General features: G+C 28.3%; 5 protein-coding genes across 12 annotated transcripts; 3 read left to right on the top strand and 2 right to left on the bottom strand.

The window, feature by feature from the left end:
* Nucleotides 1-15,445: 15,445 nt before the first annotated feature.
* LOC132942543 (insulin-degrading enzyme) lies at nt 15,446-24,086 on the top strand. Of its 2 annotated transcripts, XM_061011069.1 has the most exons (22): nt 15,446-15,607; nt 16,013-16,188; nt 16,422-16,629; nt 16,696-16,865; nt 16,993-17,115; nt 17,176-17,378; nt 17,445-17,645; nt 17,727-17,864; nt 17,932-18,035; nt 19,473-19,575; nt 19,651-19,746; nt 19,809-19,918; nt 20,678-20,822; nt 20,887-20,997; nt 21,061-21,181; nt 21,241-21,332; nt 21,401-21,512; nt 22,721-22,878; nt 22,940-23,074; nt 23,134-23,343; nt 23,398-23,508; nt 23,587-24,086. In XM_061011069.1, the coding sequence occupies exons 2-22, from the start codon at nt 16,032-16,034 to the stop codon at nt 23,686-23,688; spliced, it is 2,910 nt and encodes a 969-aa protein (XP_060867052.1). In that variant the 5' UTR covers nt 15,446-15,607; nt 16,013-16,031; the 3' UTR covers nt 23,689-24,086. The 2 variants fall into 2 exon arrangements, with proteins under 2 accessions (XP_060867052.1, XP_060867051.1); XM_061011068.1 differs by lacking the exon at nt 15,446-15,607 and having other exon boundaries at nt 15,796-16,188.
* Nucleotides 24,087-26,865: 2,779 nt separating this feature from the next.
* On the bottom strand, nt 26,866-33,972 carry LOC132942544 (choline-phosphate cytidylyltransferase A-like). 2 transcript variants are annotated; one of them, XM_061011071.1, is made up of 9 exons: nt 33,555-33,972; nt 32,467-32,596; nt 30,139-30,247; nt 28,343-28,459; nt 28,087-28,238; nt 27,804-28,025; nt 27,572-27,739; nt 27,386-27,504; nt 26,866-27,328 (listed from the first exon to the last, which is right to left on the bottom strand). In XM_061011071.1, exons 2-9 carry the CDS (start codon nt 32,581-32,583, stop codon nt 27,184-27,186), a joined length of 1,149 nt encoding a protein of 382 aa, XP_060867054.1. In that variant the 5' UTR covers nt 32,584-32,596; nt 33,555-33,972; the 3' UTR covers nt 26,866-27,183. The 2 variants fall into 2 exon arrangements, with proteins under 2 accessions (XP_060867054.1, XP_060867055.1); XM_061011072.1 differs by lacking the exon at nt 33,555-33,972 and adding an exon at nt 33,422-33,517.
* Nucleotides 33,973-43,763: 9,791 nt separating this feature from the next.
* Nucleotides 43,764-44,985, top strand: LOC132942986 (protein seele). The gene has a single exon (XM_061011730.1). It carries the CDS (start codon nt 44,078-44,080, stop codon nt 44,618-44,620), a length of 543 nt encoding a protein of 180 aa, XP_060867713.1. The 5' UTR covers nt 43,764-44,077; the 3' UTR covers nt 44,621-44,985.
* Nucleotides 44,986-47,365: 2,380 nt separating this feature from the next.
* Nucleotides 47,366-53,595, bottom strand: LOC132942985 (transcription initiation factor TFIID subunit 6). 4 transcript variants are annotated; one of them, XM_061011727.1, is made up of 14 exons: nt 53,378-53,594; nt 53,123-53,308; nt 52,955-53,041; nt 52,643-52,793; nt 51,974-52,060; nt 50,064-50,217; nt 49,853-50,003; nt 49,647-49,782; nt 48,566-48,745; nt 48,257-48,491; nt 48,057-48,199; nt 47,820-47,985; nt 47,634-47,740; nt 47,366-47,566 (listed from the first exon to the last, which is right to left on the bottom strand). In XM_061011727.1, the coding sequence occupies exons 4-14, from the start codon at nt 52,790-52,792 to the stop codon at nt 47,495-47,497; spliced, it is 1,581 nt and encodes a 526-aa protein (XP_060867710.1). In that variant the 5' UTR covers nt 52,793; nt 52,955-53,041; nt 53,123-53,308; nt 53,378-53,594; the 3' UTR covers nt 47,366-47,494. The 4 variants fall into 4 exon arrangements, with proteins under 4 accessions (XP_060867710.1, XP_060867711.1, XP_060867712.1 ...); XM_061011728.1 differs by having other exon boundaries at nt 52,951-53,041; nt 53,123-53,595; XM_061011729.1 differs by having other exon boundaries at nt 52,643-52,820; nt 53,123-53,595.
* Nucleotides 53,596-54,108: 513 nt separating this feature from the next.
* Nucleotides 54,109-66,594, top strand: LOC132942992 (PHD finger protein 14). Of its 3 annotated transcripts, none has more exons than XM_061011738.1 (19): nt 54,109-54,469; nt 56,306-56,476; nt 56,599-56,717; nt 56,780-56,897; nt 56,957-57,085; nt 57,159-57,396; nt 57,994-58,098; nt 58,310-58,479; nt 58,540-58,711; nt 58,784-58,916; nt 58,989-59,145; nt 59,265-59,351; nt 59,433-59,595; nt 59,655-59,793; nt 59,860-59,911; nt 60,536-60,708; nt 60,769-60,980; nt 62,492-62,600; nt 64,992-66,594. In XM_061011738.1, coding segments are annotated over exons 1-19 (2,451 nt in total). In that variant the 5' UTR covers nt 54,109-54,468; the 3' UTR covers nt 64,995-66,594. The 3 variants fall into 3 exon arrangements, with proteins under 3 accessions (XP_060867721.1, XP_060867719.1, XP_060867720.1); XM_061011737.1 differs by having other exon boundaries at nt 54,110-54,469; nt 64,987-66,592; XM_061011736.1 differs by lacking the exon at nt 64,992-66,594 and having other exon boundaries at nt 62,492-63,275.
* Nucleotides 66,595-72,089: the final 5,495 nt, after the last annotated feature.

Below are 72,089 nucleotides of genomic sequence, written 5' to 3'. Positions count from 1 at the left end.
GCGCCGATCACCTAATTTATCTATGACACATAGATACCTATAGATACCCATAAGGTACCTACTACAGGGGACCCCGCTGTGGATCCACAATTTACGTTAAAACGTAAAAATAAATTATCAAACATTGCATTATAATATGTAAGTACTTTGTTTGAAATCTAATTTCTTTATTAAATTAGGGGGGGGATGATAGAAGGCCTCTTGATGACAATGTCATAATATATTTTAAATTCTTCGACGCCCCTCCTCTTGGGTGCCTATATTTTTAGATTAAAGTCTACAGAAGTTTAAAAACCTTAACAACTTTCTGTACAATACTGTAATGAAGGTATTAGATGAGTGGTGTCAGAGCCGCTCCAAAGTTTTTCGGTATCTGTGGACATTAATATTGTAGCTTTAATTATAACACGGTATGAAAAAAAAAAAATAGTCACAGAGATTTGCAAAATGTTACAATCAAATTTTATCAACCAAAATCATTTAAACTCGTGATATCGGTGTTAATGTAACTTATAATCGTCAGTATTAAAATAGTATAACTAATAAATATAAAAACTATAGTTACTGCTCGACTATGGTACAATGCAACGTCGATACTTAAAAAAACGAATTTCTACAAAGAAATTTGGACATTTTAGATTGTGAGTGAAGCGAGGAAGCTAGTGGTTTTACAATGGTGTTTATTATTTATATTTTTTTTTATCCTGTAAACAAAATATTTACCAGAAAAAGTGCTTCGATTTCAACAATAGTATCTTATCTTTTAGCAAATTGAATCAAGATGGAACTTTAGAAAGGTCATTTTTCGATTTTCTCAATGGTTATTTAATGTCATAGGAAAAACCACCGGCAAATAATTACGAAAAACCGCTAAAAATGGTATCTTAATTTCTGACGATTTGTTTATCACCATATAGAAATAAGAATAAAAAATAATAATATTATAATATAAATTCAACTTACAGCCTACAGGATATAATAAATAATAACAATATCCAGACTGATAAACCGTCCCGCTCAGAATCGTTTTTTTTATACAATGATATTTTATCAATGAATTCAATTTTATTACAATCCATTATAAAATTAACCCAATTGTAATCTATACTGTTACAGCAGAGCGACATCCACACGAAGCCGCGTAGAGATAATGAGTGTGCGTCACTGTATTACTAATAATTGTGGCTATCTAAATGACTAAATTTTAATACTGTAGGAAATGGTGCATCATAAGTTATTGGAAAGAATAAACACGGCGTGACACTGCCACTAAGACCAATTTTTTTTTTGGGGGGGGAGGGCTCTCATCTTATCTCCTTATTAATCTGTGTGGATATTCCCCCCTATACCCTTCTACTAAGTTGGTATATTTTCAAATGACTTGTTTTAAATGTAAATTTACATAAATGTTAATCCAAACATTCCAAACATCCAGTAAATGGTTCATGATTCGCCAAGCAAACACAATCCAATTTTAGATTCTGAGCAAAGCGATGCAATGATGTGTGTTTTTGAATGTTTTGTGTCTGTATATCTAAAAAGTAGTTCTAAACTAGTTGGTACTTTTGAGAGGTCATAATTGAAAATTCCCAGTACTTTTAAAGAGTATTACGTAAAACGAAAAAAAAATTAGAATAATAACCAGAATTTTTTCGAGAAAATCGATTTTATTTTTCGTAGTAACAACTAACAAGTTTATATGTATAGTATACATAGGTACTTCAATAGCAATATAATATCATAAAATATAATGAGTAATGAAGGATGACAGACCGTATATTATTTTGATCAGTATCATTTTACGTATACCTACGATGATTTGAATATCATTGAATTCAAATTTAACAAATCCATTACAGTAACCCACTCTATACGCCTACTTTACAGCAAAGCGATACCCTCCCTATACCCACTTGCCCACCTTTTTTTCTTTAATATGTAATTATTCAAATTCTGATTATAGGAATTTTTAAATAAGATGTTGAAGGTCAAAGGAACATATTCATAATTATTTAGATTTTTAAGTATAAAATCAGTTAATTTACAGTAAAAAAGCGTGCTTCTCATTTAAAATAAAAAATTTATCACCACGGAACACTCCTTGGTACAACAAATCTAAATGGTCTTTCAGCATAGCTACTCGTCAGCCAACTCAATGCCTCATTGAAGAAAATTGTTCGTGACTTATTATTCAATACTGAATATATATAATATATTTGGGAAGCTAAGCCCTCCTTCCCCCAAGATTTCACCTAGTCGTGCTTACTGCTTATGGAATTCTTCTATACACATTTAATCCAAATCTTCCAAATCTTCTAAATACGTTAAGATAATGTTAGCGCAATATTTGTTTGACCCACGCTCAATAAATATTATAGATAAAATGCTTTCACCTTAAAACGTTTTTTTATGATTTTTGAATAATTTTAGAGTAAAATCACCAATTACAAAAATTATAGAGGAAAATATTCTTGAGGATTTGACATATCGGTTTTATATTTTATTATTATTCAACTTTGTATTCAACTTAAAAAATAAAAAAATTGTAAATTTAAATTATGTTTAAATTGCTTTGAAACAATAATTAAACAAATCGATTTGTCATACCCTAAACAATTATTCGCTATCGTTTTTGTAATAGGTAATTTTACTCTAAGATTATTCAAAAACTTTTAAAAAATGATTCTACGTAAATGCGTTATTTTTGTGTTGCACTTAGGCCATAGAGAGAAAACAAACAGTGCGCTGGCACCCTCTTAAAGACTATATTGTCTATTGGTAACCTTATTAACTATTATAGTATAACACTATAACAATATATGATGTACCTACATAGTACATAATATATTAATTTTGATACATCGCCTATACAGCAGTACCTACAGCAATATTGTAAATCATACCGCATACAGATTCCGTTATATGTCCAAATGACCTATTTAAATACAATTCCCATGAACCCAAAACTACTAAAACGAGTTGTCTGAGTTAGAATGCCTACCTATAATTATTATTATAAATAAGCCTTAGAGAAATAATTTGTATCATTATTATTACCTAAGATAAATGTCTATTTTTTTTTAAATATATCATATACAATACATGCAAACTGCAAATAATAACTTATTATAATAAGTTACCTATATTATTTTAGTTATAGTATTATGCTGAACAGTGCAAAATGACATTATAAATGACATTAGTGTTGGTTTTGAATATGATATAGGTATATAAGGAAGTATATTATGATATTGATATCGGTATACCTGGTATATGTTATTTAGTTATTAAATTAAATGATCCTTACTAATTTCTTTAATAATTGATTGTATACCTATAGGTATACTTGTATATACTTATACTTATTGGTCGTATCGCCTCGCCCTAGTGACTAATAGAGGTACTCTGGAATATTTTGTTTTCTGACAGTTGCTATATACATAGGCTCGTACCTATGCTTATAAAAACGATATTTATTATTTTAAAATACTTAGATTTGTTGTGCCATTTAATAATTGCTCTGCTTGATCCAGATTTGTTTTTTTCCAATGAAAACTACCTACCTTTTTTATTGAAAATTGTTAAGCACTAGATTTTTTGTAAATGTATGTATCCTAACCGAAATTTAAACAAAAGTTTCCGAGTTGTCTGAAAAAATAAGGTTGTATCGACCCAGGGCACTGTTTAAATGGCATTCAAATCTAAGTAAGTATAAGAAAATGTAGTTTTTAAGTAAACGCAAAAACTTAAAAATTATTATACAAATATCAGTATTTGAATAAATTAATTTCATTGTTAAAAGAAAAAATAGAAGTGAATATTATGCTCAGCGAATCAGTTATTTAGTACAGCCAATTAATCGATAATAATTGTTCATACTTTTCTATACATTATATAGCACTATTAGGCACTCTGCCTGAGTGCGTAGTTATTAAAATACATTTGTTACCTATTAAATGAATACATTTTATGCAAAATATGGGGATTATGTATTAGTTTCTACAGTAAATGTATAGTCATTTTTCTAATAATTACTATTTGTATGCAATTTATTATTCTACGAACTTAATCTATTTAACGGTTAACCTTCATAAAGAAAATATAAAATGATTAGGAAATTTTGCGATTTTGTCGTATTTATTTATGTGCCTATAGTATAGGTAATATATAGCTAGTTTATAATTACAATTACAACTTTTGGTCATGAAATGAGATTTTGATGTTCTTACAGGGTGATTCACCAAACATGCTCACCTCCAATTTTCCTTTAACTATGAATTCATCAAAATTCTGATTTTTAGAATTTTTAAATATACTTATATATTTTTCAAATTTTTGAATTTTGTTGTATCTACTAAAGGACTAAAGGGCTACTGTTTGTCCTCCTATCGCCATACAAACTTCTGTTTTTCAATTGAAAACCCCCATTTTTATTAGAATGAGTTTTTTCTTAGTTATTATAGGTATTAAAATGTTTTTACAAAGGATAATAGTCCTTAAAAATGGAACTACCTAGTATTTATTATACCTGGGCCATTTATACATATTTTTAATGTTGATAGATAATGACTAAGAAACGGATTTGAATGCAAATTGTATTTTTTTCTGAATGATCTAAAACATTGCTTTCCAAGCACAAAGTTCATTTCATACATCAAGGAATTAAATAATGTAACTTTTATTTTGCATTTTTTGACATTTTTAGTGCATTTTTATGTTTTTAAGTCATTTTTATACAGGAATGGATAAAATTCAATAAAAATGTATGAACATTCATTCTAAAAAAATAAAAATAAATATTTATCATCTCGAAATAATACAATATCTGAAGAACTAACTGCTGATGACATGGCTCATATAAAATTTGCACCTATGACGTCAGTTGACGTGGAACAAAGTTTCTCGAGATACAAAAAAACACTGGCCGATAATCGTCGAAGATTTATATTTGAGAATATTTAGCAGCACCTGATTATATAGTGCTATGAAACACAAGGTAAAAGTATAACGAATATACCTATCTAAATTGTATACCTATTAATTTTTTGGAAATTTTTAGGGTAAAAAGATGGCAGATGATAATTGAGAAGACAAGAGAAGGTTTTATTGTATTTAAATATTTTTTATAAGATAAATTTTTCATAATACCTAATGAGTTTTTTTATAAGTTTTAAATTCAAAATTGATTTTTTATTGGTTTTAAAGTTTTTTAGGGCATTTTTTTAAGGCATTAAGTAGTGTTTTTTTAGGAAATTTTTCTTATTTTTTATGGCATTAAAGTCCGTTCTCTAATAATGACTAAAATTTTTAAATAACCATACCCGATAGCCCTCACGTCTTATAAACAGTTTAAAATTTTAGACAGTTCGCAACAGTTGGAATGGAGGATTATCATTTGAAAAACAGAAATTTGTATCGTCATATGAAACTCTTTAAGTAGTACAAAATATCTCAAGAATTTAAAAATATGGTATTTAAGTATATTTGAAAATTCCAAAAATCAGATTTTAAATAACTGCATTGTTGGAGAAAAAAAAAGTGGGTGAGTATGCTTCGTGAATCACCCTGTATATAAAATGTAAAATCAAAATATTTATGCTAATTTTAATAAATAAAGTTTTACAATGGAATATGGATACAGTTATTATTTAATTGATCTAGGTATAGCCGTATAAATATGTAGATATAGTGTGTATCTCTAAATATACAAATTTTATTTTTTAACTAGATGTTTGAGTCGACCACGCTCAAGTAAAACGTGATTAACTAGGTATTTAAATAAACATCATAGTAACAATAGGAAGTATTTATTTGGTTGTAGAATAATTGTAGGTTATTTGATATAGGTAGGTATAAGAAATACTTTTAATGAGCACAATGAACTATAATAAAACACAACCAAACCAGTTATAGAGGTACCGTTTTCCATATATTATGTTCACGTAGTAGGTGCGTTATATATTTAGTTCTAGCAATATTAACAATATTACTTAAACCAAATCAAAAATGTTTGAATGTAAGGTAGATACTTAAAACTTTAATATGGTTTGTAAATATTCTTAGGCCATTCTAGCCGCCATAGGTGAATAAATATAAAAGTATAAAATGGAATATATTATGTTTAACAAAAGTCATTCACTTCAGTATTAAGATTCATTGCATAATATATTACTATTTAACACAATAATTTTTATTTAGGTGCCGTGTATACTAAGTGTAGAATTTATCCCTATAGGAGTTGAGCCTAGGGTAATGAAGCTATAAATAATATGTTATGAAATAACGAAAAATCAATAAAAAAAAACCATATTTTAAGTTTGCTAGTTGCTAGGCTAAGCATTGCTGGGTTTACTTAAAAATGATTAAAATTATAATAATAAAACAACGATGGGTAAAATAGATATCTTTGACGTTTTATACTATTTTTCAAAATGTTTTCAACAAATTGGCAGTTTTTGGATAGGTACGTACTTAGAAACGTAAGATAGGTTAGGCACCTATAGGTAGTTAATTTTTTAAGTAAAACTTTGTGATAACTTTGTTGGTATTTTTTTCGCACCGAAAAGATAACTACGTTAATTATTTAGGAGTAACCTTGTAAAATAACGAGCTACATTTCAATTTTACTGTGATTATATTATATAACAATTTTATTTTGACAAATTTATTAGCATGATGACACCACGTCACGGCTTATGAAAATACAAGGTTACATACAGTTATAACTTATAATACAGTTAGCGAATAATTTATACAATCCCGAATTAAGATAATTTTAGGGGCGAGGGGCCAAACAATTTTACGGGCCCATAAACATAATCCAAATATTGGTTACCCACAAATAAATATATTTCAGAGATAAAAAAAAATTTTTACTCTATAGGTATTATATTTGATTATTTAAATACTTTTTTTATAAAATGTAAGTGTTTGAACAATGAACATAATAATATAATATACGTAATGAATTATAAACAGCGGCGTACGCAGGGGGTGAGGGGCTAACGGGCTGAAGCCACCCCATTGCCCATATTATTATTACTTTTTTAATAATATTTGTCAAGTTTCAACTGAAGACCTTAGGGCAACAACTAGACATGCCCTTTTTTTTTAAATTGTTCAACAGGCAAAAATAAACATTGTAAATTCCAAAATAAGTTAGGTAAGTATTAAATGTAAATACAAAATAATAATAATCAAAAACGTATTATAATAATAAAACCATATAGTATTATACTTAATAAAGTATAAACATAATGTATTATACTGAGTCAGTCTTTTGACTAAGTATATTATGTAAATACAAAATAACAATCAACCTTATTATTATTACTTTTTTAAAAATATTTATCAAGTTTCCGCTGTCGTCAACTAGTAAGCATGACGTAAATTCATATACGTCTTACCAGAATGAATTCATATTTGTGTATCAATTTTCCTAAAAATTAAAATAATCAGTAATTTTTTGGTAAAAGTATGAACTACTTGTATGAAAGACCTTGTATTAAATTTCCTAGCCTTAGCTATGTACAAATTTAATATTAAATACATTTTGAACTACAAATTAACTGTGGTTTTGTCAAAATTTGAACTATAAATGCTTATAAAAAGATAATCTTGCCTATATACTTATGTATCGTTAATATTTTTAAATAGCTATAATAAAAACTTATGATGAACCTTGCATTAAATTTTAAAGCCTTGACCAAACAAATATTGACATTTATTGACATTTTTAGAAAAAAAACTAAAATTAATCAAATACAATCCAAGTGAAAACTGTCTTATCAGGGTTACCAAATAATTTTAACAAATGTTCATTTATTTTTGTTTTTTCTGTTCATTTTAAAAAATACTGAGAATTTTCCATTTCGACCTACTAAAAGTACGAACTAGATCCAATTTGCTACCAAAAACCACTATTGAAGTTTATGATCAGAGAATTTTTTCTACTGGAAAAGTGTTGAGTAGTTGAAATTGTACGAACATTTTTAAATACCTCGCCTAAACGTCTGAAATTATTAGAGTGGACAAAATAAAAATAAAATAAAATTGTAATATATTTTCAAGTCCCCCCCCCCATTGAAAATTCCAGCGTACATCACTGATTATAAATATTATTGTATTAATGTGTTCATTATTCTAGTAGGAAATATCATAGACATATAATATATAAGTTATAGTTATTATATATCATGTCTATGGGTATAATATTAAAAAGTTAACATCAAAATAGTATATTGTGTGGCAAGGGCGGGAAGTGAGCTATTTCAGTCGCGGGCGGCACGAGCAGCAGGCGAGGGCCGCATTTCGCCCAAGACTGAAATAATTGCCTTCCCGCACGAGCCACACATACTATTTTTTGTCACGCCTCTGCATTCGTCGATCACGGCAAGGGTAATGCAGACAGATCTATGCAACAACTAGACTATAATTTATTATTCTACGACAACAATATATTTTGATATTTCACGAAAGAAAATATTTGGTTTTATTTATTTTAAGCGTCACGCATGGAGGTTGTAATATGATTATGAGATGTAACCAAATGTTTATAATTTGTAAGGAACCGACGACCGTGGTATAGATTTCAGTGACCGTTTGTGCAGCCGGGTATACAATACGGGCGTCGCGCGTGAAATGTGCGCGCAGCACTTTTGGGGATTTCCACTTTGCCGCCCGGCACTTTTTGGGATTTCCACTTTACCGCCCGGCACTATTCCCACTTTACCGTCCGCTGGACGGAAAAATGACGCTTTCCAACGCTTCAACCGCTATCGAAAACCCAAACTTTCGGCGCAGGCGTGACAAAAACAGTTTTATAACTATATTTATAATACCTAGTAATAATGTTTCAACCGCCGTAAATTCGTAATCGACAGTGTTCGCCGTACTCAGGTATTACCATTAAAAATATCGTCCTTTTAAAAATAAACGACATTATCAATATTACGATAGCGTAATAATAATAATAACATAATATTATCGATGTATTATAGCATATTATAAAATTGTCTATATGCCTATAGGAAACGTTAATAAATGTTAATTTATGTTTAATAAAAAAAAAAAACGTACTATCCCCCGGGCACCAGGGGCGAGGGGCCCACTATTGTTTGATATCCGTTGTGGGCCCGGGGCCTTGGCCTCCTCTGTCACCCCCCCCCCCCCCTTCATCCTGGTATGAAATTATAATTTATCAGTTATTAAAATTGAACAATTATGTACACATCACGAATGAAATATTTTTAATAGGATTTTGTAGAAACTATAGAAGTATAGACTATTCTATATACTTAAGCAATTACAGAATAATCCCAGTACCTACAATAGGTATCTTGTGTTTAGCGTTAATATTATTAATTAAAATTTGTATTCTTGAAAAAAAAAAAACAATAAATATGAGAATAATCATTAACCTAGACTTGAGTATAGCACATCAGATACTGTTGTCGATTTTATTTTAGATATTAGCCGGTAGATCGTAGATGGTATACAAAGTACCACCAACAATGAAAACATTTTTTTAATTTTTTTTTTTTTTTTTACACTGTTCATAAATTAATTAGTAAGCCAATGTGATGACGAATATGTGTCTATTAAAAAAGGTCATGATTCATAGAATGATGGAATTTCCCATTGGAAAAACTTTGAACTTAGTTGTTGATAACAAATTAATTTATTACTTTACATTTTAACAGGGGCATGGCGCATTAGGTGGTGGCAGGGTGTGCCTTCCACACCCTGAAATTTTTTATCTACAATCGGCCTAGGCTTCAGTGATACTATGGCCTTGCCACTTTGGCCTTTAGTTTGCCAATCTTTAGTTGTGCATGCACCGCTATTCAGTATTCACTGCTATTCATAAATAATATATAATAATATTGAGTTCTCTGATTTGATAATTGATAAATTGATATCAGTATCATTTTAACCACCAGCGTGTGATTAATTTGTATTTTCCCTTTTTAATGTAAAATAATTGTAATAGTTCTGAAGTGTTAAATTTTTAATGTATGATATAAATTGTCATGTTTGTGTACGATAGCGCAATAAATGAATATTGTATTTTACTGATGATTAAAGCAATTCGTGCAAAATGATTCCCTAACCATTCCAAAATATCAAAAATGCACGACGTTAATATTTAAGTTTTCACTTGAACGGGTTGCACTCCGGGAAGTCCGTTCGTTCTTATTTTACTGAATATTTTTAAGCATATGATTTTTTTTTTGAAAATGTTGATGTATCTGAATTCTAAATCATCCCCCCCCCATATCTTCGAAACCTATTATTAATCCTTAGTACACAACAGTTACACAATTCAAGTACTTATATTTAAATTTTGATTTATATACCTACACTAAAATCTTCTATAACAATCATTGGCTTAACAATTTACAATAAAAAGAGTGGTCCTCGTTAACATAGTCATTTGAAAAAAATAAGTTTGTTTTAACAAAGAATATTCCTTAACGGAAATAGAAAACCTTATAAAAATATATAATATACATACGTAGACTAATAAGCAGTAAGCACCAATTCTTAAAAATTCCAAAAATCAGAATTTGAATAAATAGATGTATTCTTGCTTGGTGTATCCTCCTATATATAGTGTAAGTGTATATATGTATAGTAAATAACTTAAAGAAAAATTATGCAACTAAATGTAGTTATATGTATATTGCAATATACATATTGGCTATTATACCTATTCTCCCTAATACTTTTTGTATTAACTTAAACATTTTTATAAGAATATTGTTCATATTATTACAATTATAGCTGTCATAATATATTTTATAACATACGAGCAGATTAATTCGAATTACGAAAATTATTGGGTGTGTCAAGCGTGTACCATGGCTTTTTTTTATTATTTGGCAGTCGATGGTTATAATATTAAGACCCGTTTTAGAATATTAATTTAAAGAACACAATGGTACTGTTTTTGAATTATTTAATCTTTCAGTGTCCTTTTAATGTTTATATATTATTTTTTATTTATTTTAAACATTTGTAAAAAAGGATTGTTTTGTTTGATAATTAATTTCGTAACTAAAAAAGGAGTGTCGTTAGTGCATTTTATACTCTTACTTAAAATCTAAGAACAAAGTAGTAAAAATAATAAAAAAATTGCAGTATTTATCTCGGTTTACAAAATTCTTGGAACATATGTTATAACATAGGTTAGGTGCACAGCAATATATGTTTATATGTTTGCTTTAAAATTTAATTCAAATGAAAGATTAAATAAATGACGCAGGAATGGTAAAAATATTTTTAACTGGGCAATAAATAAAAAAACACTTAGTAGTGGGTAGAATTTTAATGAACAATTGTTTTAGAAATGATTGTAATAATTTCAATATAAAATATGAATAAAACACAAAACATAATATACAGGTCGGTCACCATGTAGCCATATATCCAACAATCCTGGTACGAGATAAGGACGTATAATGCGAGACCCTTGTCTGGTCAGTCGAACGAAAATTGCTAATTATTAATTAGTATTCATTTGACGTGCAACATTTGTCGAGCAATTCGTGTGGCTAAGTTGCATAGAATATTCATATGTTTATGTAGAATATTAAACTGATGCTAATTTTTTTTTACATAAAAATTATTTTATTTATCTCAAAAGTCAAAGCTCTAGAATCCAACAATATATTATAGGTATATTATAATATATTTGACAAATTAAATATTAATAAGACTAAACGAAATAAAAATAAATGTTTATGCTATTTATCTATGTTAATATACTTAATACCTCAAATCGAGAAATTAAAAAAGCCCAACAATTTAGTCTAAACGGATATAGAGACACAGAGTGGTACCTATAGTAATTACTATAACCTGGTACTATTGGTAGGGAGCTCCTCTCGGTTCGTTCAGAAGTCGAAACCACCCAGTACCTATGTTTAATACTTTTACGTGAAATAAAATGTTTAATATTTTTTAACGGAGTGTGCTAATAGTTTTCTCGAAAAATATGAAATAATTGCATAGATTTATATACAAAAGTGTCAACTGATTATACTGTTTATAGGGAAATATATGTTGAGAAATATTATTGGAACAAATTTATTTTATGAGTACATAATATATAATATTGTTTATGCGTTTAGCCTTGAATATAATATTTGTAAAATAATTGCTCAAAAATCATAATTTGGATAGGTAGGTAACTGTATTTTTAGAATAATATTTATCAGCAAAAACACGTAGGTAGTTACATACTTTATGACTACTCGATGGGAACGATATAATTGCAGAAATATAACAATGCAGAACGAAATATTAAATACAAACGTATATAATCAAGTGTTGCAAAATCATCAAATAGTAGTACGCAGTATCAAAATAAAATACGCGCCAACAATTTTTTTCGTTGAATATTCAAAATTCATTAATTTATAATGTAGGAGTAACATTATTTTTTATTTTTCGTTTTAGTCATTGTTTCATTATGAATCAAGTTCCTATTGAAATAGATAGAATACCTATTATTCTTTTAACGGATTAATATAAGTGTACCTACCTACAAATTATTACCCAGGAAAACATATTTTAGCACTGCCCCTCCCGACGGCAAATATTAATTATACCTTAGTGTTCTACCCATATAATTACCTACCCAAAACAATAAAAAATTGTTTAAAACAAATCGAAAATAATTTTTTTTTAATAGCTATAATAATAATAATATTAAATACGTGAATATTATGTTTAATATAATATGCTTCAACCAACCATGGTATTATAATCGGTTCAGTACCACTCCTCTCGCTTTAATACACCTATATTTTGTCTAGACTAGTACATAAACCAAGGATTATCCTGTCAAAAAATGTTCACAAATATGTAAAATACCTTCCCATGAGTGATGGTTTTATATTATACCAACCAATAATACTTATCGTATTACATATACCTACATATTACATTGTATCCCGCTGTCAAAACCACTGTAAGTTAAATACAGTAGGTATGTAGATATAATAAAATATGTATAATGTATTAATGTATTATTGTACAGGACACGCAACGAACGTGATGTGTTTGTTTAAATTATCAGATGGTCATTCTCCTACGCCATGTCATGCCTAGTAATTACCTACAGACTATAGTAGGTACATACTTATTACCTATACATATTTGGGGAAGCTATATTATACCCGTGCACCAGATTTTTAAAATTAAAATCAAATAAATAAATATAATTTTAACTAGTAACTATAGTCTATACTTAATAAATGATTATTGGACGACCCATAACTCGTTTTCCATCCGTCAAGAGTCCAGACGAATAGGTACATTGCTCTGTACATTGTACCACTTGTACCTAACACGTGAATTCTTGAGATTGAAATACCAATTTTTTTAATAATTTATGTTTAGTAAAACTATAAAAAATATTCTACGAATTATTCATTCCAATGTTTACGTATCTATGTATAAGCGTATCAATTTAATACTCAACAGTTAATGTATCTAAAGGCTAAAGCTTTATGACTTTATGTACTATAGTCTAAAGACTAAAGAGGTACCTAGGTGATTAGTTATTAGGGTAGGTATAAGTTAAAATCTATATAAGGCATTTAAGTATTTAAGTGTTACTAATTATTATACTTCACTTCAAGACTTAAGTAAAATAATTACCTAATAAACAAAATAACTCTAGCTAGTATTTTTTTAAAATCCAAAACAATGAAAATCAATGTACTTAGGTATACTATATAATTATACAGGGAAAAAAATATTTTATTTTCACTAAAATTACTATAATGATTTTTTAACTATACATACTTATTGGGTATTTACTACCTAAAATAATTAAATAGACAATGGCTATTTAATGTAAACCTATTAATATAACAATAAGTATTTAACTCTCGTCATTAATCATTAACTTGTTACGTAGGTCTCGGAAATGATTATAAGTTATAGCTATATTATTTATTGGTAATCGTTAATTGTAGATATGTGGTATATCTGTATACATAATCCACCCTTAACGAAACATTTCTAAGTTGGAATCTTTTGTTTTAGTTCCTAGAAAGTAGAAATTGTATTTAATAGTTAATATTTGCGTAAATTATTTATAGATCTATTATTTTTAAAAAACAATTTGTTAAAATAACAGTAAAATGAGAAATTTACCTTATAAAGAAAAGAAATTATTTATTGATGTAGGTATACACAAAACACAATACACTTACTATTGTGTACCTACTTGTGTTCAATTTTTTTTATGAATACATACAACTTGGAAACATTCATTATATATTATTGTCGGCAGTATCTATAGGTAACCTACTTTATAACATTCATACCTAATCGTTTTACATGAAATGATTTATCGTTGCTTTTAAACAATAATTAATAATATAATATAAAACTCGTATATACTGGACTGTATAAACATTCTTGCGACTATCATAGCTTTAAATTTGTATAACGTTATTCTAATAAATATATGGACAATGGTGTATAAATGGGTAAACAGGAAAAAAGTCTCAGAAAAAAGTTATTGATAAAATTACTAAAAAAACTTTTAAAATATAATATCAATCATAATCAACTAGGTACTCAATATAGGTAGGTAATAATGAAATATATATTTATATATTATACCTAATAATTTTACAAATATTATGAACCAGTTTGAAAATTAAAAAAAATTGAAAAATTTATTTATTCAAATGTAAAAGATCTCTTTATTATATTTTGACCTATTTATTTTAAGAAATAAGAAGTATCTGATTTGTTTCCAGTAAAATGTTGACATACAATGTTAAATCAAACATTTTTTTGCCAGCTTTTATTTTTTTTTCCGATTAGCCTCTCCTACTTCGGCCAATCCCATTCTCGCTCTGTCCGTTACTTTTTACAAATTTTCGTTAGTAATTTCCAAATACTGGGATGTTTATTGCCGACAAGATGGGAAACTTATATTGTTCCAGCCTTCACAGATCACAAGCATTGTTATATAGTTCTTTGTGGATTTGTTGATATAGTTGTCATACAAATATGATTCTGATATAGGTACAAACAATAGTTGCAAGTTTAATTTCTTGAAACTAAGCTGTTTGTATTTTGTTTCCTAAATTTCCTAAATGTACCTCCAACATAATTTACGTATCTACAAATGACTGTAGGTAGACCTTTTTCCTAATATCGTATAAATGTACTTGTTGTAATATAATCGACTGACCGAAATGTTTAAAATGCTTTTTATGTGTATTACTTTGATGTCTAACCTATTTAAGAAAACAATTAAAATATGATGTTGTTTCGGCGACATATTTTAGATAATATTTAAATCTATTAAAGGTTTAAACAATTTTTCCCGCGTCTGTGGATTTAGAAAATTGGAGTGATAACAGTAATATAGTTTATTGATTAAATTTCGTTGAAAACACTGAACTACCGAAGACGAAAAACGTCATCCGATTTGATAATATCGTCTTTTTGTATAATATTATTATTGTACATCGTTGTGTACCACACTTGTACATCGAGCAGCTATAGTACCTACCCTTCTGGTTGCTTTCGTAAACGTAAGTCTCGTAGACGTACTCAAAAGTCAAAACTAAAGGTAAGTGTATCGTGTTTTTGGGAATGCGTTGCAATTTTTTTTTCTCGTTAGAAAAAATCCGTAATACCTATATTATGCACCACAGTTGTTACGAACAGTTTACGATGATTAAAATACTCTTTGGTTACCCACACAAAGAAATCGATTATTAATCTTATTATTATCTATCAATACATCTTAGTAATATTTCGCCAGTCATTATAAGCAGCACAATGTGCCTCTCTCCGCGTTACTACTCGACCAGCAATGCTGGTTGTTTACATTGCTAACCATGCACTGTCTGAGGTCGATTGTGTTTTCATTGCTGTCTGTGCTGGCGATAGCTGTTTTTAATGTACACTGCAGCGATGTACCTCTACCCATCCAACGCCACGGCATGGTATACAAATATTCTCGTTTTTTCAGTCCATTAAAATCGTTAGCCATGTCTGAAAAAGTCGAGAGACGTATTGATGATATTGAAAAGTCTATTGGAGACTCGCGAATCTATCGGGGATTGGTGATGAAAAATGGTCTTACAGCTCTATTGATAAGTGATCCTGACACTGACAAATCTGCGGCGTCTCTATCAGTTGCAGTTGGTAAGTTTTGAAATAATTCTTTAAAAATTAATTGCTGATGATAATATCTCTTAACCATTAGGTGATTTCTCTCTAATATTTTAAATTACATTAGTACCTATTGTTTTTTTTTTTTTTTTAGGTTCACTGAGCTTTTATTAATAAATTATAAAAAATACAGTCTTTTATGTAGGCAGTAGTTTGAATTTTATTTTTAATTCCTCGTTATAATTATTATTATTCCCATATTATAGGTAGTTTGAGTGAACCTAAAGATTTGCCAGGTTTAGCTCATTTTTGTGAGCACATGCTGTTTTTGGGTACAAAAAAATATCCAACAGAAAATGAATTTACACAGTTTTTAACACAAAATGGTGGATCATACAATGCATATACCGCAAATGATCATACAAATTATTATTTTTCCACCAAGACAGAATCACTAAAACCATCATTGGACAGGTTAAGAATAATTTTTTTTTTTCAATAATGATTTATATTTTACAAATTTTACAAATTTTATTTTAGATTTGCTCAATTTTTCCTTGAACCTTTGTTTACAACAAGTGCAACTGAAAGAGAAATTGGTGCTGTCAATTCTGAACATGAAAAAAATGTTGCTGATGATTTTTGGCGTCTAGCTCAGTTAGAAAAAAATGCAGCCGATCCAAATCATTCATATAACCAATTTGGAACAGGTAAACTATAATTAAATTATTTTTAATTATATTTTAAAACGTTGAGGTAAATTCAATACCTAACTAAAATCTTTTATAAAGAATCGGCTGTATATCATATTTTTTTATTTTAATGTTTGTTATTTAGGTACAAAAGAGACATTATGGGATCTTCCTAAATCAAAAAATGTTAGCGTCCGTGATCAACTATTGGAGTTCCATTCTAAATGGTACTCTTCTCATTTAATGTATTTAACTATACTCGGAAAAGGTATTAACTCAAAGGCTTTTTGTTAAACATTTAAAATTAATTTTTGTTATCAATTCTTAGAGGATTTAAATACTTTGGAAGAATTGGCTGTATCTTTATTTGGAGACATTAAAAGAAAAGATGTAGAAAGACCATATTGGAATGATCCAATTTATAAAGAAGAACAACTGGCAACTAAGACTGTTGTAGTTCCAGTAAAAGATATTAGAGTGCTGTCTGTCAATTTTCTTATTCCAGATCAAAGCAAATATTATAGAAGCATGGTAAAAATATTTGTTAACAATGTACATAATTTAAACATAAATGTTAATATACATTTTATTAATTAGCCTAGCAGGTATTTGAGCGCTTTATTTGGTCATGAAGGTCCTACAAGTATTTTAACAGTTTTAAAAAAAAGAGGATGGTCTAGTAAACTGTCAGCTGGCAATAAATTTGAAGCTAGGGGAATTGAGCTTTTTGATATTGATGTGGATTTAACAGAAAAAGGAGTTGATCATGTTGATGACATTGTTAAATTAATTTTTCAAGTAATATTATATTTATTTAAGTAAACATTTTTAATGAGTAATATATATTATTTATAATCTTATATTTTCATGATGGTTTAGTATGTGAATATGTTAAGACGTGAAGGACCCCAAGAATGGTTCCATGATGAAAACAGTAATATTAGTGCAATGCAATTTCAATTTAAAGATAAAGGTTCACCTTTAGATTATGTTTATCGGTTGTCTTCTCATATGATTGTAAGTCATACATTTAATTATTTAGGCATAATACTATCTGTTATTTGATCTTTATGTATTTGTTTAGACTTTTGAATTAGAACATGTCCTAACAGCTGAATATTTAATACGAGAATGGAAACCTGATTTAATAGTAGAACTTTTATCTTACTTCAGACCAGATAATATGAGGTACCTATGAACAGAATAATATTAGAATTATTGGATTTTTCATGAGATAGCATCAGTAGCGTACGCAGAATTTTGGTTCGGTTAGGGTTTTACCTGAGCAATTAATTTACATTATTTTTTTCTAAACAGTTTTTATATAACAAATCATAGTTAGTCTCAAATTTAGTCTTCATTTACAGTGTTTAATCTGGTCATCTATAGAGCCTCTTCGGCCGTAACAAATATGGTAATATTCGATGGACAATGATACACCATCGATTATGGTAGACGTTTAGCAATGTTCTAAATCAGCTAAATTAAAACTGAAACTATGATTATAGATGTCTGTGTCATATTCAACAATTTATTTTATATTTATTTAAAATGACCAACAATTGGTGGTAAATAAGATTTTTTTACAGTAAAAAAAAATTCAAGGGGTTCAGAACCAACCCTAGAACCTTAGGTACTGCATACGCCACTGGATAACATTATATGACTAACTATAGCAGTGGCGAATTCTCCGTCCATCATTAAAAATATATTATTACGTAAAAAAAATCATAATGTATGACAACAATTTTATATATTTCTGTGGTACATATCTGTGATTATTATAATTTTATTGTAACTAACGGAGCATGCAATAGCTATATGCGCCACTATACAACACTTGTTATTGCTCTGCCTGTGGAATATTGGCTATTCCGAGACCTGCTCCACAAGCAGCCAAAGTACTAACCCACCCATGAGCCAGGACCTAGGGCATGGTCATTCAGTTGCGCTTTGTCAATGATTTGTATAATTTATGTTCAATTGTCTCGTATGCGAAAGAGTATGACAATTTTTTTGAAAATCTTAATAAATAAAAACTAACGTGTATATTAATAATTAATTATAAATAAAATAGAGTTCATCAACAAATTGAAAGTAAAATCTTTTTTTAATGTTTTATCTTAGAATAAATGTGTATTCCTATAATACATTATGACAAATGATCATGCCCATACTTTGGAGTCAGCATTCGCCACTGAACTATAGATTCATTAATTATGAATCATGATACACTTAACTACAGAGTATAATGTACAATATGTTACATTTTCTAATTTTATGTATTAATAATTAATTTATTATAAACTAAGTATACATAGAATAAGAGATACAAAGAGTTTTGCAAAGAGTTTGTGATATTAAAGTCATTGTATGTTATGTTAATTGTATGAAGATATATAAGTGAATTTAGATGGAGGTCCTCTCAATCAGTTGTACCCATAGAATAAATAATTGCTCCCTGACGTTGTCTTTTTTAGACCAATAAATAGAAACCAAAATAGTTACTTAGTTTTAAACTAAGTAGTAAGTACCTATCTATTTTTATTTAAAATGTTTTAAAGAGTGACAATATAATTAATGTATTCTGATGTGTGTAAAAATTTGAATTTATTATTATTCTAGAGTTACAGTAGTTTCCAAAATATTTCAAAACAAAACAGATACTGTAGACAAATATTATGGAACACCATACTCAATAATGAAAATACCAACAGAGACTTTGAATGTAATATATATATATATATTTAGAAACCATTTATTATAAATAATATAAATGTATTTTAATTTTTTTAATGTTTAGGAATGGAAAAAAGATGATTTATGTGAAGATTTAAAAATGCCATCAAAGAATGAATTTGTTGCTACAGATTTTAATTTAGTGCCAATTGATAAAAATGTAATAAGATAATTTATCATTTAGTATTCCCATTTTGTTAATAATATATTTTTCTTTTATAGGAACCAGGTCATCCACATATTATTCATGATTCATTTCTTTTGAGATGTTGGTTTAAAACAGACACAGAATTTAGATTCCCTAAAGCATTTGTTTCAATTGATTTTTTCAGGTAATTAATCACATATAACTATTATAACTATTAATTCAGTAAATCGCTAATTTTTTTTTCTTTTTAACTACATAAATTATTCAAACAATAATAACTTACATTTTTTAATTTTGAATATTGATTTTTCAAATATTACTTTATCTAATAAATTAAAAAAAAATCCATAAAATGTTATATTTTTTTAGGGGCTTGGACTTTCTTTAATGTATTACAATATGTTTTTAAAAATAGAAAATAAACATGGTTTTTTTTCTTAGAAAATATTCATGGCACAGGCATGGGAACATTTATGAAGTATTTTAGAATATTACATTTTTCTTTATTAAAATGATTAAACAATTTAATATGAGGTTCCCCTCATAAGCTGTTCTTAGAGCATTTTTTGTTTGAAAAGTTGTTGAAGTACAATTTCTCTGTCTCTTTTAATCAGTATTTTCAAATTAAACACGTGTATTGTACTATTACAGTATCCTACACAAGAAAAAAATAGGCGCAACAAATCTACTATGCAACAAAAGCCAATTCCCCAGATTAATATACTAAATATTTCTTCTAAACGGTTAATATTTTAGCTTATAAAATTTAAATACAGAGATAACTTATAGTATCATTGTTAGTACTAATTTTATCATAATCAATGTTTTATCTTATTTGTAATATTTTTAACTGTGAATTAGCTTCAGCTTATTGCAATTAATTTTAATTGTTTTATTAAATGAAAATTGTCTGTAACTTATTTTAAAATGTATTTTTATACAGCCACATTGTAATGACTGATCCATTCCATTGCAATATTATGAGTCTTTTTGTGAGATTATTTAATGAAGATTTTTCTGAATATACATGGGATGCAACCAGGGCTAGTCTAAATTTAATCATACAACCAAGTAGTTATGGCTTCAAGGTAAAATACAATTTAAAACTCCAAATAAAATATTTATGTTATAAATTAAAATAATTATTTTTAGATGCAATTGAGTGGATTTAATCACAAGTTACATATTTTACTGAAGAAAACTATTGATAAGCTTTTGACTTTCAAGATTAATCCACAACGCTTTGAAATTCTTAAAGAAGAAGTAAGTCATAGTAAAATTAAAAATAATTTCTTTACAATTTAAATTTTTTAAATTCATTTATAGAAAATTAGGGATTTGAAAAATATTGATATGGAACAACCTTATCATAGTGCAATGAGGTATAATTCTGTCGTTTTATCAGAGGATGCATGGACACCTAATGAATTACTAGCTGCTATCGATGGTAAGTAATGATATTATTCTTAATTTGACTTGTTTGATTTAATGTTTTAATATTTTTAGACGTTAAGATTGAACACATTGAGGAATTTATTGAAAAGTTCCTCTCCCAAATGTTTATGGAATCATTAGTATATGGTAACATAGATAAACCTGTAAGTATATTAAAATAATAACTATTAGTTTGACATATTACCTACTGAATTATGTGATTTCATTTTAGAAAGCATTAGAACTTATACAAATACTAGAAAAACCATTTTTGGGTCGAGATGGATTCCGTAGATTACTACCTCGTCAAATGGTTAGGTCAAGAGAAGTACGACTTGAAGATCGTGAGTTAAATATTTTTTTCTATGTAAATTTTTTGATGATCAGTCAAATGATCTTGACGAATCAACACGATTATTATTTTTTGTTGATAGAGTAAAACTGCGTTAAGGCGCTCCTGTTTAATAAGCCATCTATAGGTGGAAATCCATTAAAATTTCAGAGAGGACTAAAATTATTAACATCAATGTGAGCGGGGAGGCTTCGATCCTACTAAACTAAAAAAGGAGGGGGCTTGACGGACTTTGGAGGGAGTGCTAGGCTCTCAAGCCCTCTCCCCCGATTACCGCCAATTAAGTCATCCCGCTTAATACGTGGATTTTTCCGGTCCCTAAAACCTGTGGGTCTTTAAACATTGAATAAAACATGCTTAATACGTACTCCCGCTCTCTTTTCTGGCTACTCATACCTTTTAACACAGAAAAATTAACTTAATACATCGATAAACATTTTGTTGAAACTTTTATCTTATCTTAATTTTACCCAAACATTTATGTACAATATGCATATAATATAGTACTGGGCGCAATAATACGTGTTCTGGCACAGCGCACTCGTAAACCAATTTAATGTTATTGATTGATAAAGATAATTAACGGTATTTTGATATTTTATTACATTAGTACAACATACGTGACATAGTTTATGTGATGTTGGTACTTGTACAACTAGTCGTGTCCGAGCGTTGAATCGGTCATGTTTTTTTATTAATAAGTCTGTACTTGTATGTGCTATGTGTTTGTTTTATTATGTAATAAATAACACATAACACCATGAACTATTTACTAATTTATTTAAACTAATGCTTTAAATGTGTATCAACGAGATTCCGCCAAACACGCTTCAATGGTATTACACCATCCCTCATAATACATAGTTTTACAATTTCCTCTCCGAGAGCGTCTTAACAAGGTTTTACTGTAATTTTACTTTTTGTTTCTTATTTTAAATTAAACATTAAATCTATTACAAAGATATTACAGATTTATTTATATAATTATATACTTATTGAATTGGGATTATCTTAATTTCTATAGAATTTATAATCAATAGGAGTAGGTTAAATACCAAAAGTGTACAATCACCTTACTTTTAATTATATATATGTACTATATATTATGGTACTATACCAAATAATATAATATTTTTATACTTTAATTTATACTCCATTCAGTTTGACTTAAAGACATTCAATTTAAGCATTATATTTAAGGTGAAAGTGCATTATTCGAAACAACAAGTGATCATCACAGCAGTTCATGTGTTTATATACATTTACAATGTGGTGTTCAGTCTACATTAAAAAATATGATAGTTGGCCTATTCAACGAAATTATCAAAGAGTCATGTTTTAACACCCTACGAACACAGGTATAATAAATTGTCTGTGTTTAAATAGAATGAAACTATTAAAATCAACTTTTTGTACTAGGAACAACTTGGTTACATAGTGTTTAGTTCGTCAAGCAGAAGTCATGGAATACTGAATTTGCGTATTATTGTACAATCTGACCGTACTCCAATGTATGTTGACTCTAGAATAGAAAACTATATAAACACTATTGAGGTTAGTTAATTTGAGTAGCTTCATTTTAATATTCTAATTAATCGATTGTTTTTTTCTAGCAATTATTAATGAATATGTCTGAAGAAGAATTTAACAAGTACAAAGATGCTTTAGCTGTTAAACTGTTAGAAAAGCCAAAGGGCTTGATGAAACAAGCAGCTGTCTATCAGATAGAAATTGACACACAAGACTACAATTTCAACCGAGCTCAAATCGAAGTAGAAGCATTAAAATTAATCGCCAAAGATGATATTATTAAATTTTATAATGTAAGTTATTTTGCAATTTTTTTTAGTCTGATAACTAAGTGATAATTTGTATAGGATCAAATCAGCCAATCTGGGCCAGAAAGACATAAGTTAGCGGTACATGTCAGATCTACATTAAAGAATACAACTGCGGAAGAAGTGGATAATAGTTTGATGGCCAACAATGTATGTGTTATTATTATGATATAATGTGTAATGACCAATGTAAATATTGTTAAGTTAATATTATTTTTCATTTTGCAGACCATTATGATTAAGGATATAACCGACTTTAAGAAGAAGCATCAACTGTATCAATTGCCAAACTCATTTATGCCTGCTGGACACACAAAATCCAAGTTGTAATTTGTTTTTTAAATTACTTCTTACAAAAATATTTCTTATATTTTTATACATTTAAATTATAATAATTCATGTAAAATCAAAATATATAACAATTTTTAGCTACAATTGTATTTAAAGTTACAGTTGAGCATACAGTTTAGACCAGCAATTCTCAACCTGGGGCCAGCATATTATTTAGGGTCGCCAACACATAAAATAGCTTATAGTCTAAATAAATACTTAGTTTAGGGATCATCACTTTAAAAAGGCTGAGAATCTCTAGTTTAGACATTTATTTAACTGGTTTCTGAAAAAAACATAATAATATTAAATTATTGAAACGTTTTTTTCTATCAAAATGTATTTATCAATTTTGTAAAATACTCAATTATTTAATAAAAGGAAAATAAATTATTGTATTGATTGTACACATATATTATTTTAATAAACATAAAATTGTATGTTTAGAATTCACAGGAAACATTAATAATGTTACAGTTTGATTTTTGAACCAAACACCTGATTGTAATGTTGTATAAATGTTTAATTTAACTAAGAAAAACGGTCAATGTCAAACCCTAATTTATTACAAGGTGATAATAATTTAGCGGTTTCATCAGAGCCATTCATGGTACACGTATACTGCAAACAATATATGTATAATAGTTTCATGTAACTATTGTGTACTGTGGTATCGTTTCTATTGCGTCTGTGAGTTTCTAACTATGGATAATTGCGATGGTAGACGGTGATGTGAAAGGAAAAGGATAGTGAGTAGTGACATCGACATGTTTATAGATTCTATTCTACATGCATAATATAGTAATATACTAATTAACTAACCTAAAAATGGATAAATAAAACATTTTTTATATATTATATAGTATTTAATATGTATTGAATCTTGATGAAAATCATAAATATAAATATGTTATTATTTCAAACTGCATTATGGATATGTAATATGTATGATGCAAAATATATACAATTATAGATTTTGAATCTTATTGGCATGAGGACAATATTACGTGATGCCATTATATTTTCTATATTTATACAAATTAATGTATACTTGTAGTCTTGGAAACTATTGAACCAATTGGCACCAAATTTCGCCCACATTCCTTGAGACTGGCATAACCTAAACTAACCTTTTTTTTTATGCTTAGTTTTCTTTATTTAGTTTTTAATCCCTCTAGCTTATTATAGGTATTGCTACTTGCTATAGAGGGGCTCACCCATGAATTTCGTTTAGGTTTTTACTTTTGACCCCCCCCCCCCCCCCAAAAAAAAAGTACCAACTAGATTCACTTTCCTATCAGAAAAGTTACTGTTGAAGAAAATCCAAGCACTTACTGTGCTAAAAGGTGATGACAGACAAAAAAAAAAAAAAAACATCATTGTAAAATCAATACATTCATCGCTTCGCTCAGAATCTAAAATTTTTTTTACAAATTGATTAGTACAATTATTTGAAATAAAATACAAAATCAGAGATTGATGCAGGCTGTAGGAAGTCTTCTTCTTTCAGATAAAAAAATGGTCATCGAAATCCGAGAATTTGAGAAGTCTGAGAGTTATTCCAGTGGTCATTTTTTTCGATATAATGCATCCTATTAACGCCCCCCCCCCCCCCCTAAATAGGTATCGGGTAGTAGATTAGTGGAAAAGTATTATAATTGAAGTGGCAATATTGCCCAATATAGTAGGTACGAAGGGCATTGTAGAAGACGACCAAATTATATACTTTTCCCGTAACATAGGACGGTTTACGTTTGGACGAGTTATTTTCAAGTGGTTAGATAATAACATCATTTTCGATCAAATAGCGTCGTTTACTTTGTTCTGTAGTAAAAATTTAGCACCTAAACCTATACGTAATAAATAATAACACCAATACCATAACTATAGCTCACGTTTCCAATGTTCGCACAAAATTGATATTCGCGTCATAGGCAATTGTTAAGTTTAGGTTGATCACTTAGGCAAGTTGGCATTCCATGAGGTCGCAAGGCGCATAGGTACTTTTACGTCAAAAACGCTAATTTATGTCTCACAGAAAATCCCCTTAAATGAGACGAGGCTTTATGGTCTCCGATAAAGGTCTCGCTCCCGTTTACAGCCGGGAGTTCTTCGGTCGGACCAATCTCCACATCAGTATCAGAATTATTCAAGGGGCTTCAACCAAGACCGATGGCGCGACTAGGGGAGGACTTTGACTATGATTTAGCCCCCCCCCCCCCCAAAAAAAAAAATAATAATATCCCTTATTGATTTTAGACATAGGGCTCCCTCCCTATGGGTTGTTTTAAGTGCTTTAGCCCATTTGCGTCCCAACGTTTATGTACATATATTTTGTGCCCAAAATAAAAACTTAATTACACACTAAATTTTTTTGTCCAAATGCGCCCATTTGCACAACTTTTGAAACCTGACCTAACAAAATAAATGTCTACGAGTAAATGCGGCTTCTCTTTGAGCACTACTTGAAAATAGAATAATCCTTTCTTTGTTCATCAACATCATCGTCAAATAATAAAAATTGATATTTTTATTTGAATAAGATGTTTATACGCAGATATTTAAATATGTTATAGACCGTAAAATGGTGTGAATAGGAACAATTTTTAAGTTATTTGATTATAAAAACGTCAATTTTTAAGATAGTTTTTCTGAAAAGTGTTTGAGATAGACTACACACAGACTTGTTATTCTAATGTGAAATTTTTAATTTAGGTTTGTTGGGTTTTTTAATATTTTTTTTTCAAAAATGTGTTCCTATCCACGTTGATGAGGTATACCGGAACATAGGTAAAATGTTCTCAATTTTTCTTATTCAGATCAACTGGAGGTTGATAGGAACACATTTTATTTTTTAAAAAAGATTATAGGACTACCTTATTAATTTCAAAAAAAATTATATAAAAATACATAGGTTATTACATAATTAATTAAAAATTTCATTTTCCTAAAATACTTCCTAATTGCAGTAATCAAAAATATATACAATTCAATAACTTATATTCATCATTGAAAATAAAACAAACATATATTTGTTTAATTCAACTTATGAACTAATAACTATACAAATTTCAGATCAAAATGAACATAATAAATAAACAGTACAAAGTTAACTCAATAACTGCAATATTAAAGTCGTATAAAACATAAAACCCATAGTAAAAATATACTGCTATGTCGAGTAGATTCATATGTTTTTAATAATATATATATAAAAAAAACAATTTTGAATAATATAAAATATTTATAGGTATAATGCCTATTTTTTAACTTAAAAAAAAACATTTATAATATTATTATTTTTTTTACACAGTCTAAATATGCATAAAATGTTTACATTGTTTTATAAAACAATCATGTAAGAATATTTATTACCAAACATTTTTTCACTGTTAATTTTATTCTAACAATAATCATTATTAATTTGTGCATCATAATTATATATATTAAACTAATAGGTTTTTTTTTAATGTGATTTATTAACATTCTTTTCAACTAGGAGTTGGAGCTTTTTTCACCATTTATGTAATTGTATCTATTTAACAAGTCATCTTCTTCTTCATCTTCGTCATCATCATCATCATCATCATCATCGTCTTCCAAATATCGTTTAGTTCTACTAGATTTTCTAGGAGGAGACCTAAATCATTTTTTATTATGTTTTATTAATTTCATTCAATTTTAGTATTTAAATTACCTTAAGTTTTCTTCCGATGAACTAGATGAATCTGGAGTGTTACGTCCACTTGGAGTTGGACTTCCAGGTGGCGAAAATGCTTGTAACAATTTACCTTTACTGTCTTTCCAAAAATGTGACTAAAAGAAAAACCTGGATTATATAACCTTAATACCCAGGCAAGTTAACAATAAACTTTTAACTTACAATTGGTCCATCCCGGCCAAACAACAATAAGAATGAAACAATAAAGTCTCTTGATCTTTCTTCCCATCGTTGCAACATGTCTACTTTTTTTTCACCAATAGTTCCCATAACTCGTTTACTGCGGTCTTTAAGTTCTTCCATTTTGTTTTGAAGTTTTAATTTTTTTTCCTAAAATCATTTTTATTATTTTTGAGTGCTTATATTTTTAAGACAATTTATGTAAAAATCTAACCTTTAAATAAGATACATTTAAATCTTTGGCACTGTACCCACGTTGAAGATTACGTCTAACATACATATCATAATCCCGTACTATTCGAGAAATAACGTCTGACGTTGATACACCCTCAGTCCTTTGGGTGCCTACAAACATACCTTTTTCTTTAAGCCCTCCATAAACATCTTGACCATCTTCATTAATGTAAGGTATATCATCATGAGCAACAAAATCAATCTATACAGAATTTAAAACTCACATTTATCATTAAAAATAAAACCGTATTATTTTTAATTACTTTATTATCTATTAAAAATTGATCATCAGTTTCCCATGGTGCATCTTTAAGAACTTCATCTATATAACGGCAATGTCTAACAGCTTCATACCTTTCTTCATCCGTCATTACAGTCTTACCTTTAAAAGTATGTGTGACACTGTCACTGCATACTAAAATTTATACCCAACAAATACATTTATGACTATAAATTATCTTTAATTTATTTACAACACTAAATTATTTTAACTAATTAAGACAAGTTATATCAACTAACCTCCAACAATCAAGTAAACATTTTGGAATACAGTTTTTGCTTGCATTAACTGCCTAGCATGTCCTTGATGGAACATATCATAAACACCATCTGCATATACTCTAATTCTTCGAGGAGCTGCAAATAACAAGCATTGTCTAAAATAAAAATTAAATTTCAGCTGTAGATAATTTCAGAGATAGATAATCATAACTCTATTCATTTTTATTTGTTTAGTAAGTATACAATTGTAAATTTGGATAATATTTTTATTTACTAATATGAAATGGTAATTTGCCTTGTAGGGTTCCACATGGTCACACTCAATGGCGTAATTGTGGGGGGAAGCACTTTCCCCCTGAAATATTTGGAAGCAACAAGGGTATTACTCCCCCCCCCCAGATATGCCATAGTAGACATCTTTAATTTTCTAAAATAAAGAAAGAATGCAATACATTTAATATATGTACGTAAAATAAAAATATTTTTTTCCTTCATCCATCACCATTTGCTTGGGTTAAATATTCACCCCAAACTTGAAATATACATATAAAACTAACTTTAATAGTATTGTGTCTATACCTTTTAATACTTTATAAAAACATATAGGTGTATATTTTATGTATTAATTTTTTTCCCGTATATTTTGATATAAAAAAAACAATGCAGACAACTTTTAACCCCACACAAGTGAATGTAGCATCAAAAATTAGCATTGAGTAGTAAGGGATTCAATTATTGCATATAAGTTCATTTATTTCATGTTCCTCTTTTTGTATAATATGTTGATGTTTTGCCAACGTTATCTTATTATCTTGGTTACAAAAATAATCCAATAGTATTATTTCATGAACTATTGATTATCATCATATTATTTTCACATATGTCATACTAACTTTTTTTTTTTAACTGTTGTATCTTTTCTACTTATTATATCTAATGTTTTTTAATAATATGAGTATCTAGTACCTACAATTTGTTTTTAAGCCATAAAATGAGCTTTAAGACTAGTGTAAAAACAAACAATTGTGTTATGGTTTTGATTTTGGTAAATACATTATCTTGACCTTCCATAGTTTTTTACCCGGTCACACTTCAAATAATTTGGTTACATCTTTATAGACACAGAAGCTTTTTTTTAAGTCAATAGGAATAATGATTATGGTTAAACATATTTCTAACTTTAACTTTATATAGCTAATAGACACAAATAATAATTCAATAACCATATACAGTTTAACAAACCAAGACAAAGCACAACATTTAGAATATATACCTGTACGAACAAACACATACAAATCCCTAGTATAATATGGTTTTTATCAAAGATAGTGGTGATATTAATTGCTATATAAAAGTACATACAATATTATACAATATTATCTTAGAAAACCTAAATATTAATTTCATAATATGGTTTATAGGTCATTATATGTTTATTTATTTCATTTGAACAAACAATTAGCACTAATTATGAAGAATAGAGAATATTATATTGTACGCTATAAGCATAAAAGTTACCATTAACAGAGGTAGTAAAAAGGGATATAGTTAAGAATATAGAATAAGTGGTATAGATCATAGGTGAGGGATAACTGAGTAATAACTTAAATATGGGTATTTTTTATTTGATTTCTGATTCTAATTTACTTTATGAGGGACAAAATAAAACTTTCACAACATTCCTTTACCCAAAAATTTAGACTTCCAGTTTTCACTATACAAATGTGATCATAGACATTTTGCCAAATTACATCAAATAGAACTAATATAATGATATAATATATATATACATATTTTTATAATATAGTTCATACCTAAGCCAGAATTGGCCATATCCATAGTGATTTTTGTACTATAATCACAAGCATTCCGTTCTTCAACTGCATCTTTATCTGTACTAAAAGGTGCAGGTTTGAAAATTGACTAAAATCAAAAGATTGTAGAAAGCTGTTAATATTTAATTAATTACTTAAAGTGGTATTTTAGTATTTAATATTTAGTCTATAAATTACACAGTTTACTATATTCAGTTGCATAATTGGAGCAATATTCTATTGATTATTAAAAAAATGATTTAAAATTTTTTTTTACATGTTTTGTAGCTTTGACAACAAATAAATTTTTTATTCTTCCTTTTATCCAAGGTATAAATTTAATTTAACCATACCAAAATGGCGCTGTATAATATTTTTTAATTATTTATTAATATTATGCAATATAGACAAAGTAAATTATAGGATGGTGGTATTCAATACAATTTTAATTAAAATATATAATATCAAATATGTATTTTTTAAGAGTATGCTTTTGGTAAAATTTTAAAATGATATCAAAATGAATCTACATGTTTATTATTATTTTGGCTCAAAATACTCATTTGATTTTTAGCATCTATTTTATGTATATTATACTGTTACAACTTTTTATTTTTTTTCTCACGCGTACTGTTTAATGTACCCATTGTTTCGAGGCATAACTTGTTTTGTCTGCATAATAAAATAAATTGTAATTGGATAAACTGAGAAATAATATGATAAAAGCCATTATTATTGCAATAATTAATAATAACAGAAAAACCCTCCTACAACATATTTTTTTATCAGTCAAAACCAGACGCAATAGCTTTGTTAAACACCTGATTTTGCTCAAACTCATTTTTCTCCAGATTGTTGAAAAACATATAAATAATTACAAGGTTTCAAAGTAAAAACAGAAAATGACATATATATGAAAATGTTTTATAAACATTTAATTAAGTATATACATCATCCACTACATCTCAAGGACAAATAAATAATGATGTTTGCTATTTTAATTGAAAATAGATTTATAAAATGCATACCTAATCCAAACATCATATAAAATATATTGAAAACTAACATAAAATATATTTTACAATTTGTAATTGCTACGTTAGTAATACCAATATTAGTATCAATATGATTTCCTAAATCTGACTAAAGGTTATTCAGATAAAAAGAGTGATTTACTGAAGACATCAAAATTGTATAATAGACTAATTATCTAATGGAGATGTTTTATAAAATAAATTTAAATAATAATTATGTACATCTTATACAATTAATAAGTATAAGAGATTTTTTTTTAATGAAGATAAAATTGTATTATCAAATAATTTTTATATCAGAACAATATTGACCAAAGCCTTACTAATTCTATAATTCTGTATAATTACATAGGTATTTAATATATTTCATCCTCCCATAAATACACCATTATTTTAGAACATAAATAAGTAAAACTAGTTTCTTTAAACCCACACATTTTACAAAACTATTTAACTTAAATTTAAAAATATTATTCTTTATATATATACTGTGAAGGTTTTTATTTTAATGTTGTCAAGGTAAATAATAAGTAGGCAGCTTCAATCATAACCATAGATATAGCTTCTTTGTCATTGAAAAATCTTAATTGTAGAACTGATGTAAGGTTTTTAAAATTGTATATATTTTTTAATATTATAAAATTATATAAATTACAACTATAATAGTATAGTAACATAAAAATACCGAAACTATTATTTAAAAAAAATTTATCATGGCCATGCAGTTCAAATGTAATCAACTTATATTCAATCCCACCATACAATCATAGTTCAGTTCATAGTGGCAGAGTCCACTACACAATATTCTCCTCATTAATGTGACAAATTACAGAAGGTATGCCAGTTTAATAACTTTAATAACTTAACAGTAAGGTCTCTATTTACTTTTTTTTTTATCATAGTTAGCTGCCGGAACAATAGTCCACATGCAATTTTGTTAAGAAAGCATAGTATTTGAAAACAAAATACCTATTTAATTTATGGTTACATATTTAAAAAATAACAAACATCGAAAATTGAACATTAACACATCCAGACCACCAGTAGAAACTTAAGGATTCACAGAATTTAATTGATGGGCTAAAACTGTACAACCATAAATATACAATCACACATTTTGAAATTATCAATTCAATTATTGTAATATTAGATGCATACTTATTTGTATATTTAAGGCTAATATTTTGTTGCTGTATTTAAATATATATTTATACAAGCTTAAATATCTATAAATTAGTATCCAACACTAAACATGGTAATTTTTTTTGTAAATTATATTAAATAATATACATACTGGAGCAACATTGTGTAACTTGGGTTGTTCACATTTTTGTAAAACATTTTTATTGCCGACATGCATATCCACTTCTGTTGTATTATTAGTCACGTCGCGTGTTCTTTTCTTAGACATGTTTGTGTGTTAACTATATGTCCAAAATAATAATAACAATAATTTATAAGTCAATTGTACACAATTATTGATTTAATTTAAAAATTAATTAATTCAATAGAATTGAACACCTAATATCAAAACATACCTAGGTACATATTATATTTTATCAGACAGTGTTGTGTTAAATTAAAACTAAATAAATTAAATATTTTAAATTGTTCATATTTCTCACTATTTCAATAATAGGCATTAAGAAATTATTTAACAATAAATTCTTAGTAACTATTCTTTGTAATACATCAAATTTATTTCATCATATTTTAATAATTTCAAAACTTAATAAGTTAAATTATGAACAATATAATGTAGGTAGTTCATAAAAATAATATTTACAGCCTACCTACCTATTTTATTTAAAATATAATTTACTAATAAATTAATGATTAATAAAATAACAAATTAATTAAAATAATACCTATTGCCATAACATATACAAATCTGGTGTTTACAACATCTTTATAAAGTATAAATACTTAATGAAAATAAAATATTTAAAATTTATAAATTTAACTAAATAAGCTATAACCTTGGCTATAACTATTCTAAGCTTTTAATAAATCTACTAAGTATTTTCCAAAACCAAAATAAGACATACCTACTATAAAACAAAATAAAAATAACTTTACATTCCCCTTCAAAACTTAAAGTGAATCTAAAAAAGACAATAATCATAATGACAAAACAATATCCTTAAAATATACTTAACATAAATTTAAATTTAAACTTGTAAAATCAAGTTATACGAAGAAAAATGTCAACTGTACCAATATTATTTATATATATAATACAAACTTACTGGAAATATGGCACTATTGCATTAATTTTAACATTAGTTGAAATAATTTAAAGTACCTAGGTACACTAAGAACGTAATACAGTTATAATACCATCAAGTAGGAGTATAAAATCATACTAAAATGAATACTTACAGAACAAATAGAATACTGCGCATAAAATGATATTATATTAAAACAGGTAAGTATTATAGTTCAAGTCAATTGTAAGTTGACATTGCACGCGTATGATTTACAAATTACAATTGAATTTAACTAGATCGTTATACGGACGGCAATAGACCGATTGCTAAATAGACTATACCGGGCGAGGAGATAAATGCGGTAATTGGTAAACCGTTCAACTTCAAATTGGTAGTTTCGGTGAGAAAATTGCGCAAACAATATTTTTCGAATTGGGTTGTGCCACTATCTCCGGAGTGGCGGAGTCCGGACGGTGCTAAAGTCGGTGCCACGGACTAAGATATAATGGACTGGAAACGAGCGGCTTATCACGGCCACGAATGTATGCACAAGAGGCAAAGTGCGGGGGGTCGCCGCGTGTTCCTGGAGTTCTCGGCGCCCTCTGTATTTAACACGGACTAAGATACAAATTGTGTAGCCAAATAAAACCGCCGGTAGCGCTGAAAACTTCAAGGACTGTATTCTTATCAGCTAAGCGACACCATTTCGTGGCGGTCCCCCGATCCCCGCCGACCCAGTCGTCCCAGTCCATTATATCAGCTTACTGCATACGGAAATGTTTTACATTATCAACCTATTATCAGCCGACACCGCATGTTTGTCAACGTCACGAATTAGTCACACCACGGTTCAGTCTCACGCGGTGAGTCACACCAAGGTTAACCGCATTTTTCATTATTATCTACAACTACTATGGACTTGGAACAATATAATTTTATCTTGGCAAACCGTTTTGCACGACTTTGAACGAACAAACGGTAACACTGCGCGCCGTCCATCTGTAGTAATTTTAGTTTTTAAACATTTTATGTGCTATTTATGCATTTTAATTTTAATTTGTAAATAATTGTGTCTATATTCTATACTCTAAAGCATTGTTTCTCAAGCTGTGTACCGCGGACATCACTTCAGGCCTTCAGGGTTCCGCGAACTCTCATTAAAATTACAATTTAGGAGTCCTGTTTGTCTGTTATTTAAAATATTTTTTGAATTAAATACAGTGTACACATTATTATATGAAATTGTTATTATTTTTATTTTTATTTTCACATATTTTTTTGATTAAATACAGTATAATAGATTATTATTACACATTATTATCAAATTAAAATATTATATTTCTTATTGCAGATAATCCTTACATAAAATATAAAATGACGCTAAAAATGACTAATATAATGAAACAAAGTAAGGGTTCTAATTTTGGAACTTTAATTACTAATTGTTTAAATTTAAATAAAAATAAGGAGACACAGAAAAGGGTTCCACAGTTAAAAAAGTTTAAGAACCGATGCTCTTTAGAATTAGCAGTATAGCCTCTATGCAGTGGCGTATTTAGGGGGGGGGCAATGGTGGGACATTGTCCCAGGCAACACTTTTTTGGGGGCACCAAATATTTGTGGGAGATTTTTTTTTGAAAACAGATTTACAATGATTTAGGCAGTTATAGGCAAATAAATGTCAACAAAACGTTAAATTAATATTTAAATATAAACAAAGCCATTCTGTGCAATAAATCCCCACATCTGATAATACGCGTGCGTATTGGTTTGTCATCGAATACCTTAACCTATATTGATGGATGCCTAAACTAAACTTTTCTTGTGGGATATGATGTTAGTACTTAGTAACATAGTACCTATACTGTCATTACAACTATTACAAGAGGCTGAGAGGGCCGTATATCAAAAATGGTACCTATATATTGTACAGGAGAACATTTTTAATATTTAATAGCTTACAGACTACAGTAATTTTGTAAGTTATCTTTAACCACATATATATGTATAATAAATTGTATTCGAAAATTTCTTTTAAGTTTGATTATGTACTATTTAAAAACTTACCAGAAATAGTATTTTTTATAAAAACAATAAATATTTTAAGATATGGACTTATTGCATTGTAATTTTATTAACTACCTAACTTTTTATATTCACATACTTTTCTAATAATAAATAATTAGGTAATACTGATGACAATAATATTATTATTATTGTATTTCATAAATAATATTATAAGATTCTGAGCGGAGCGATGAAGACAATGATTTTACAATAGTGTTAGACAATTTTTTTTTTGTGTATGTCTATAACTTAACCTACACGATAAATAGTTGATATAATGCTTCGATTTTCAACTTCAATTTCTTTTGTAGTGGGAAAGTAAATCTAGTTTGTAATTTTAATAATATCCCAGTGTTTTTCAAAAGCGACGAGGAAAACAAAAAAAAAATTAAGAAAAAACGAAAATTTTTAAGCAAGACGCAAGTTTTTGACAAAATTTATTTTGATTGTTTGGTGTAAATCAAAAAAAAAAAGGTGGATAAGTGGATGTCGCTCTGCTGTACAGTAGGTTACAAGTGGGTCACTGTAATGGATGGTGTTAAATTTGAATTCAATGATATAATATCATATAAGAAAAACGATTCTGAGCGAAATAGGTCAGTCAGCCTATGATATTACCAAGTATATTTGATGATATTATTGTGAATAAAGTAATTTATATATAACCTATTTACGTGGAGCCTTGTTTTAAATTTTCAATCCTTAGCCATAAAAGTTAAACATTTTATACATTTTTAACCACAAAATAATTAATAAATTATAAATTTGATAAATGTTGTCAAAATTTGAACTTTAAATGCTTATAAAAAAAAATTGTGCCTATGTATTTTTAATATTTTTCAACTGCTATTAGAACGATATATCAGGAGCCTTATATTAAATTTTCACGCTTTTTTACCCAACAAATAAAAATTTATTGATATTTATAGAAAAAAAAACTAAAAAAATTGAAAACTTACAATGTCCGTAAACAGCTCAAAAAGAGTCAAAATATTTTCAACATCTTATGGTGTATAGAAAATGCTAATATAAACATTTAGTGAAATTTTCAAGTATCTACAGTCATTCGTTTTTTAATTACAATAAAATAAGAAATTGTTACATGAGAAATCGAGTAAATATCAAATGTTGTAAAAATATAAATTTCAGAAGCTCATAAAAATTTAATTTAAGTTTCTTCTATACATTTTTTTTTTGATAAAGGTAGACAAACTTATGAGTAATCTTATATTACATTTTCAAATCTTAGATTTAATAAGAAAAATTTTTATGAATTCTCAACTCAAAATAATTTGCTATTTTTCGTGATTTTTCCGTATTTTGTCAAAATTTGAACTTTAAATGCTTATAAAAAAAACTGTGACTAAGAATTTTTAATTTTTTTCATCTGCCTTTGAAACAATAACCTAGGAGCCTTCTATTAAATTTTCAAGCTTTTTTACTCAACAGATAAAATTTTATTGATATTTATAGAAAAAAAAACTAAAAAAATTGAAAACTGACAATGGCCGTAAACAGCTCAAAAAGAGTCAAAATATTTTGTAAATTTTATGGTGTATAGAAAATGCTAATATAAACATTCAGTCAAAATTTCATGTCCCTACGGTCATTTGTTTTAGAGTTACACCAAAAACCAAAATCGATTTTCTCAAAAACAGATTTTGCGTAAAAATTCCCGTTTTTCCTTAATTTTTCTTTTGTTTTTCACGTCGCTTGTGAAAACTACTGGGAAATTTTTACTTTTGACCCCCCAAAGTACCAACTAGATTCACTTTCCTATCAGAAAAGTTACTATTGAAGAAAATCCAAGCACTTTTACTGTCCTAAAAGGTGATGACAGACACAAAAAAAAAAAAAAAAATAAAAAAAAAAAAAACACACATCATTGTAAAATCAATACATTCATCGCTTCGCTCAGAATCTAAAAATTAGTTATATAAGGTATTATAGGACTATTTAACAAATTACCATTACATACGTTGCTATATTTGTCAAATAGTCCCGTTACACCCTGTATAAGCTAAACTAAATTCACCATCTATTTAAAAAAGATTACAAATTTATAATTTGATACCTTTATTTTTTGAACGGAGTGGAGGAATTGTCCCTTTTGCCCACCTTCCCTGTAACCGCCCTTGGTTTTATATGATTCATAAAAAAACAATGTTGTATGTAATTACCAGACTTGCCAATTGTTATTAAATAATATGATATATAACAGGGCTGGGCAAATCGATGCTACTAGAGGGCCAATTTTGAATGTGCAAAAATCTAGCGGGCCAGAGAACATAGAAAGCAAGAAAAAAAACTTAATGTTAACTATACCCTAGGGGTATTATACCTCTATAAATAATATTACTATATTATTTACATTTTGTAGTTCAACCCTAGATAAGAATTTATATCTATGTTTTACGATAAACATTATATCGGTTTTAGTAATTTTATAAATATAATAAAATAAAATACAGAAAAACCAATTTCCCATCCCTAATATATAAGTAAAAAAAATGAATAACTATATTAAACTTATTTTAACAAGGATAATACATTATGTTGAAAACAATGTTATATAATTATTAATTTATTATAGAAATAGAAGATAATTTTAGGATAGCAAGATTTTTTTAGATTTTAATGTACGGGAGCAAGTGGGCTTTGGAGTCAAAAATTATTCCAAAGATTTTAATTAGAGTTTTGTTCTTGATGGTGTGGTTACTCATATTTATTGATATTTTTTCGATTGATAAGTATAAGATAAGTATAAGACTTCTTTTATTCGGTGCGAATTGAAATCCAGATGTTTTGGACCAGGATAGTATGAGTTTGTTGGTTGAGTCTTGTAGAAACTGTTGTATAGTGTTGGAGTTGGAGCTGCGGCAGATGATAGTGAAAAGCATCCGCGTATAGCAGAGGGATTTTAACGGGTTACGTACTCCTTCGGAGATATCGCTGATGGCGATTAGAAATGGCGTAACTGATATAGTGGCGCTGTGGATCCTTGAGGTACACCATTCTCCTGTGTAAATGTATCTGATAAAAAGTTGGAGGTTTTGACCTGGAAAGTGCGGTCTCAGATTAATTGTTTATGAACTCTAACATATTTCCTTTGGTAAATGAATAATTCTAGGGCTCCAAGCTGTATCGTATGCCTTATGGCTATGTAAAAAATGACAATTCCTAATTTAGTTTGTGCTGTAGGGCAGTTTGAATTTTGTTTTTTATTTTTAATAGGTTTTTTGTTGTTATCCTGTTCCTTCTAAAACCGTTTTGCACGGGCGTGAGGTAACCGGATTTCTCCAGAAACCACACAGATATACAGAAGTTAAAGGTACATAATAATAAGATCGGATATATATAATATAGTAATATAAGTATAATGATACGATGTACAATAGTGTTACGAGGCGTAATATAAATCAACGACTAACTATGTATGCCCGGCTACACTGCACAAGACATAAATGCTATAGTATTATAAAAATGTATAGTCAGCGTCTGCTGAACTATAGTGTGAATATATTACTTATACACTACATTATATAGGATGTTTTGTTTATAATTCCAACAGATATACAGTATTGATGAACACACATTGGATATGACTATCCTTTTGACAGGGTTGATTAGTATGCGGATTTGGATAACTTCGTTGCTTATATTTATTGTTGAAGTATTTTCTATCAGTGAGTCGAGTATCTTTTTGTTGATAGAAATATGCAGAATCTGTTGTTTGATATTCTAGAGACATAATATGTAATATTTGTGGGGCCGATCATGTAACCTATTGATACTACATATTATTATCTTTGAGATATTCCATCAATTGTGTTAAATACCCAAACCTGATCTCTGCAATTAGTTTTGTCCTTCGCAGCCGCCAAAGCGTAATTGGATAATTTGTGTTGTACCGAGTGGGCAGTCGCTTTCGGTAGTTAATATTGTTACATTATTTTCGTGTATGTGCGCAGTGATGGAGCAAGCAGATATGTTTGTAGAAGGGGACGTGTGTGCTGATTTGGTGATAGTAGATTGTGTGTTTTGAACATTTTTGTGTTTTGTTGGTAATGTGAGTTTTAATTGAATAAGTGGTTTAGTTACGGTAGGTCTGCTAATGACCTGAGATCTGGGTAATTTGCCCGTTTTATTACTGTTGTACATTGTGCGATAAGAAGGTATTTCCAAACATAATTATACAACTCAAGGAGTAGATGAGGAGTAGAAGTTTACCTTTGGTAGAGAGGTTCTGGAGAAATAAGAACGGTATTTTGTCTGGTCCACAACTATTACTTTTTTTACCTTCTAGACTAGAGTTCAGTTCTGACATTGTGATAGGTTCGTTGAGAATTAAACCTTGATTTGTTGTTGCTGTGGGGCTTGGTAAGCTAATCAATTCTTGAGTTTCTTTAAATTTTAAAAAGTCTGGATTCAAATTACAGTTACCTATTTGATTGGGTATCTCTTTAGAATCTGTATACTCTGTTTGCCTTACTATCGGTGTTTTATTTGGGTAAAGGTTATTCCTTTTAATGTTTTAATTTTGTTCCACCTTATGGTTTGGGAAATATGACTGTTTAAACTAGATGTAACATTTTCCCGTGACTTTTTTTTCACTTTTGATGAGATATCTGACTAGCGCTTTGTTTTTTTTAAATTGTATAAAATCTTGAAGGTCTAAGGTTCGCTTATATCTGTTAAATGCAGTTTTATTCCACCGAGGGACTAGACTAGATGTCTCTTGCTGGAGTAGCTAGTTAACTCAACAACGTCAGAGGCTGTAGGTATTTATAATGAGGTTGGTGAACATTTTTATGTTATCTTCTATATTATTGGTATTTGTCCAAGATGTTAATTAAATATTTTTATCAATTTCCGTTTGGTATGTATTCCAATCGACATTTTTTTATTTCCATTTTTTGTTCCAGTATAATGATTATGTGGATTGATGAGATTGATAGGAAAGATCAAGATAGACTGGTCAGGGTATAATGGACTCTCGGACCACGGGTACAATCACTACGTTGTAAATCATAGCGCCAATTTCGTAGATTCAATATCAAAGGCGCATACCCAAAGGATCGAAAGTTTATGGCGGCCTCTGAGGCTAAACATTGTGAAATATATGTGTGGTACAACTCCAGATTTGCTTCCAAGGTATAATATTATAATATAATAATAAAACCTAGGTATATATATTTTTTTTTTTAACCACCCTGGCTTTTTTTATTATAACGATTAATGATCTTTAACAATACATTTAAGAGGTGTACATACATATTTAATATTAATAAATTAATGAATAAATATTTAGTAAATATATTATACAAAAAAAAATGTTTGGGTTATCACTCTCAGTGGAGAGGTGCCAGCCTTAGTCTAATAATTTATACGCCTAATGTCTTGAGAGTTATCAAGTAGTTGAATTGCTGCTGGATTGGTGTGTTTATCTAATCTTTTCTCGTGTTTTCTGGCAAACTTGGTAATCTCGTCCTGGACGGATGTCATCATCAAATCTCGGTGGATAATATAATTTCTATCTTACCGGTATGCTGCGCCAATAGTACGGAGAGCAATGTTTTGGTAACGTTGGATAATCTCAATATTGGATTTACTGGCACAGCCCCACAGCTGTATTCCATAGGCCTATATTGGTTTAATTATTGCTACATACAAAAGACGTCACGTTTGCTTGTGAGATCTAATTCGGAGTGTCTACCGATCAGCTAATAAAGTTTCCTCAATTTCAGTTTAATTTGCAGTTTTTTCTGGCGAACATGATGTTTCCAATTTAATCGTGAATCGATGAGGTGCATTCCTAAGTATTTTGCAGAATCGTTCTGTGGGATGATCTGCTGATCCAACCATACTGAGTAGTATACACTTTTAAGCAAAGTATAATTTACGTGTACCGATTTGTCGCTGTTAATTTTGATTTTTCAACGTTTGGTCCAATCGGATACGTTGTTAAGTGTTCGTTGAAGTCGATCAGTCGCAGTTTGCTGGTCTTCATCAGTTGCCAGTATTGCTGTATCATCGGCAAACATAGCTGTCATTGAGTAGTTGGTAGTTGGAATGTCAGCTGTGTAAAGTAAATACAAAAGAGGTCCTAGGACACTGCCTTGTGGTACTCCAGCTGATATGTTTTTACATTCAGTTATTGCTTCATCGTGTATGACTCTGAACTGACATTCAGTCAGATAGGATTTAATGAGTGCGCACCAAGTGTGTGGCAGCTGTTCACGTAAGGTATTTTTAATAATATAATAACTATTACAGGTATCTTATTGAGAGGTATAAATAAAAGTGACAACATTTAACGCATTTCTGAGGGACTTGCACAAGTATTTTATTTTAATTTTTTTTATATTTAATTTAATATTCAATTTTATATTTATATTTATAAATGAAACAAATAACGAGACGACAACGAACGGTGCGTGGATTAATGATTATATATTTGTATATAATAATTTGTAATAATTATATCTCTACATATAAAAATGGATCAATGTTTCCCTTGGTCATCGCGCATCACGCATGAACGGCTATACCGATCAATTCTTTTTTTGTTGTGTTCGTAATTGTCAGGAGAAGATTCTTATGTAATACAATTTTAGAAAAATCCACCGGAAAAGTAGAAAATTTGGATGTCAAAAAGAACAACAGTGACGCAACAGGTTAGGTAAGTATTTTGAATTAATTGATTATATTAATCCACCATAGGTAGAATACGACAAACTTGGTATAACTTTGATACTTTAGAGTTAAATCATACACTTACGTACACACAGCACGGGGTCCGCGATTTACATTTCGAATCAAAATTTTTATTCCGGGCAACGGAAAAGTTAAGATTAATTTTGAACTCCATACACCGAATATTAAATAACGAATTGAACAAAGTTTGAGTCATAAAGAGTTGGTATATTCAACGGGCAACGAAGTGCACGGGTTCAGCTATAAAAAGCCTATAATATTATAATAACCTATAATTTTATAGTAATATTATATTATTATACAAATCTAGTTCCATAAGTATCCACTAAGACAGCGCTAGTATTGCTAGAAGGACAAATAACTCCCGTACACCGCCTAACCAATAACATTTCGTGGTCAACCTCCCCACACCCTCCAGTCTTGTCGTGTCCAGTCGAGTCAGTATCTAAACTACCGACTGATCAATCGAATGATAAATAAACGACGTGATTCTATTCATATAAAATAATCGATAGTATTTGACTATAAATCGAATGTTGTAAAAAACTATCGACTTATCAGTCAGATAATTCGATTATTTATACTACCGAATACCGATTGGCTATTATTCGATTATTTACACCACAGAATTCTATAATAATATCATAGAAATCTGTGATTTATAACAACAACAACAACCTTTTTTCATATACCTGAGTACCTGACGACTGTCGACTACCCGGCACCCGCCAAAATAGTAAAAAGCCCTTGGTTGAATCAATAAACCTTAGATCATACAAAAAAAGTAGACGTGGCCCACCTGTACTGGTGGGTATTTGTCATGGGTGTCGTGGGTGTCCATCGTCTACATACCGTATGGGTAACTGAACATTTTGTTATTTTTGTCAGTGTAGTTCGACATTTTGTTAGTTGATTAGTTGCTCTCGCAGAAACAAAAGTCATAATACTAGATAAACATTATAATCATTTAGGCTTAGGACTTATCTACTGTGGACTTTTTTACTCCTAAGACTTTTTTCGTAGTGTTGTATAGACTATAGGGGTAAATAAAGTACGAGTATTTATCATTTTTAAAATCAAAATAACTCATAAATTATTACTTATATAAAGGTTTAAAAGTGTGAACACATTTCGTTTTAGAAAATTACTCGGTCTGTCTCTTTGTTAAAGCTTTTTTTTACAAAAGCACTTTAAGTATAAGAGATAAATAAAAAAATACTATTTTTGTGACCTTTGTCCTTGAATAAAAAAATTATCAGCAGTAAGATCGATGGGGAATTTTGAGATTTTATTTGTTATGACTGATGAGGTACCTAAGATGTGTACCAATTTATTTTGAGCTGTATGCAAATTATTTCGAAATTAACATTTTTTTTTGTTTTTTTTGACCGGACTAAAAAGTATTTTTACAAGACTGTACCTACTTGTTTTCTACATTTATTTATCTTTTATTTAAAATTTAAATATATGATAATAATACGTGGTACACCACCCCCCACCTCATGCAATAAGAGTTATATTTTTTATACAATCTATTCATATTAACCTTAACCCCACCATTGTTCTATACCATCGTCCATCGTTATCCTCTCAAACTGGTTTGAACTTTAGAAGCAATAATATGTTATCTGCAATTTATATAATAAAAAATAGTTGTTTTGGGTTTTGAAATGACGTCAATGCCGGGTTTCCTAATGAATTCTAATTTTGCACCTTTGTAATGTGTATTTATGTGTTAAGTAATTTATTTTTTATTATTTCGTAGGTATTCACTATTGTAGCATCTGGCTATAGTATTGTTTTGTTTTTTTTTGTTTTTAAATTAGCTGACTAGTGACCAAATACAGATCAATTATTGATTAACACAGATTATTGTTAGCTTAAGTTTAGAACAACTAATTTTTTTTAATAATGTTTTCCTCAAAATATTTATGCATACTTTTTGCATTGTTAATGCCGTGTATAGCCTTTGACTCTTCAGATTTAAAATGTGAAGTGTGTTGTCGTCTTGTCGAAGAAATACAACGCAATGTTAGTTCAATGGAAGCAGCAAACATTGTGCAAGTTTCTAATTTTCGATTGGATGGCAATGGTGATCAAATAAAACAGACTGTTCCATTAGCACGGACGCAGTTATACTTAACAGAGGTAATGGATTCTGTATGTGAAAAGATGAATGATTATGTACGTGCTACATATAAGAAGAATGGTACGTTGACAGTTATGCAATTGATACAAGATGGAAAAATGAACCCGTTGATGAGTGAGGTGGATGTGGTTCAAGACTCTGATCTGAACAAAAGCTTACAATATTTTTGCGAAGAGATTGTCGATGACATTGAAGAAGATCTCATAAATATTATTAAGTCTGAAGATGATGACCACCTTGTTCATTCCATTTGTACTAATGTTATGCAATTGTGCCCAATAAAAAATAATAAAGTAGAATTATAACCAAAAGTTATTGTATTTAATGTTTTTATGTATAGTTTATTATATGATTTAATATTGTTTATACATAAAATATTGATGATGTTAATTTCTATTATTTTAATAACCTAATACTAATAGATGTAGGTACTCATGTCCAATACAAGTGTACATTCTGCCTTTCCTTTTTCATTTTGATATACAGCCAGACCACTATTAGGCTTGTTGGCTTGAGTAATATAAAATGTAACTATTACATACCTTTTGGCTATTGCAATACTTAAGTAGTAACTAGTAAGTGTTATTTGTCATTATTAATAGTCAGAGCCAGTATAATTTTTTATTATTTATCTCTATTATTCTACTAATAAATTTACCGTAGTACTTTAGTTGAATGAAAAATTAATGCACAAGACTCTTGAATATGCATTTAATTTTGTATTTCGATTATTTAATTAAAAACAATTTATCTTAATACTTGTGTCTTATGTAAATCTTGCATTAAAAATGATATATTTTGCTTGAAGGTTCTAAGGCTTAATAACATAAAAATAAATTAAATATTAAGTATATAAAGTATTAAGGGGGACGGTCACACCTATCCTAAAAGCGTAAAATGACGCTATGGTAAAAACCATTTTGATGACATCAAAATAGTTTTTACCATAGCGTCTTTTTACGCTTTTATTGGAATTCCCTGTGTGTAAAGAATAGGAGTGACCTTCCCCCTTAAATGCCTACTTACTGAACATTAGTACAACCTAAAGGATAAGAAGACTATTTTTACTTGTTATATCTAATGGTTTCTATTATTCTATTGTAGAAATGAGAAAATGAGGGATAAGCTATGTATTGGACTGTTTATAAAATATGTCTTATAATTTTTTTTTACGTCTAAAATAAATCTGTCAAGAAGTTCCATCACTGGATGGATTTTTATCTCAAGCCTACAAAGCCATCAACTCCCACAGCGCTTGTACTCATTGTAAAAAAATTAATTTACAGATTGTCTAATAAATGAATGTAAAAAAAAAAAATGTCTAAAATATTTATAGTTTACAAGTACAGTGACAATTTAATTATTTATTTTATTTACAAAGACAAATTGAATCATTTTCCGTTATTTAAAAGTAAAACTTTTAATTTAATTTTTTGATCACAAATTCTATAATGCAATAAAATGCTAATGAATTATAATAGATAAAATAGGTGCTAAACTCGATGTAAGAGGATGTCAACGAAGTGTCGGGAAAGTTCCTTTTTAAAAGGTTCTGTTTTCCTTTCATTCCTTAATATATGGACTCGTTCCAGATATACTTATTCAAAAAAGGAACTCACTCCAAATCTAGTTCCTCAAAGAAAAGAACTCATTTTTCAATTGTTGTTCATGTTGTTACAAAATGGCTGTTTTAGAATAATACTTTTTTTATTTATAATGTTTCAACTAAAAATAGTAATACCGTCTAAAATTTATTAACATGTAGAAACAAAAAAAAATTATATTACATTTTAAATATGTTTTTAAAATTTAAATGAACTGTGATTTTGGTTCACATTCCTCAAAAAAAAAAAAGAATTTGTTAATCTTTTTTCTTTATTTTTTAAGGAAGCAGTTCCAAGCTTTGTTCTTACAAAAAGAACTCGTAACAGGAATAAGTACCTTTTAGAACAAGTTCCTTTTCAACACTGTGTCAGCATACTATTTTTCCTCTCTCTGACCCATGTGTAACATAGCAAATTGTACATTCACAATCATGATTAAATTCATATATTAAAATAATTTCTAAAATTAGAGTGCAATGACCTCTCATACAATTAAAGGTTATCTAGGGCTTACAGGCTTGTATTATATTTTAATTTTAAAGCGAGTTATGAGTATTTATGAGTATTTTAAGGGAACAAATCTAGTTTAGTACCCAATCGAATTTTTAAATTTTTAATTCGGACACCATTCAGTTACTATTTATCTATTTTTTTCTTGCAAGTGTGAATTTTTGATTAAAAAAAAATGGGGAATTTAAACAAAAACATAATTGCGGATGAAGTGAACAACGTACTAACGTAAACATACTTTAGTTAATAATGTTTGCTTAAAAAAAATTATTTATGGTACTAAATGTGGTGTACAGTAATGAGAAATGTTAAGGACCAGTAAGAAAAGAACAACGGGACTCAAGAGCCACTTTTAAACATTTTGTGACCGAGTCTACTAAAAATGATGCCAGACATATCAGTAAATTGGTGCAGGAAATATAAATATCATAGTAATTTAGTTGTAACAGAAATAATATAACTTGTCTGGTGGTCCTTGGTATATAATATTATGATACTAGTACAAATTGAAGTTCTATGGACAGGGGGAAATTGGGGGCATTAATGTCATATTTTTTTTTTGTTTTGGCACAACTGTGGGGTATACATATTATTTATTACTGTATGATTATTATTTAAACTATTTATTTACGATATTATATTAAATTTAGTACCTAGTTACTAATTAAATAATTTTAATTAATGAGTGGATTGCTCCTGATCATACAAAGTGTATACCATCATATCAACATTTGTTACACTAATTATAAATGTATAGATAAAAACTTAATTATTTTCGTTTGCTAACAAAAAGTAATTAGCTTTTGATCTAAAAAATAACGAATACTGTAGTTCCGTTATTGTTTTAGTTCATATACATTTTGACACCAGTTAATAACATAACTGGTTTCAACTGGTTTAAAGTCCCAATGAATTGTTACAAATTTACATCGATAATTTTGCTTAAATTTCTAATTAACTTTATTATTTTATATAATTTTTAAGATTTACAAGAATAATTAATTTTAATTAAGTTTATTAAAAAATGACCTTTTTTAAAAAGTGTTTGCTTTAAATTAACGTTCATCAATTACTAGGATCTTGAAATTCTGATTTTATATTTTGCTGAGATATATAAACTGTTTTATTTGGTGGAGTCTGAAAACAAAAATAGTTTAAAAAGTATAAAAATACAATAATTTATTAGAGAATTTAAATAATTTACTTGTGCAACAACCGGTCTTTGAGACATGAGTACATATTTTTGAGGATTTACTGTGTTACTTGTGGTTGCTGCAACTGGTCGACCAACAACTGTTCTAGATTGTGTATCTATATGGATTAAATTTGATATTAATAATTAAATATAAAACAAACATATTTTATATTTTATTTAAATAAATTGATTTACTTGTTTGTGTTACAGTTTGGTTGCTTGAACTTTGGATAATAGTAGTTGTACGAGCTTTACATACAGCAGCATGCAGTTGAACACCAACAGATCCGAATTCTTTTTTGTATTCGTCCAAACTATCTGGTGGTGAATGAGTTATTTTTAACACAGGAGTCAATATTTTCTGAAGCAATACAAGTAAATTTAAAGTAATATTTATAAACAAATGTAACTAAACTTAAATAAAAAAATTACACAAAGTAAATGTTTAATTTGGTTTCCGGATATTCGATCAACATTATTCTGTGTAACTTCTGGTGAATCTAGTCTATCAGATATCATGCGTACTCTGGGAATGACAAATACTTTTAGTGTTTCTGTACCTAGCTCTGCTAAACCTAAAATATTTAATTTGATTTAATTTATATTATAAATAGTTGATTATTTTTACCTACCTTCAAGTGCACCATAAACTGATGGAAGAGCGGTTTTGTCTGAATTAGTAGCATTTGTAAATACTCTAGTTATACGAGTTTGTACATTGTTTGTTGGTGTATTAAACATTTTACAAATTTGTGCCATTAAACGTGAGGCAAAATCCCTCAAAGCCCAATGATTGTCAATTTCTGGTCTCATGCACAATTGTTTACTTACGACACAAGTGACCACAGAAGGGATGATTTCATGCAGCTAAATCATAATTTTATAATTAAACTATAAAAATTATACAGTAATATGTAATTGGTATATGTCATTGAACTTACATATTTTTCTAAATAAAGTGCTGGATTATCCAATAATGCTTTGACCATCCTCATTAAATAAATAAGTAATGCTAAATTATTTTGCACAACATTTACTTTTACTCCTTCTGCAATAAATGTACACATGCGAGGTAACATTTCATGAAGGCCCGGGTCAGATGCCAAACTCTGAAGAGCTTCCTGAAAAAAATAATTTGTTTAATTGTATTACATTTTTTATTTGTAATTAATACTTAAGTAAAACTATTTAAGTTTATTACAAAGAAAGTAAAAAAGTCGATCTCGTGGAAAGAAACGTAGCACACTACTCGATATTTTTCACATCAGGGGAACCGGAAAATATATGAATCATAAATATGTTTTTAAGTAATTTGAAAAATACTGAGTAACATGCTACATTATAAGTTAATTCTTAATTTTTTACTTAGTTACATATGATTAAAAAATAAAGTAAAATAAAACATAGTTTATATGTATTCAATTGTTTGTACATCTGAACATTTTCTAGTATTAGAATTCAGAGTTTCTGAAATATATCTACTCTTAAGCAAACAATTCTAAAACATGCTATATAATATATTATACTTTGTTTTATTTGTAATTAAATTGTATACATTGGGTACAAATTCTTAATAAGTAACCATGACAACGAATCTTATGAAAAATTGGTCAAAAACCAAATCTTGTATTCAGCCCATTAACATATTTATGCTAAAAAAGTTGTGAGCTATTAACTCATGGTAATTTATGTGTAAACATCCAAACATTATTTCTGTGAAACTGGAAGTATATTGTATGAAAAAAACAATCTGTAACCAATTGCGGCTTTTATATAAATAAAAAATATTCAATTTCAAAGATATACTGATAACACTTATTGAAATTGGTTAAGTAATTTTTTTTTATAAGGCATTAGCTGTTAGGAACGTGCATTTGATATAGTAATGCAAGGAGAATACGTATAGATGTTCACTCATCAAAACCACAAATCATTAGGAAATTGTTTTACTGAGAAAAAACGAGTACACTGTTAAGCGGATCATCCTGTAAAACAAATAGATATCTATATTAAAATACATACAGCTCTTCTAGACTCATCAGATCCAACACAAGCTTCTGTGATTTCCTTGTAATAAAGCTGTTGTTCAACTGATAACTCATGAGTTGCCAACTGTTTCACGTGAACAGTTTCAACATTGCGTAATTTTTGAGCTTTTCTAAAATAAAAAATTATATATAACATTTTTTTTTCATCCAGATTATAATATTATATAGTCACATATATACCCAGTAGATGGACGTCCAGAAACTTCTTTATCGATGGGTTTTTTTAATTTGTTTAAAGGATCTACACATTCAAGTTTCTGAACATCTTTGGATACAGAAGGAGGATTTTCTGGTACAGTTGGTTGAACTCCATCAATGGCGAGCCAGTGGCCTAAAAATTTAGTATAAATTAAGTAGGTACTACTTATTAATCCTATGTAATGAGACTAACATCGAATACCGATTTCTAAAGGCAACTTAGCCAAAGGAGCATTAACAAATTCGATAAGATCAATATCTTTATCATCGATGAAATGTAATTCTCGTCCACCACCAGATGCATACCTAAATGGTATATGGTCTTTAGCATGAAATCCATATATAGGCTAAAAATAAAACAATAGTATTTTACAATAACTGTAAATATATCAAAGACAATCTTGTCATTCTAATTATTTTACTTATCAGCTGACATTATACATCACGTTTTTTATATCAAATTGTGTATTGACTTCTATATTATAGAATTTGTGACCAAATATTCACTATTGCAACCATTGACATAATTAGATACCATATTATTAAGGTTTGATAGAATAACTTATGAGCCTACTTTGTTTCTTATACTAGGTACTTTGGTGGCACACAAAGTGAGCGGGCCTCATGTTTTTCAATAAATCCAACACAATAAAACAGTAAAACAAGTCTAAACATAGGGATGTCAGATTCAAAACTTCAAAAGAACGAAAAAAAATGCATAGGTAGTATAAAACATAGTCAATGTTAAAACTATGTCAATAGTCTAAAAAATGTTGTACCTATAGTAATACTGCTATGAATATAGGACAATCTTGATTATGGTGAGTTTTTTTAACATTGGTTTCTTAAAATATAATAAGTTATAATTTTAAGTGTTAATAAATAATATATAAGCTAATAACAAATTTTTATAGGTGTGTACTATTTATACTTAATAACCACTTTCATGATCTTCTCGACCATTGATAGATACAATAAAATGTATTATCTATAAACTTTAGGTGGTCACTAGTAATGATAATATCAAGTATTATTATTTCAAAACAAAAAATTAGGAATAAACAGTACATTTTGGTATCTCAGAAGAGTTGTTGCTTGTTGGGACAAAACAATTAGTTGAAAAACGGGACATTCTCATAAAATACGGAACATTTGGCATCCCTACTTAAGGGGGTTCCATACCATGATTTTCTGTTTTTGTCTAACACACGCGCGACATAGGATTTTCGACGGATTCTTTGCCAAACATATCAATTGATCTAATGAAGTGATGAGAATTCTGAAAACAGATTTGAATTCGTCGTCAAGTCTACTTGAAATCGACTTTCCCACAATTTTGATTTTTTGATTTTAGCTTCTCCAAAAATGTTTAAATACTCTTTTTTAATATGACGTTTTCTGGAAGTTGGGGGATAATATCAAAAATGTGGGAAAGTCGATTTCAAGTAGATTTGACGACAAATTCAAATCTGTTTTCAGAATTCTTATCGCTTCAATAGATCAATTAGAATGTTTGAAAAAAAACACTTCTAAAATACTGTCGCGCGCGTGTTAGACAAAAACAGAAAATCACGGTATCGAATCCCCTTAAATAGCCATCTATGTATAATGTCTGTCTAAATAAACTTTTTTTTTATTATAAGAATATTTACAATCTATACTATATTTCTATATTTGTACAAAAAGCAAATTTGTGGACATTTTTATTTAGTTTGATATGCATAAATTGGCATGAGGAGGGAGACTGTCCAGTACAGAACCCTTAGGTTATTAATCTCATATTTTTAACTGCATTGAGAGGATCTTGACACCAACAATGTTTTTGATAACGAGGTGGATTGTTTGGAATGGTTTATTTGCCTTAAGTTATGATAAGTATGTTGATTTGATGTTGTATTTAGTTGTTGTTTTAAAATTAAACTTGAATGAAAAAAAAAATGAATGTTTGGTTCACTCTAAATCCTTGACATAGCTTTTTAATAGTAAAATAGGTGTATGATCAAATTCATAGTAAAATAATGATGAGATTAATTATTTAAATTTTAAATACCTACTATTATATTTATTTAAAGGTAATAAATTAATATAATTTGAGTAACTTACTTCAATACCGAAAACTTTTAAAGCATTATCAATGTCTGATGGTAGTAATTTGCATCTATTAGAATGCATCATAAACTTTTTGCTTTCCTAAGAACATAATCAGGAACACATAATGTATAAAGTGTATAAAAAATGAGCAGTATATTATAAAAGTAAATCTATATTATAATCTTGTAAGTTTTAGATTATCAATTTACAATTTCTTCTAATAATGTAGGTACATAAAATATTGCAGCAATAGAAGCACAATTACGGGTTTACTGGTATTTAGCACTGTTAAAATTTACTGCCAACAATGTAATATATATTATGAGAAAAAAGTGGATTTGATTTTATTAATTGATCATGAATGATGTTCCTACTACCTATATAAATACAGGTTATATTATATGGAAAAAAAATACATTTGTTAAGTTATAAAGATGGACAGATTTTTTAAAATAAATATTAAATAATACATTATTCAATGTTATGCTTTTATTTTATTAAATGTATTTTTATATGGTCTAAGAAAATATAAAATATATGAAGTGTGGATGTAGCTTTATATTAGGTACTATTACTAATTACTATTTATATTTTAGTCCATTTATAAATTTTTAAATGCGCTCTTTTCCCTTGAGTAGCGATAAAGTTAACTCAATTAAAATTGTTTGAATATGTACTTACTTGTAACACTAATTTAAGACGATAAGTGGCAGAATCGGATATTTCTTTAGCTGCATCGTCGGAGAGATTACCAATACCAACACTTTCCGCAATCACCTTTAATGATTCGGTTGGTAAAGTAGAACCATAGTTTACTTCAATTTCACCCATTCTGATAAAAACGCAATAATCAAAATGACTATGTAATTAAACAATTTAAAAATTATTATAAATTTACTACACTAAAATATAAATCTCAGTTATATACTTTACATGGTTAACTCAAATACTTAATAATAAATAATAATACAATATAAGTATTGAAGTACCTACATTATATCGTATTAGAGACGTTTAGGTATGTTTTCCTTGCGGCGTCTAGCGTCACTATCGGTCGCCGTGTTGTTCCACTGTCTGACGCTGCAAGGAAACAGTATTGTTATATTCTTATTCTATGATTGTACTATACTATACTATTGTAGTATTGTATAAGCAACTTACTGTATGTCTGCACTCTGTATTCTAGACTGTAGTAGGATAGTTACTAGTTTCTTAGTTTATGCCTTTATAGTTTGTAGTATCAATCATGCCATAGCAAAGAACAAATAGTTGGCCAAAGGTGATTGTTGTCTGTTGGTACTAACTACTTGATGGCTCTGTACTTCTGAAGTTCTGTAGTTCTATATTCTGTCTCACAATTACCCATTCATATTCATAATTGTATACTATTACTAAAGTATAATATTAATATATTACTTATAATATTGTGATTATAATATCGTAAATTGTAATCTCGAAAAAGCGACAACAAACAACGGGTTATTGGGATTACGCAAAGATGGGTCTTATCAATGGTGTTTTTTTTGTGTCCGCCCGCTTCTCACTGTTTGGCAGACAGACTTCTATACTACACTAGATAAGGAATTTACATTGTTATTTGTTACAATCGCGGACTAAAGATAAATATAAGGACTGGTCACGAGATGAATATTGTGGTTATGAAATGTAGTACAACAGGCGGATATTTTCCTTTTAGCATTGCTAGCGCCGTCTTAGTGGATACTTATGGGACTAGAGCACATCATACAAATTTCTAGTTCTATAAGTATCCACTAAGACAGCGCTAGTAATGCTAAAATGAAAATATCCCCCCGAACTCCGCCTGTACTACTACATTTCGTGGTCAACCTCCCACACCCTCCAGCCTTGTCATGTCAAGTCCTGTATATCTTATAGCGTTTTCCACCACACCGCACTAACTGCACCAGTGCATATTTATATGTTCCAAATTATTTGCAAAATTAATGTGCACTGAGTGGACTTTTTTATGTTTCACCTCAATGCATTACGCCAGTTTTTTGCACTCAATCCGTGCGGGCAACCATACTATCTTAAATCGTGATTATTAACTAATATGATCAATTGATAACAATAATATATTTATCAGTGTTATGAAAATGTAAACATTCACCTCTTAGATAAGAGAATTTCGGCCATTTTGTAGGCTTCAAATACATTTCCAAGTTGTCTATGTAGTATTTTTATATATCTGTGGTGTTAACAATTAATACGGGAAATTAGATGGGCATCGTATTAATTTGTTTACACCATAGATAAAAGTATAGTTTACATTATACTACTATAGACGTATATCATAAATATCTTTATAATTATAATTATATATATAGTTTATAATATTATGTCTGACGCCTATGGTTTACACGGACAAGTCACAAGATGATTTCATTCGCCATTCTTATTTCTCATACACTTGTGTGTATCAATCTTTTAAATCTATAGCTGAATAAACATTGAATATTGAGGAATATAAGGACGGAAAACTGAAAAGTAAGTTTACCAATTTGTATAGTTCAATAAACGGTATTTTCCTATCATGTGTAGGTATTTTGTATAATAATTATCATCAACTTCTGAAGTAGCGTCTGGTTTATTATAGAAGTTTAGTGTTAATTTTAGTTTTGATATTATATTTTATTTGGATACATTTTTTGTTATGCTGTACCTACCATAGACATAATATATCTATGGTACCAGGCCCGTATTTAGGGGAGGGCCAAGGTGGGCCATTGCCCCTTCTGGTGGAACTTGGGGGGCGGTTAATTTTCATGAACTTTTTTTATTATCAAGCCAACATAGTTATATCTTTCAAATTATATAATATGTTTTTTTCGTTATGTATTGTGATTTGGTGGAGATTTCTTAGAAATTTTCTATTGTACTTGCAGTATATTATATTGTTAATAAAGAAATTTAACAAAAAAAACCCCGATGGATGGGAATTTGTAAACTGGTGTATAACTTTGAAACTAAGTCCGACCGACAAATTCTGTTTGCATCACTGATTGTTCTATATAAGTCGTTTATTGATTGATATGACCACAATGTTTAAAAGTTGAAAAAAAAAATCCCCAGCTTAAAAATAAATCAAATTAATATGTTTATTGCTTAGAATGTTGTGGTGCCAAATTAATTGATTTTTTTTAGATGTGTAATATATTAATAAACGACACAATATCATTGTTGAAAGTATGTTAGGCAAAAATGCAAAGGTCACTTTAAATTTAATTAAATATAAGCAATTTATAAGAATAATTTTTCGGTGATAATCAGGAATAATTACGGTCAACAGTCACATATTACTTCATAATACAAAAGTAATTTTTGTTCATATTCAGCAAATTTATTTTATATATTTACTATATTTTCAATTCAATCACATTAAAAAAAAAAAAATGTCATAAAATAATATCTTATATCCATATACAATTTTGCAAGTTTGCTTGAAACCTTATTTTTGTTTATACATTATAGGTAGGTCTTAGGTGCACTCCTTAATTTTAAATTAACAGTTAATCATTTTCTGAGTTAAAAATTATCATCTTAGTTTCAAATACCAGTATTGTAGTAAACTAAAACTATAAGTACTATATCGCCCATGCAATTTATAATAAAACTGAAATACTTTTTAGATATTCTAACCCATGCCCAACATTAAATGTTTATTCAGTAGCACTAATTTTGTGTGATTAGCTTTATTATTAGAGTGTATTATCCTATTGTTAAACTTAAAGTTAAGAGAATTAGTTGTGTTTGTACTAAGGCTTTTTTATAAGATATTTAAATTTTCTGATAATTATATCAGAATAATATATTAATATTGTGTTTTTAAATTTTTATTTCTTACATACATACAAAAATAAGTTAAGGATATGTGAATCATGATTGTAACAAACATATCAAACTATCAAAGTTTCACTTTTATAATTATCTTCACTACGTATATTCCTTAAAAATAACAATCATTTACAATTATGAGTCTGTGCCATGGCTGCTCCTTCCATTCCACCTATAATTTTGATTGACACCAACAATTTAACCACCCCATAACAATTTAGGATGAGGCGAATACTCCCTTCAGCCCCTTACTAATGACAAATGTTTTACAATTCACTTTTGAATTAAAGCGGTGATAATATAACAATTTGTTAATCAATATTGGGACCAAATATAATGGTTCAAATGCGTTGGATACCACTTCCTAATATTATAATTGTGTATTGTTTTTATAATTTAGTACATTAGTAAGGCTTAAATGCTAGAAACTGTAAGTTAAGGTAATACATTTGACATTTAGAATTTTAAATTATTTTATTATGTTCATAGTGGAACGTGATCCTAATAAAAGAAGAGTCAAACCTCCTGCTAACCCAGAATTGGTACATTTAGATGATATAGATGGTGAAAGTTCATCTGATAGTGATTTCCGTATTGAAGATCACTATGTTAATAGTGAATCAGATTCTGATAGAGCTTCAAATTTCACTTTTACTGATGGTATGTTTAAAAAAAAAATGTTATTGATTTTACAATATAATATGTAATTATTATTATTATTTTTTTAATTTTGTGTAAATATCTATACTTTTATACATATATATACACTCATATTTTAATAGATGATGGTAATCAAGAAGAAGCTGAAAAAGATGATGATGATGATATTAGATGTAATGATAGTAATATGACTACTGATGTCACTGATATTGTGACACCCAATCAAGATAATTCTAGAAAAGTATAACCTAACTGATTTTTATATAATTGACTTTGTATTTAAAAATATTAACTATTTTTCAGGTGAATTTAAGAGAAATAGTGAATAATATTCATATTTGTAGTATTTGCCTAGGCGATGCAAGTGATGACGTAAATGAATTAATAGATTGTGATGAATGCGGTATATCAGTTCATGAAGGTAAATACTTATTTAATAATAATGTAACTATTATGTATATAAAAAACATTTATTTATAGGTTGTTATGGGGTTCATGATTCCGGAAGTGTAAGTTCATCTGTTTCATCCTGTTCTATGGAACCATGGTTTTGTGAAGCTTGTAAAGCAGGCATAGAAAATCCTACTTGTGAATTATGTCCTAATTTTGGTTTGTAAATTATCGTATATTTTCTACAGGCTATACGTCTTTACAACTTTTGAATTAATACATTTTGTTTTAGGTGGAATATTTAAGGAGACAGATTGTGGAAAATGGGTACATTTAGTATGTGCGTTATATGTCCCTGGTATAACTTTTGGCGAAGTCACAAGTCTCAGTAAAGTTATGTTATTTGCAAATACTACACCTCGATGGGGTAATAAAAGATGTACTTTGTGTAAAGATATGAGATTTAGTTACACTGGTGTGACTATTGCATGTGATGCTGGGATGTGCCGATCAAATTTTCATGTTACTTGGTATGATAATTGTTATTTAATTAGGAAAAAAAAACAAAACCAAAATAATAATTGTGAATCTTTTTATTTTTATTCTCCATGTTTTAATGTTTCCTCTCCTGAACTAATTTAAAGTTTCCTTTTGTTTAACAAGATATTGTCTAGGATATAGGTCTCAACACGGTATAGTAGCTAAACTAAACTTATTAAGCTATACTTATTATTTATTTTTAACTTAATTTAATACTAATAGTAATGTAATTACTAATAAGTATTAACTAATTATTACCTAAAAAAGTTTTAATTCAACTATCTACTTTGACTCGACCAGGATTCACTTTTTTTATGATTGTCTCTTTTGTCAATCATCCAGCACTTCTACCTGGTTCCTTAAGCTATCATGACTCTAAAGCTATTATATTATCACCATAGCTATTAAACACACACATGCCACCATAGGGCATGAAAAAACCTTGACAGTATGTTGTATAGTGATAATTTGTAACTAGATTCCAAAATAGAATAGTTAAGAATTAACCATGTTGACTATATATATTTTACACATAATTATCTATTAATGCGAAATTGTTTTTATAAGTATTTAAAAATATTAATTAGTGCTCAACAAGAAGGTAGTTTATCAGAGGCAACAAGTCCGGAAACTGACCAAACTGATCCATTTTATGCTCACTGCAAGTTACATGTTGACAAACTGGTAGCAAAGTTAGTATATTTGTCTTTTAAATACATTTTTTTAAATTATGTCAATTATTGTATACTTAAATTAATTTATCATAATAATGTGTTTCTGAAACTACTTAAGTTTTTTTTAATTATTGCCCAATCTTGTTTTAAATTAAATGTATTATTATTAATTATGTTTTTTTTACATTTTCATAATAAATAATATATTAAATATATATTTATTTTCAAGGAAAAGGAAAAGAAATTGGGAAATACTACAATTACGAACAAAACAAATGAAATTATTGCGTGAACAACAGTCTTCTGAAAAATCAGCTACATGGCAACGTAATCAGCGAAGGCTTGAAAAATTACGATCTAAGTATTACGAAATGAAAAAAATCAGTATAACAGAGTCAAGTAAGTAACTTACAATTATTTATTTCTATTCAAGTTAAGTACATGGTTAATTTTTTACAGCATTCAAATCAAAAGTGCCTCGTCCAATTACAACATCAGCTTCAGCATGTCGAGCCCTTTGGCTAAAAGGCGGTTTAATGGGTGTAAATATGGCTTCCTGTGAAGCTATTGAAGGACAAATAAAGGCATTACGTGATGTACCAAAAAAATGGAATGTACCTACAACATTTAGGTTAGATAATATTTCTCATGTATTTTCTTTTTTGCTCCTATAATTATAAATAATTTTGTTTATAATTTTTAGTTTGGAATTTGTAAGTTATTTCATGGATAGAAATTTAAGATTGACAGATTTGAAAAATCAGCTACAACATTTCACCGACCAAAACAACAAACTCCATGATGAACTAATAGTTATACAAAAAACATACGATCAAGTAATACAATTATTAAAAAATATACCTACATAAAGTAGTACAAATATTATATTTCGATTAATTTTTTTGAAGGAGTCCAAAAACAATGAAATTCAAAAACAAAAACATTTAGGACTCAAAAATATTATTACAGCCTACCATAACGTCATTAAACTTTGCAATCCTAATGCTAATATTTTAGATGTAGATATACTTACTAGAGAAGTTCCAAACGATCATAATTCTTTTAGTGAGTTTAATTTATTTTACTTTGAAACTTACTAACCATTAATTTATAAACAAATTCTGGATATATAATTTATATTTATTTATTTTTTGTTTAATTTAAATTTAATTATTTTCATTTAGTAATAAACAGTTCAACTCCTACTCCTGCCGTCTTAAAATCAGGTATTGGAATCTCAATCAGAAATAATGATAATTTAGAAATTACAGGTAAAACATGCTTTTATAGTTTATTCTATCATGTTTGATTTTATGGTATGTAATTAAACTCAAATATTTTTTTTTTTTCAGATAATGTGGCACCATTAGGTTTGTACAATAAATGTGGTATTTGCGGTCGTACAAATGATCAACATTTGCTGGCAAAATGTGACACATGCTATTTATACTATCATTTGGGTTGTTTAAATCCACCGTTGACTAGAATGCCTAAGAAAACAAAACTATTTGGATGGTAAATATAAATATTGAATATTTTAGAAAAGTTTTATTAAAATTTATGGTATAATCCAGGCAATGCAGTGAGTGTGATAATAGTAATTCTAACTCTGAACCAGAAACAGTTGATCCAAATGCTCCTAGAAAATTAAGATATGGTGGAAGAGAGCGATCTGTATCAGACAGTCATAGATCTTCATCTATTGCTAATGATGTAAGTATTAAGTTATTCAATCAAAGTTTTCTTTATTCAATCAAAAATTAACTAATCATATATTAGTTACAGGATATAAATAGTCTTACAGAACAGCATAAAATGCCTGGAGGATCAAGTAAGTGTTCAAAATATTTAAAAGTTAAGATTTAATTATGATGGTCATTAAAATATGTTATAAAATATAAAATATAAAAATTGTTTGAAATATTACCTTATAGCTAGCAACCCAATGATAATTTTGCAATATACTAAATATTAAACTTCTTGAACAATATTGATATCGCCTATTATTTTTTTCAGAAATTTATATATTGATAATCGTAATATATGTCGTACAATTTATCGTACACCACTGAATATATCGTAATCAAAATTCATTTTTATTTTTTAATTAATGGCATTTGGGTCATAGTGTATTCAGGTTACCGGAAACCAACTGATTTATAAATATTTATTAATTCGGAATATTGCCACCTACATTTTTTTTTTTGATATTATATTGTTATTCAATATCGCACAAAACAAAACGATATCGATTTTCACAAATATATTGTTGAAGAAGTCAACTAAAGGCCGTTCTTACAATGTCTGGTTCACAGAAACTTAATTGGCCGAATTCTGCCGGTAATAAAATCTGTTATCAGTCGGTTAGCGTTAATCGATACTTTACCGGACATTGTAAGAGCGGCCCTAAATATGATTTATATTAATGACATTGTTTTACTTTAAACATTTTTAGAGAAAAAAAAACATGAACGGCACAGGGAAAGATATTCTCCAGAAATAATAACAAAACGAGTTAAATCTCGCAAACGCAAACACAAGCATCACAGAGATAATAATATTTCAGGATTGGAACCAGCTAATGATTATTTAGTTAATGAAGCACCCCGGCAAGGAATTAAGCTATTTGTAAGATTTGATAACTTAAATAATTTCAGAATCACTTTAAAATTATATATAACTGTTTAGATTAAATCTGTACCAAGTGCTAGTGGAGTTAAGACAACATCTTCACAATTACTTATTGCATCACCAGTAGATGAAACACCTCAGATATCTACAAAACTTAAACCAGAAAAGAGTGTTGCACCACTCAGAATAACCACAACATTAACAGATATTAAATTAACTCCTAAATGTAACACTTGTCAAACAACTGGAACAAGCATTACAATGGTTCAGTAAGTAATAAAAAGGCAGAGATATTTTGGTTATTAATTTATAGCTGAAATATGATGTAAAGGAATAATAGTTTATTTTATTTTATAATTTTCAATTAGTTGTGATGTTGTATAACAAACAATTTTAAGTATAATTGTTCACATTTTTAAAAAAAAAATCAATCAATTATACTTGGCTTTTAGTTTTTCTACAATATCAAGAATATGCCAAAGCCTTTGTTCAATAAAACTAATGTGCGTTAAAATTATTATTAGTATACAGGGTGTAACAGAAAAACATGTAAAATAAAATAACTTGTACTAATCAATATTTAAACATTTAAGAAAAAATAATAATAATTTATGGACGCTTGCTGCGCTAGTACAGTATAACAATTTTTTTTTTTTTTTAAATACTGAAAATAAAATATTCAAAATAGTCAATTTGTAAATCTTTTTTTCGGATGGATTTTATTATTTTGATTTAAATAATATTTTAATATTATTTCAGGGAAGGAGTTTGTTTTTACAATTTTTAAAATTTCAATATTTTTTAGAAATAAATTAATTTGAAATATAAAATTTTTTCAAAATATTCTTTTTGGGAATTTCCTGCTATAAGTATATTGTTCTTACATTTAACTTGTAAATATTATTTTTATTTTAGTCTAGTCTTTCTGTTATTATCCTTTATAGTAATGTATCACTTTTACTAAGTAGGTAAAATTGTTCGAAGTTAAAAAAATCAAACTAAACTTTAGGTGTTAGGTTTGAGTTTAAAAGTTGAATCTAGTTTCAAAAAAATCAAACCAAACTCGAATAGAAAGTTTGAAATTCTCTAATCAATCCATACTCCAAAGAAATGTAGGAACTCCAAAAAAAAAAATTGTACATGTCAAACGTTGCGTACAAGAAATATTTCTGGAGTTTATTTTGATTTTGTCTATTGTATATTTTGTTAACAAAAAATATACCATTATTTTATTACTTTTTAAAGTACAGTTTTGAATGTTGATTCTTTAGTTGCTTTATTGTTAGGTATTTTTAATTGTTATTAAATTATTTATACTTTATAGAATACCTGACTAACATATAATTATTTTGGCTTTGTATTGTTTACAAAATCAATGTGTACGGGTTTGGTTAAATGTTGAATGAGATGGTTTAGAGTTCAAAATCAAGCTAAATTGTTCGATTTGTGTTTGGTTCAACATACAATTAAACATTTAGGTTTGAGGCTATATTTATGAGTGCCCACTTCTAGTATATAGGATAATTTTATTGTAATTGAATTACATGGAAACCTTTACTGTGTGTTAGCTTTATTTTAATTGCTTCTAATAATTATGCATTGAGTATAAAACAGAAACTTTATTTTTCTAAAAAAAAAAATTTTGATGGTTGGTCTAAATATGGCTTGGATTAAAGTTTTAATGTAAATTAAAAATTCAAAAAAAAAATATTACCTAATTATAAATAATCAAATTTTAAATACCTTTACTTATTTGATTTTATATACTTTATTTCTACAGGTGTGATGAATGCAGTAAAAATTTTCATTTTTGTTGTCTTGATCCTCCAGTGAAAAAATCACCAAAAGTACGTGGGTACTCATGGCACTGTGCTGAATGTGATCCAACGGTACATCAATTATTTCTTTAAGTCTACCATTAGTCTTTATATAAATATTTTACCTGAAAAACAAGAATAAAAATGTGTCTACATTTATTCACCATTGAGTGTATACTCCATTTTAAATAAGAATAAACCAGCTGGTGGATAAAAACTGGTCTTAGTTTTGATTCCTCCAAAAATAAATGTCTGATTTAACTGTAAATGACTGTTACGGTTGCAGCCAGTGATAACCGATTATCATTACCTATTACTGCAAAGCATGTCAAATTAAGGAGATCTGATGTCCTTACACAAACAATTTGTCATACACTAAATGGTTTATTCTTATTAAAAACAAAGTATAATAAGTCCAGGGCTTGGAACTTTATGCATTTGCAAATATTTTGGAATGTGCATATTATTCAAAATTGTATTCAACACTAATTTATTTCACAATACATAAAACTCAAATCAAAAAATTAATGTTACATATTCTTGCATAATTGTATCAAATTGTAATGATTTTACCCATTTAACGTTTTTATTCATGCTAATAAACATTTTGTTAATAAATCGACAAAAAAAAAAAATTATCAATGAAATAAAATTTTGAAAATTAGTACCTTTGATCACCCATATCTATTTTAAATCATACTACAGATTTAATATTTATTTTTTGTTGATTTGAATTTAATGTTGATATTTTACCTTTAACTAAAAACAAAAAAAAAAAAATTTAAATAATAATAAAAACAAAAAATGCATATTATTAAAATATTTGGATAGTTATGTATTTTTTGGAATTCATTACTATATAAATGCCTAGGTGTTCTATAAAATAATTAAATAGTAATATACTGCATATTATTTATTATTTTTTAGCGCATAATGTTCCGAGCTCTGAATTAATAGCAAATGGTTATTTAGTTGGTAATTGTTTAAAGGTAATTTTTGGTTTGACTCCTTGAAATTTACAAATAATATACATTTTTAAGTTAGTTTTATAATTTATCTATTTAATTCAGTGGTGGCGTGTAATAGTTAGACATGGTAGTGCAATCAAATTTAAGTATATTGTTCCATCATTGCAACAAAGAGAGTAAATATGTATGTATAATTTTTGTTTTATGTAAATATGGTGTAGTATTTATGTTATTTATTTAATAGTTAAGTTTTTAATAGTATTAAATTACAGCTGATGCGTTGTTGGTAGCTTAAACATTTGAATTGTGAGATATGAACTGTGACAAAATCAAACTGTCTTAACCTTTCCACCGTCTCTCCTTTTTGCCAAGTTTTACACATGAAAATGAAACATGGTTTTCCATGTATGTCGTCATACCGACATACATTATAGGACACGCACTCTGATGCTGTTCCAATTTCTATAAACAAATTGGATTACCCAATTACTGAATGATAACTAACATGCAAATTTTCTCAGATAACAATAAGATTTCCTTAACATTGTTAAAATTATACTACAAACATTTATATTAGCATATAATTTTATAAACTATTCTTTTTTCATATTATTCTAAAGAGTGTGATCCCATTATCGCTCATAGACACGAGCCGCCACTGATTTAATTACTTATACAATTTTAATGACTAAGAATACTAATGCCGGATTGCACAAAACATTTAATGATTCAATAGTGAGCTAATGGTCCCTTAAACAAGATTTAGTGGCTCGAGATTGGTCTATTAAAGTGAACCATTAAATTTAATAAATTGTTTATGCAATCCAGCATAAGTGATTAATTCAGTTATATATTAACTATAAATAAAATACCCATAATTTACATATTAGTTATTCTTATGTATGTAGGGTATAGCACCATATTAGTGGGTGTATTTATTATAGTCCAGCTCACGAAAAGTGAACGTTCAAGGTCGACAAACGAAGTTCAAATATTGTCAGAACCAGGGGTTCTCAGATTTATAGTATTGTTCGTTTGTGCAGTTGCTGGCTGTGGATAGGTTACAATTTTAAAAACTGTGCTTGTATGTTTGATAGTCACATATACAAAAATGGCCACTGGGATCTCTGAAGTCAACGTTTGCTTTTCGTGAGCCCGACTATAACTATTGCATCAAATTTGTGTAAATATCACATTTTGCTTAGTTTGTGTTACTACATTATTTATAGACATCATGAATTGTTATATACGTGAAATATGGTACAGTTAAACTTTTAATAATAAATTTGGGTCTAAATACTAAATATTCCAAATTTTTAAATTAATTCATTAATTTTTATTGCCTGACCAATCTATGATTTAATAATAATATTGTTTGGTTTACCTGATTAACATAATCAATAGGAATAAGAATATAAATTTAGGTTTAAGTAATATGCTTGATAATTTTTTTTTACATAATAAAATAATATTTGATAAATATATTTCAGGACAGTGACTCTTCTTAAAAATATTTGGAAGCACAAATCTTCTACATTGTTAACTACCAATGATTTCAATGATTATTTGTATTCAAAATGGTTTTAAAATATTTCTTACTATTGTATTTTAAAGTTCAATTCCTCATAATGTATTAATATTATATAAATAATATATAAAAATATCATAATTTTTTTTTGATTCAAGTTCATTTGAGTATCTAAAGGTAATACTCATATGTTATTAGTGTACAACATTACTATGTATTTCAATTTTAGATTTTTCAAATAAAACAAATTAACTAAGTATGAAATGTGAAGTACTTTTTCTACTTCATAAATTCCATCATTAATTTTAAGAATACAGATATTTTTTGTATTCTAGAATATACATTATACTTATTATGAGAAACTATTAATTTCTTTTTTAAAATATGGTTACATGTATACATGACGATGTAAATTAGCCATGTTCCTATTTATAGTGGCATAGACTATGTACTTTTTGAACCACCTAAAATGTTGTGTGGGTGGGTATGTAAAAATATTTATTCAGGATAATTAATACTATTGTCTATTACTATAATAGTTAGAGAATAGGTACTTACGTAGTTACCTAGATATTAACAGGTTGATATTTACATGAATATATTTATAATTTTAAATAGTGAGTTTCTTGTGGGTGATATTGATGTAAGTTCATAGTCAGGTTATAGATGAATTTGCCAGCACTAAATAGGTATTATCAAAATGTAACATAATATTGGGTCAACTTTATTTATTTAAAATTAATGACAGTTGATTTTGATTTATGATTTATATTCTGTTTTTTAACTGTTTTAATAATATTTTGTGTTAATATAAATAATAAAGAGTGTACAATTAGTAATTTTGCCATATTATATGCTTTATGATATTGGGGGACAGAGTAGCCGAGCGGACTAAGGAGCCGGTTGTGACGCACACCGACGCTGGTTCAAACCTTGATCCACGGGTGGCATTTTTCTTCGGGCAAGTCACGGTGTCTGGAGAGAAATGCTGCCATCCCCAACCCGGGCATCACCAAAAACTCAAATCTGCCAAAAACTACACACACGTGTTACACCACCTACAGTTCCCTCCCCTACAAACAAAAACAAACAGCTATTGGCCAGAGTTGTCGGGCTTCACGATCAATAAAAAAAAATAAAAAAAATACTTAATGATAGAACCAATATACTTTATTACCATTATTAGCCATTAGGTTCATAACCTATTTACATTTTTGTGAAAATTATATATATTTGGTATGGTAAAGCACAGAGGCAGATGGGCCTAAAAAGAACAATTTATGAAATTATTTCATGGATTACGAGTTGTTGATCAGACTGACGTATTTATGTGTAATTTTTATTGTTTATATTATATTCATTTAAATGTGTTAATCAAAATGAGCGATGGAAGAAAACGTTAAAGTGGTGTTCTGCTTATATAGAAATTAGAAAAAGAACAAAACATTATTTCAAAAACCGGAAAATTGACTCCTTTTTTGATAATCCACGTCCATCAAACTCCAATTTGCCAAGTGAAACAGAGTCCAAATATGATACGTTTTCAAATGAGCCGAGTAATAACTATACAACAACTTCCTGCACGTATACAGTGTTGGAACTTGGAAATCACTAATCAGTATGTATTGTTAAAGGAAAACTATAAAATAATAGTAATATATTCCCTTACGTAGGAAATAGGTAGTTTCAAGAGTTTTTTTTATGTTTTACAGCTTCAAACTGTTTAGCTGAAAGGTCCTTTTAACATTAAAAAGGATTACAAATTGCGATCGCGATCAACAGAGAATCATTTAAATAGTTTTGTTATTTTCAACATTGAAAATGAAATTTGCAAAAAAATTAATTATGAGGATATAATTATAATGCATTTGCTTTTATAAAATCCCGTCGTAAAAAATAAATGAAGTACCTGTGTTTTAAAGGAAAAAACGAGTTTATTTAAGTAAACGCTAAACAGTTATTTGTTTTCATTTTTATTTATTTAAGGAATTATAAGCAGGACTGTGAGTTGTGATCATAGTTACTATATTTTATTATATACTTAACCTACATTTAAAACAAGCACATAATTTGAATTAAAATGCATGGTTACACAAAAAACCTATAACATATTGATTCAACTTGAACAGTATCAATAAAATCTACACATTTCAAATACCCAGTTGATATGGCGATATTATTTAATTATTCAATAATCGATACCTAACTATCTGCGTGAAACTATCCAAGGTCTAAAGTTTTATCGTGAGGTCTGGCCGTCTGGGGTTCCTATTATATTGTCAATGTAAAATTACTTGTAAAACCAAAGTATGTGCCGTAACTGAGGGGGTCGATGGCCCCCGAATTTTTCTAAAAATCAAATATTTTTAGTGGTGAATATTGTTTATTGACTATTGTATATTTTCATCAAAGCAGTAATCACGAGAATAAATTGTTTCTATATTTTGAACGTAAAAATTATGAGTGTCCTATATCTACATTAAACAAATGTTAGAGCCTCCCCCGAATTTATATTTAAATTACGGTCTTGTATACTGAATTTTAATGGGTCGTACCCAGTATGAAATAAATAGTAAAAAATACAATTAAAATTGATACAAACTACAAAGTGTGTACCTACATTGATCAATTAGGATGAAAGGCATACAAAAAGTAATGCCACCTGGACAAATTAAGTAAGCTACGGAGATTTCTATAACATTTTTTATTGAAATAGCCACTGAGGACGAAATTAATTTTACAGACAAATACATATTAATATGCACATTATAATTTTTATTTTTTATTTTCTTATTCGTATGTACATAGAATTGAATATTTATATTTATATATTGTAATAAGTATGTTAAGATTGTTTATTTTTGAAGACTTCAGTGGACTTTAATATTATATATTTATATATATAACTCGAATCAATTTGGAAACAGAATTTTCTCTGACGTCTTAGCGTGGCGGTTTGATCAAAGGATAATCGTACCACAGAGGCATGGACAAAGATAATAATGGATCATACCATACAAATATTGTTATAAATAGATATTAGTGAATATTAGAACTATATACTAACCTAACCTTTTTTTCCCGAGACTGAATAATTCATTTGAATTTCCATAATGAACGTGATTGTACCTTGTCTATGTCATTGTTTTCTATATTTTTCTCTCATTCCTTACGTTTGTATTTACTATTTTCAATTTATTAAAACATGGATGTGGATACTATAAGATCGAAGGCGGTTGAATGCCACGAAGTATTTCAGTATATTTTTGATAAAATGGGTGCTGATCAAGTAACACAATATTTTAGATGTCGTAGGAGGGACATAAGTTGCAAGGGTCGTCTACATATTAAAGATGGAGTGAAATTTGTTAAAGGCAACCATGGTGCCATGGTGGTCATGAAGAATCTCCTATCGATATTGAGGTAAGTGGTAATATAATTGATAATAAATCATGAGTGGGAGCGACGTCTGATACGGCATTGTTCTAATGAATTCAAACATAAATAATACATTATTATAATATTGTTGTATGTATAGGTACGGTTAGGTATATTAAATTAATTAAGTAGGTACTATATTAATATAGTCTTATTAATTATTTTTTTATTATGCTTTTATTGTATTAAATACACAATGACTTATAACTTACATTCTTGGACAAGACATACAGCAACGTCGAGTTAAACAGATTTTAAATAAACACATTTTCGATAACATCCATTTTGTTGTATTCTGGACAGCCCCATGGTGGCTATGTGACTATAACGTTACCCTTTATCTGATTTGCCTGTTTGAAAAAGTCTCCAACAACGAACTCAATCTTCTCAAGTACGCCATAAATCGTGGCATTTTGCTTGGCCATCACTATCTTGTCTACGTCAATATCTACAGCAATGACTATTACAAATAGAAAATATTACAATTATTAGAAGTCACAGATAATAGGTACCTACTTAATATACTATTAAAAAATAATACAATATATAGATAGGTACATTATAGACAATTATTACATTTCGGTAATTACAATTTACAATTAAGTAGAAATAATATGTTCACATTTTATTTCCACGTAAACGGTTTTATTTGTTTTTAGTGCAAAAAATATTACAGTACCTTTGTCGAACAGTCGGGCAAGCTGGATTATATTTCCGCCGGCGCCGCAACGGGTCCACAGCCACTTTCACCCGGTCACACTTTTCTGCCATATAGGCACTGAGTGTCTCGGGAAAGCTCTCTATAAAACCAAACATATGATTATAATATATATCTTTTTTATTTTTAACATGATAATATGATACATATATAATATATAAATGTTTTTTTTTTCATACGCTCGTCCATCAGAATACCTTGGTCGAATTTCGAAAATAAGGCATGTTTCTTTATCCAATATTTATATGTACTTAGGTCTATGGGTAATATAAAAAAAAAATTATTCAATTTCTAATTATACCTATGAGTAAATGCATGTACGCGGCTGACGGCTTCACGACGCTGCAGATCGGCATTTAAATTAATTATATTGTAGGAATACACATTCAAACTTCAAACTAAAATCTCCAAAATCTTAAAAAGAATAAACTATTTAAAATATTTATTTCATTAAAGAAGAATTATTCAAAGCAGGGCTTGCAAACGTTATAATAACGTTATGATTATAACGTTATATTTGATAAAAAACGATTGAAATTTGTAAACGTAATTATAACGAAAAACGATAAACATAAATAAATAAATAACACAAAACAAAACGTAACGTTTAACAAAATATATGATATATCATTAAACAAAACATAACGCAAAACGGTATATATTGTATTCCATTAAACAAAATAATTAATTTCCAATTATATAATAATACTTAGTATTATTCAATTATTTATTCGATCCAAGAATTAATTTTATCCCGTATCCGGCCTATCCGAGAGATCCCGTATTAGATTTATTTTAAAATTTAATAAGAAGGTATTAATAGAATAATTTAATTACCAATAGCTAATAATAGTGATACTCTGATAATATTGTACTGTACTATCTGTACTACGGTCGGAATTTATACCATTCAAGTTATTCAACTATTGTGTTCGGTGATCAGTTTGCTCAGATTTGTTCAGTCGTCAGTGTTTGTGTAATTGTATATTTTATATTTATTATTTTATAATAAAGTCCTTAGAGCCTAGGCAATTTATTAAATTCAATAATACATTATCACTTATAACTTAAGATTAATTATCATCATACTGTTTTATCATTTATTTTGTTTCCATTTCTTTACGAACTATGTATATTGTAATTTAATCTGTATCACTGTACTCTATATTTTGTAAATAATATGTAATTGGGTTATCTAACCCATTTAATTAAATAAATAAAATTACACAATACCTACTTAAAACTCAGAATAGGGAAATTATGTCCCCAAAAAAGGTCATAGTCATATACTTTTTAATTGCGGCCTGTGTACTTTTAAAACGGGTATCTAAATGCTTTTAAATATTAAATAACGATAAACGCAAAAATTGTATAACGTTTTAATTATGAATAACGTTAAACGCAAAAATTGTATAACGTTTTAATTCTGAATAACGATAAACACAAAAGTTGAATAACGTTTAAATTTTGAATAACGATAAACTCAAAATTTGTATAACGTTTTAATTGTAAATAACGTAAAACAATATTTTTTTTTCAAATGCAAGCCCTGATTCAAAGGGTACCAGAATGTCAATGTTTAAAAAATTTGGCTAGAAATGAAATTATAAAAAAAAAATTGAAGGGAGGTGTTAGCGCCCGCAAGCAAATGCAATTTAGAAAACAAAAAAAAATTTTGAAAAAATTTTACTGTAGGAATACACATTACAAAGTTCAAACTAAAATGCCCAGAAACTTAAACAGAAAAAACTATTCAAAATAATTATAAATAGTTCATTAAAGAAGGATTATTCACAAGGCACAAGATTATCAATGTTCAAGTCAATACAAATAATTCAACTAGATGAGTTATATTACTAAAAAAAAATTGAAGGGAGGTGTTGGCGCCCGCAGGCAAATGCATTTTAGAAAACAAAAAAAAAATGTGGAAAAAATTTTACTTTGGGAATACATATTAAAAAGTACAAACTATAATGCCCAGAATCTTAAACAGAAAAACTATTCAAAATGATAAGCTCACTAATGAATTATAAAACAGATCTAGGGTATCAGGTTATCAATGTTTAAAAAATCTCAACAAAAAACTCGACAACAGTTAAGAAAATTTGGCTAGAAATGAAATCATAAAATTGAAGGGAGTGGTTGGCGCCCGCAGGCAAATTAATTTTATAAACAAAAAAAAAATTTTGAAAAAATTTTATTGTAGGAATACACATTACAAAGTACAAACTATAATGCCCAGAATCTAAACAGGAAAACTATTCAATATGATAAGCTCACTAAAGAATGATAAAACAGAGCTAGGGCAACAGGTTACCAATGTTTGAAAAATTTCGACAAAATTTTCGACAGCAGTTAAGAAAGTTTCGAAAAAATTGAAGCAGGGTGTTGGCGCCCGCAAGCAAATGGATTTTAGAGAACAAAAGAAAATTTAAATAAATTATATTGTGGGAATACACATTTTTTCAAACAAAGTTCAAACTAAAATGCCCAGAAACTTAAACAGAAAAAACTATTCAAAATAATTATAAGTAGTTCATTAAAAAAGGATTATTCACAAGGTACAAGATTATCAATGTTCAAGTCAATACAAATAATTCAACTAGAGTTATATTACTAAAAAAAAAAAATTGAAGGGAGGTGTTGGCGCCCGCAGGCAAATGCATTTTAGAAAACAAAAAAAAAAATGCGGAAAAAATTTTACTTTGGGAATACATATTACAAAGTACAAACTATAATGCCCAGAATCTAAAACAGAAAAACTATTCAAAATGATAAGCTCACTAATGAATTATAAAACAGATCTAGGGTACCAGGTTATCAATGTTTAAAAAATCTCAACAAAAAATTCGACAACAGTTAAGAAAATTTCGAAAAAATTAAAGCAGGGTGTTGGCGCCCGCAAGCAA

This window comes from Metopolophium dirhodum, chromosome 4, assembly GCF_019925205.1.
Source record: "Metopolophium dirhodum isolate CAU chromosome 4, ASM1992520v1, whole genome shotgun sequence".
In the NCBI taxonomy this organism is placed as follows: Eukaryota; Metazoa; Arthropoda; class Insecta; order Hemiptera; family Aphididae; genus Metopolophium; species Metopolophium dirhodum.
The sequence above is the reverse complement of the archived record's forward strand: the minus strand, read 5'-3'. Positions and strand labels throughout refer to the sequence as shown.

Bases quoted from the DNA above. Each gene is read 5' to 3' on its own strand.
- LOC132942543 (XM_061011068.1), top strand. From the start codon at position 15,879: ATGCACTGTCTGAGGTCGATTGTGTTTTCATTGCTGTCTGTGCTGGCG. The intron at 17,646-17,726 runs GTAATATTATAT...ATGATGGTTTAG, and splicing joins TTGTTAAATTAATTTTTCAA to TATGTGAATATGTTAAGACG. The intron at 20,823-20,886 runs GTAAAATACAAT...AATTATTTTTAG, and splicing joins CAAGTAGTTATGGCTTCAAG to ATGCAATTGAGTGGATTTAA.
- LOC132942544 (XM_061011071.1), bottom strand. From the start codon at position 32,583: ATGTCTAAGAAAAGAACACGCGACGTGACTAATAATACAACAGAAGTG. The intron at 28,460-30,138 runs GTATGAACTATA...TGTTATTTGCAG, and splicing joins TATGGCCAATTCTGGCTTAG to CTCCTCGAAGAATTAGAGTA. The intron at 27,505-27,571 runs GTAAGTTAAAAG...TTTTTCTTTTAG, and splicing joins TTGGCCGGGATGGACCAATT to TCACATTTTTGGAAAGACAG.
- LOC132942986 (XM_061011730.1), top strand. From the start codon at position 44,078: ATGTTTTCCTCAAAATATTTATGCATACTTTTTGCATTGTTAATGCCG.
- LOC132942985 (XM_061011728.1), bottom strand. From the start codon at position 52,792: ATGGGTGAAATTGAAGTAAACTATGGTTCTACTTTACCAACCGAATCA. The intron at 50,004-50,063 runs GTTAGTCTCATT...CTAAATTTTTAG, and splicing joins TTTAGAAATCGGTATTCGAT to GCCACTGGCTCGCCATTGAT. The intron at 48,746-49,646 runs GTATGTATTTTA...TATTTTTTTCAG, and splicing joins CTGATGAGTCTAGAAGAGCT to GAAGCTCTTCAGAGTTTGGC.
- LOC132942992 (XM_061011736.1), top strand. The intron at 59,794-59,859 runs GTAAGTATTAAG...ATCATATATTAG, and splicing joins CTTCATCTATTGCTAATGAT to TTACAGGATATAAATAGTCT. The intron at 60,981-62,491 runs GTAAGTAATAAA...TTATTTCTACAG, and splicing joins ACAAGCATTACAATGGTTCA to GTGTGATGAATGCAGTAAAA.